This window comes from Cucurbita pepo, chromosome 14 (genome assembly GCF_057944985.1).
Source record: "Cucurbita pepo subsp. pepo isolate OVF chromosome 14, ASM5794498v1, whole genome shotgun sequence".
Classification (NCBI taxonomy): domain Eukaryota; kingdom Viridiplantae; phylum Streptophyta; class Magnoliopsida; order Cucurbitales; family Cucurbitaceae; genus Cucurbita; species Cucurbita pepo.
Genome location: NC_141811.1, coordinates 11,589,593 through 11,646,195, shown reverse-complemented (window position 1 = coordinate 11,646,195; position 56,603 = coordinate 11,589,593). Strand labels below are relative to the sequence as shown.

At 37.0% G+C, this 56,603-nt stretch overlaps 6 protein-coding genes and 3 non-coding genes across 13 annotated transcripts in view; 7 read left to right on the top strand and 2 right to left on the bottom strand.

Annotated features, from left to right (window-relative positions):
* LOC111809665 (vesicle-associated protein 2-1) overlaps positions 1–4,264 on the top strand; it is a 4,575-nt gene extending 311 nt beyond the window's left edge. Inside the window, exons 1-7 of the mRNA XM_023696041.2 lie at positions 1–351; positions 1,257–1,327; positions 1,427–1,508; positions 2,288–2,403; positions 2,492–2,608; positions 3,014–3,082; positions 3,987–4,264. The exon at positions 1–351 is cut by the window's left edge and continues 311 nt beyond it. Coding sequence (XP_023551809.1) covers positions 291–351; positions 1,257–1,327; positions 1,427–1,508; positions 2,288–2,403; positions 2,492–2,608; positions 3,014–3,082; positions 3,987–4,121 — 651 coding nt within the window. The 5' untranslated portion in view covers positions 1–290 and the 3' untranslated portion in view covers positions 4,122–4,264. The remainder of the gene's footprint in view (positions 352–1,256; positions 1,328–1,426; positions 1,509–2,287; positions 2,404–2,491; positions 2,609–3,013; positions 3,083–3,986) is intronic.
* Positions 4,265–12,807: 8,543 nt separating this feature from the next.
* LOC111809664 (GATA transcription factor 26) lies at positions 12,808–19,933 on the top strand. Its single transcript, XM_023696040.2, has 8 exons — positions 12,808–13,322; positions 15,069–15,440; positions 16,338–16,770; positions 17,058–17,130; positions 17,204–17,307; positions 17,379–17,565; positions 18,010–18,109; positions 19,374–19,933. Exons 1-8 carry the CDS (start codon positions 13,283–13,285, stop codon positions 19,682–19,684), a joined length of 1,620 nt encoding a protein of 539 aa, XP_023551808.2. The 5' UTR covers positions 12,808–13,282; the 3' UTR covers positions 19,685–19,933.
* A 4,528-nt stretch (positions 19,934–24,461) lies between these two features.
* On the top strand, positions 24,462–43,110 carry LOC111809848 (histone-lysine N-methyltransferase, H3 lysine-9 specific SUVH6). Of its 5 annotated transcripts, XM_087117376.1 has the most exons (5): positions 24,463–24,757; positions 32,487–35,671; positions 40,730–40,833; positions 42,269–42,419; positions 42,600–43,110. In XM_087117376.1, the coding sequence occupies exon 2, from the start codon at positions 32,623–32,625 to the stop codon at positions 35,617–35,619; it is 2,997 nt and encodes a 998-aa protein (XP_086973502.1). In that variant the 5' UTR covers positions 24,463–24,757; positions 32,487–32,622; the 3' UTR covers positions 35,620–35,671; positions 40,730–40,833; positions 42,269–42,419; positions 42,600–43,110. The 5 variants fall into 5 exon arrangements, with proteins under 5 accessions (XP_023552059.2, XP_086973502.1, XP_023552061.2 ...); XM_023696293.2 differs by lacking the exons at positions 42,269–42,419; positions 42,600–43,110 and adding an exon at positions 42,227–42,251; XM_087117377.1 differs by lacking the exons at positions 42,269–42,419; positions 42,600–43,110 and adding an exon at positions 28,052–28,194 and having other exon boundaries at positions 40,730–40,987.
* Positions 43,111–44,563: 1,453 nt separating this feature from the next.
* On the top strand, positions 44,564–46,770 carry LOC111809851 (light-harvesting complex-like protein 3 isotype 1, chloroplastic). The gene is made up of 3 exons (XM_023696300.2): positions 44,564–45,007; positions 45,199–45,336; positions 46,328–46,770. The coding sequence occupies exons 1-3, from the start codon at positions 44,632–44,634 to the stop codon at positions 46,573–46,575; spliced, it is 762 nt and encodes a 253-aa protein (XP_023552068.2). The 5' UTR covers positions 44,564–44,631; the 3' UTR covers positions 46,576–46,770.
* A 2,037-nt stretch (positions 46,771–48,807) lies between these two features.
* On the bottom strand, positions 48,808–49,131 carry LOC111810619 (uncharacterized). Its single transcript, XM_023697350.2, has one exon. It carries the CDS (start codon positions 49,129–49,131, stop codon positions 48,808–48,810), a length of 324 nt encoding a protein of 107 aa, XP_023553118.2.
* A 1,878-nt stretch (positions 49,132–51,009) lies between these two features.
* On the top strand, positions 51,010–51,081 carry TRNAW-CCA (transfer RNA tryptophan (anticodon CCA)). The gene has a single exon. It is a non-coding gene; the product is annotated as a tRNA-Trp (tRNA).
* Positions 51,082–52,385: 1,304 nt separating this feature from the next.
* TRNAW-CCA (transfer RNA tryptophan (anticodon CCA)) lies at positions 52,386–52,457 on the top strand. The gene has a single exon. It is a non-coding gene; the product is annotated as a tRNA-Trp (tRNA).
* A 305-nt stretch (positions 52,458–52,762) lies between these two features.
* On the top strand, positions 52,763–52,834 carry TRNAW-CCA (transfer RNA tryptophan (anticodon CCA)). Its single transcript has one exon. It is a non-coding gene; the product is annotated as a tRNA-Trp (tRNA).
* A 2,385-nt stretch (positions 52,835–55,219) lies between these two features.
* On the bottom strand, positions 55,220–56,232 carry LOC111810675 (uncharacterized). Its single transcript, XM_023697418.2, has 2 exons — positions 55,782–56,232; positions 55,220–55,409 (listed from the first exon to the last, which is right to left on the bottom strand). The coding sequence occupies exons 1-2, from the start codon at positions 56,104–56,106 to the stop codon at positions 55,393–55,395; spliced, it is 342 nt and encodes a 113-aa protein (XP_023553186.2). The 5' UTR covers positions 56,107–56,232; the 3' UTR covers positions 55,220–55,392.
* Positions 56,233–56,603: the final 371 nt, after the last annotated feature.

Below are 56,603 nucleotides of genomic sequence, written 5' to 3'. Positions count from 1 at the left end.
TCCGATTGAATTTGGACCGAGCAATCCGTACTCTTCCCTTTCCATTCGCTTCACCACTCTCTCTCTCTCTCTATCTCTATCTTGTTCATATCGTGAACTCTCTCTCTCTCCTATCCTTCTATTTCCTTCTCTCTGTTTTGGGGCACTGGCATTCCGGGATTTTTGGATTTTGGAATCCTTTTTGTTCTGTTTGTGGGTTGTTTTTTAATGCTTGGCTCGTGGAGTTGAACTCTGTAACTGGCTCGAATTTTGTTTTTGTTTTTTGTTTTTTGATCTGGATTTGTGCCGTCATGAGTGCTGGAAGTGGGAATCGCTTAATCTCCATTCAACCGGATGAGCTCAAGTTTCAGAGTATGTAATTTTGTTTCCATGTTTATCGTATCTTGTGCTTGAATTTGCTCTGGTTTTTCGTTTAATTCTTGCATTGATTTTGCTCATTCTTGTCATGGAAGTAGAAAAACGAAATTATTAGGTGAGTTTTGTGATAGTTCTTGAGGATTTTAGTATGGATTTATGTGGAGAGAGGGAGAAATGAGCTGAGAAACTCCCAATTCTGTGATGATTTCATACGAGGAAAGTTTTTTTGGAGCTTACCTAATTTCCTTGCATCGAGTGTTGAGATAATTATATGAGGGAAAGAGACTCCTAGCTGCAAGGTGTTTTCATGGAGGTGGAGGCCTTTTCTATGAGAGGCATAGGCCTATTTTGAACGAAAAATTGGTCTAAGTTCTGATGCAAACGTTTGTATGTTGACTCGAGGCGAGTATCCATAAGGATTCTAATCGATTATTGGGTAGCATTATCATATTTGTGATGAAAATTTTGGAGATTGTTGATTGAATCTAAGTTAAGATTGGATGCAATTATCGTTTGTGGGGTTGTCCACCTAAACCTGAGGCTATTATAGATGTAATAACAAAATTTCATAAGAAAATATCTTGAGAAATCTATGGAGATCGGTGTTTTACGACCTACCACAAATTTCAGGTTGGCCTAAGTACTCATATTGGAAACTACGATCAAGGATTACTCTATCAACCATCATCTACTTTAGAGATCATAAACTTTTTGGTTCTCATTTTAACCCCAAAGGCCTTTCAGTATTATCCATGGCTTCCCTCAATCCATGGAATCTATTAAGAAACAGAATGTCAATTCAATGGTTTTGTTTGTTCTTGAGTAAAGTTTTGTACATATTCTTACATGTTGACCTCTCATTTGCGTTTTGAACTTATGAATTGGGCCTATATCATCAGTTGAGTTGGAAAAGCAGAGTTTTTGTGATCTTAAAGTTGCAAACAACACAGAACATCATGTTGCTTTTAAGGTAATAGTTTTGAGTATTTTAAGAATGCATGTATATTTGACATTGAATATCTATTTTGTAAGGAATTTTGCTAACTCCAAATTTATTTCTTTATAATAGGTCAAGACGACCTCACCGAAGAAGTACTTTGTGCGTCCCAACACTGGTGTCGTACAGCCTTGGGATTCTTGCATCATAAGAGGTCGTAATCATTATCTAAGCATTTGATGTTTATGCTTTGTTCTCCCTTATTTGTTCGTGTTTCGAGCTTCAAAGAAAGATAAATGGGTTTTCTATACCACATTATTTGTTCGTGTTTCTTGCATCATAAGAAGTCGTAATCGTTATCTGAGCATTTTATGTTTATGCTTTGTTCTCCCTTATTTGTTCATGTTTCAAGCTTCAAAGAAAGATAAGCGAGTTTTTTATACCACATTATCTGTTCGTGTTTCTTGCATCATAATAGGTCGTAATCGTTATCTAAGCATTTTATGTTTATGCTTTTTTCTACCTTATTTGTTTGTGTTTCAAGCTTCAAAGAAAGATAAGCTGGTTTTTTATACCACATTATCTGTTCGTGTTTCTTGCATCATAATAGGTCGTGATCGTTATCTAAGCATTTTATGTTTATGCTTTTTTCTACCTTATTTGTTCGTGTTTCAAGCTTCAAAGAAAGATAAGCCGGTTTTTTATACCACATTATCTGTTCGTGTTTCTTGCATCATAATAGGTCGTAATCGATATCTAAGCATTTTATGTTTATGCTTTTTTCTACCTTATTTGTTCGTGTTTCAAGCTTCAAAGAAAGATAAGCGAGTTTTTTATACCACATTATTTGTTCATGTTTCCTTTGCACCAGCATATGTTAAGTGCTACTGGCAGCTAATCTAAATATTATATGCATTGAAGTTTATGTCGTTTGATTCGTCTCGGTTTATCTTTTTCTGTTAAACTAAAATCGAGTTGCTGCTGGATCCACAGTGACTCTCCAAGCTCAGCGAGAGTATCCTGCAGATATGCAATGCAGAGATAAGTTCCTCTTACAAAGTACAATAGTTCCACCAAATACTGATGTAGATGAGCTTCCTGCTGATGCTGTAAGAATTTCGACTTGTGGCTTAGTATGAATGAACATACCATTTCATTCTGAAAAGCTCCATTTGAACCTTTATTTCTTGTTTCCAGTTCAACAAGGACAGTGGAAGGGCGATCGAGGAATGCAAGCTTAAGGTTATCTATATTTCTTCAACATCATCTCTGGGGAATTCAGAAGATGAAAAGAACTCATCTCAAAGCTCCACTGTGAGTGCTGAAATTCTCCTTATTGTTCCCTGCAATTTGAAATATCAAATTTCAACTTTTATAGTGAGATCCCACCTCGGTTGGAGAGGAGAACGAAACTGTCTTTATAAGGGTGTGGAAACCTCTCCCTAGTAGATGCGTTTTAAAAACCTTGAAGGAAAGTCCAAGAGGGAAAGCTCAAATAGGACAATATCTACTAGCGGTGGGCTTGGACTCTTACATTCATTGCTCTACACATTCATTGCTCTACTGATTCTTTGTGGTTAAGTAGGGGATTCATAAATAGTTTAAGATATGCTTAAGGCCTCATTAGATGACATAGACCTTTATTGCTCGTAAATTTTAAACACGCTGATTGTCGTTCTGTTTCCCTATCTCATATACCATCGGCGCTAACACGAGCAGGCTTTACAACGTCTGAAGGAAGATAGAGACATTGCTATAAGGCAAACCCATCAATTACAACAGGAACTGGTGAGTTACATATCTCTCTCTATTATACTTCTTTGCCGCTGTAAGACTTCTGTAATAACCAAGAGTTGTTAAACTTGTTCAATGCATAGTTCATAATAACAATGAGTTGAACTTGAGCAAGATTGGGTCCATAGCATGATCACTGGGTAGTTTTTAAGACCTAACGAATAATTACAAAAAGAGGTTATCGTTTTGAGAGAAACATAGGACCTACCAATGGACCAAACAATGCTCGGATCCCTCCCCGTTTCTCTAAATACTCTATCGTCCTCTCTCCCTAACGACCACACAACAAACACACCCCTTCATACCTCAAGAACCTCCCCTTCTCCCTAAATAATAGACGGAGAAGGAACAAACACACCCGTTCCTACCTCAAGAGCCTCCCCTTCTCCCTAAATGATAGATGGAGAAGGAAACTATGAGATCCCACGTCGGTTGGAGAGGAGATTGGAGAGGAGAACGAAGGGTGTGGAAACCTCTTCTTGGTAGACACGTTTTAAAAACCTTGAGGGGAAGCCTAAAAGGGAAAGCCCAAAGAGGACAATATTTGCTAGCGGTAACCATTCGATAATCTCACTGAAATCTAGCTAACTGAAAGCCAAACACCGTAAAAAAGTAACTCCAAACAAATCGCACATGGATTCGCCCATAAGCTAGAACATGGATGACATGCCATTTCATATTGCCTTGAGAAGAACTGCCATCATTCATTTGACATTCATGTTTATGTTCAATATTTATTTGGTTCTTAGTTCCAATGGTTACCTATGCAATATGGATCTGTTAGTTTTTTGTTTCTTCTTCATATAATTACTAGATTTTCCCACAAAGCTAGAACATGGAGGGGTTTATTAAAGTCATTATGTTCTTAGCATTCATACAAATTATTACTCTCCAATAGGACATGATGAAGAGAAGAAAATATCGAAAAGGCGATCCTGGGTTCTCGTTTACTTTCGCAATCTTCGTGGGCATCGTCGGGATCATTGCAGGGTTCCTCTTGAATTTGACATTATCTTCACCATCAACAGAATGACTTGGACCATGTTTCAGATCCTGAGCAGACAGACAACTTTTCTTGTCAATTTCATTGTATAATTTCTACTTCCCAATTTTTGTACATTAAGAAACGCTGCAAATTTGTGGTCTTGATATGTTAATTTTCCAAATTGTTGATGATTTTTTGTGCCAATGAACTGTGAATGTTGCTGTCGATCTCTTCTGAGTCCTTCAAAACTGAAGCTCAGAAGCTAAGTTTTAGCTCATCTTTTATATATAACTCAATTCTGTGATGTTTTCTTTATGTAATTTCTGTATGTAAAATTATTAATATTTATTGAAGAAACACCTAATAACATATTATTTTATACACCACCTAACAACCATTAAAAAAAATTCTTTATGTTATTTGTACCCGTGACTAGTTTATGGATGAGTGTTCTTGGAGTAGTTGGTCTGGCCCTAAACTTACGTGTCTATGACTTCGTTTCTTAGGAAATTCGTGTAGTGGAAGATCCTAATTTTGAGATTTTCTATACAAAAAATGTTATCTTAAACGAAGGTATTCGTGCTTGGATAGAGGTTCTACCCCGTGGAAATGTTCTTTAATGAAACTTTAGCTTTAGTTGGTCGTGACCAACAAACAAAAATGAGGTACTATCGGGTCAGGTGAATTCAATAGTAGACGCCTGTTGGCATTCCACAGGCGTCTACTATTGAATAGGACGAACTGCCCTGTGGTTTGCTTCGGAACAAAACAATTAGAATTAGGCTCGTTGAACTGGAATGTGTATTATCCATATAGGGGATCTTTCAATGGAGATGATCCGTCGAACTAAGATGAAGAGACCACCGGTTTCGCTTGGTGGGCTGGGAATGCCCGACTTATCAATTTATCCGGTAAACTACTGGGGAAGGCACTCGGGAAGGCCTTTTAATAATTTCCAAAAATGGGTCATTTTAATTAATAAAATTTGGAGGATAAGTGGGTGAGGTGGGATGCAAAAAGGGCCAAAAAGCAAATGTTTAGAAAGAAGGGACAATCACATGGCAATGAGTTATTAGGTTTTAAATTAGTTTTTTTTTTTTTTTTTTTTTTTTTTTTTTTTTTTTTTTTTTTTTTTTTTTGTGGCCAACCAACCACTTCTATTGCTTATGCTTTGAACCTAATAATAAAGATTGTGACTCATCAGCCTTCTCATGTAAAATCTTTCCATTCTATTTTAAAAATATCATTTCTAACCACCTTTACGAGTCGTTAAATATTCTCTCGCGCAATGACATTGTTTGTATTTTTGTGGAAAAGAAAGACTATTGTCACGCCGACTATCAAATGAAACCTATATAAGGCTCGAGTAAATGAGGGTACTTGAAAATGAACTAAGACTATATCCGAACAAGACTAGTTCTGAAGATAGAACGGTTGAGAAATGCTTAAAAGAACTGAAGTTAGTATCTATGCCAACAAGGTACACCGAAAAGTTAAGGGTATTTGAATGAACTAAGATCATATCCAAACGAGACTGATTTTGAACATAGAACAGTTGAGATATGCTTAGAAGAACTGAAGTTACTATCTATGCCAACAAGGTGCAGTTTCCTTTTCAGTGACTTATTTTGCTGTGAGTAATTCTATGTTAGGTGACCTCCTAGGAATTTTTCCAGGAAACATACGAGTGACAACAAAATATGTTAAAAGAACTCGTTTTAATACCAAACCCTGTGATGTCCCACATTGGTTGGGGAGGAGAACAAATCACTCTTCTAAGGGTGTGGAAACCTTCCCCTAGCAGACGCGTTTTAAAGCCTTGAGGGAAAGCTCGAAAGGGAAAGCCCAAAGAGGACAATATCTGCTAGCGGTGGGCCAAGGTCGTTACAAATGGTATCAGAGCCAGACACCGGACAATGTGTCAGCCTTCTCGTTGTTCCTCGAAGGGGGGTAGACACGAGTGGTGTCCTAGTAAGGACGCTGGACCCCAATGGGGGGTGAATTTAGGGGCGGTCCCACATCGATTGGAGGGAGGAAAGAGTGCCAGCGAAGACGCTGGGACCAGAAGAGGGGTGGATTGTGACCTCTCACATTGGTTGGGGAGGAGAACAAATCACCCTTTATAAAGGTGTGGAAACCTTTCCCTAGCAGACGCGTTTGGAGAACAAATCACCCTTTATAAGGGTGTGGAATGTTCGTGTAGACTGTTTGTGAGGTTATAACGACGTTATCTTTGGAATCGTATGATATTCGGGTATCTTAAATTAATTAAGAATTCCTCTCCCATGATTTAAGCTAATAGCTATTTATTTATGTGTTCTCATGTAATGTAATGAAAATTTGGTAGATTAGATGTTGATTTTTGTTAGTGCTACCTTTTTCTCTCTTTTGACAATCATCTTTAGAGCCTCCTTATGGTTGAAGTGTCATTTCCACTCACCTTTTTGACTTGAGGATCCTTCGCTTATCCCTTTCTTTGTCATCTTCCTTTCCCGAACTACCGAGAAGGAAGGTGCACCTTGTTGGTATAGGTAGTAACTTTCATTTCCTTTAAACTAAAGTCGTCACTACATGCATGACGTGTAACGACCCAGATCCACCGCTAGCAAATATCGTCTTCGCTGGCACTTTTTCCTTCCTCCAATCGATGTGGGACCGCCCCCAAATTCACCCCCCTTTGGGGCCAGTGTCCTTACTGGCACACCGCCTCGTGTCTACCCCCCTTCGAGAAACAGCGAGAAGGTTGGCACATTGTCAGGTGTCTGGCTCTGATACCATTTGTAACGGCTTAGATTCACCGCTAGCAGATATTGTCCTCTTTGGGTTTTCCCTTTCCGGCTTCCCCTCAAGGCTTTAAAACGTGTCTGCTAGGAGAAGGTTTCCACACCTTTATAAATGGTGGTTTGTTCTCCTCTTCAACTAGTGTGGGACATCAGAAACCACCATTTATGACTGTCTAAACTAAAGTCGTCAGTACATGCATGACGTGTCTAATATGTGCAGAAAATCTTTGAAACATTTTGCTAATAAACGTTGTCACTGACCCTTTAAAGTCCCGTCATAGTAGCATCATAACATGGGGGTACGACCCAGTGCTAGCCAACTATGATATATATATGGGCTAACCATAAACGACTCTCAATCAAATCTTAGGACAATTGACAACCCTCTAGAGTCCCAACATAGTACCATAACACATTGTGTGTGAAAACTCTTTTCTTTTAAAGGTGTGGAAACTTCTTCCTAGTAGACGTATTTTAAAATCGTGAGGCTGAAAACGATACGTAACGGGCCAAAGTGGACAATATTTGCTAGCGGTGGGCTATAACTGTTACAAATGGTATCAGAGTCAGACATCGAACAGTGTGTCAGCGATGACACTGGACCCCCAAGGAGGGTGAATTGTGAGATCCCACATAAGTTGTAGAGGGGAATGAAACATTCCTTATAAGGGCGTGAAAAACTCTCCCTAATAGACACGTCCTAAAATCGTGAGACTGACGATGATATGTAACGGGTCAAAGCGGACAATATATGTGGGCTTGGGTTGTTACATTGACATAAGGGAATGACCTAGTGCATATACCAACTAAAATATATGTGTGGACTAGCCAAATGACCCTCAATCGCATCTAGGGTCGGTTGATGACATACTAGAATCCTAACATAGTATCATCATAATCATAGGCTTCTACTCGTGACATACAATATGGCAGGAAACAACGGATTGGTACCATAGACAATTAGCGATTATAGTTAGTCTCGTGTCGTGCAATAATATCATTTTCATAATCAATATAGTTAAAGCCTTAATGAAATCTAAGTCGCACATAAAGCTCATCGTATTATATTTTGAATCATTCACGATCCGCTAACAACAAATTATAGCTTAGGGCATAAGAAAAGTGTTAGGTTTTGAATCACTCAACACAGAATTGTTCCAAACAAAACACGTTTAATTCTGGAGTTTCTATCATCGAGCCACCAAAAAATAAAATACACTTTGTTGGTATAGATAGTAACTTTTATTTTTTTTTTAAGCGTTTCTTAGTCATAGTATACTTAAGATTGCTCTCATTCGAATGTGATCTTGGTTAATTCATGTATCTCTCCTTTAGTCAAGTATGACACGAGAACATTACAAAATTGATTATCTAGCATCAATAATTTAAAAAAAAAAAAAAAAAAAAACATGTTTTTTTTTTTTTTTTTTTTGGTATTGAAGTTGTATTTATCTCCAAACATATTTTAAAAATAAGAAATATTTTTTAATACAAATTTTTGGATCATCCTAAAATCAAAATAAAAACAATAAGAAAAAGTCAAAAAGAACAAAAAGTTAAAGACAAAACCAAAGCTATGGGATAAAATCTAATTGTAAAATAAAATTAATTAATTTTTTTTTAAATACTCTTAAGCTAAAATAATATTTAAAATTATTTTTATACTTAATTTTGGACGAAAACAATTAATAATTTGTTTAAAAAATACCATCAAATTTTTAAAAAGTTTCGAAAACACAGTATTTCAAAAATACCATTCTAATTTTCGAAACACTTTTTTAATTTTTTTGAATAATTTAAAAAGAAATATCTTTAAACTTTTTTAAAAAAATTAAAAAAGACTTTTGGTTAGAATATGGACACAACCATTAATACCACATTAATCTATGGGACGTAATAGATGATTTCCATTTATATATTGTTGATAAAAACTTTTTTTTTTTAAATATGGTTATTTTTAACTTTTTACAAAAGTGGTATTACTGGTTTAATAATATGTTTTTTTAATTAAAATATTAATGGTAAGAGTAATTTAAAAAAAAATTAAAAGTAAAAAAAAAAAAAATAGGACATTTTTATTATTTTAGCATTTTTTAAAATTAATCTTTATTAATTTTTAATTTTAATAATAATTTTGATAAAAATTAGTAAAAGACTAAATTAAATTTTTTTAAAAGTAAAAAAAAAAAAAAATTCCATGATATATTTAAGTGTAATTTTATAAATTTGTGGTTGACATTTCAACACAATCCACTTAAAAAAAATCATTTTACACGTGTCAATCAATCATTTTATTTTATTTTTTTAATGGAATAATCTTATCTTCATTTTATCGACGGTTAGAAATTCTCGCATATTATTATTTATTTTATAATCGATAAAAATAGCAAAAATCATAATGGAAAATTTGCTTAATAAACATTATTTTTATTTCAAGTAAATAATGTATTAAACAAGTGATGTGTTACATCAATTTTATTATTATATGATTGTGATTTTAGCATAATTAATTATTTTTATTTCTATTTTTAAAATATGATATTTAGAAATAAATTTATTCCAGCGTAATTATTTATTATTATTATTTTTTTTTTTTTTGTATAATTTTGTGGGGGTATGACTACTCTGAACTTTTTGTAACAATCCAAGTTCATCGTTAGCAGATATTGTCATTTTTAGACTTTTCCTTTCGAGCTTCCTCTCAAAAATTTTAAAATGCGTCTCGTAAGGAGAAATTTTCACATCATTATAAAGAATATTTCATTTCCCTCTTTGGAGCTCAACGTTCTCGTTGACATACTGCCTAGTGTCCACTCCTTCCGGAGCCTAGGGTCTTCACTGGCACACGGTGTTCACATCCCTTCAGGACCCAACATATGTTCGGTGACCTCTTAGGTTCATTATTCTTAAATTAAAATGAATATTTTGAAAGTACAAAACGCCAAAATGAACCGAAGTTAAACGTATAAAAACAAAATATTCTTTAATTTAATGTGTCTAGTTATAAAGATAATAACTTAAATTAAATATGGAAAAAAATTATTGAGGATAAAAAAAAGAATAAAATAAATACCGAAAAAGAAAATAATATTACTTTGGCATGATTGATGACTATTTGTAGGGCCCAATTTAATACTTAATTGCGAAAATTTAAAAGAAAATAATAAAATAAATAAAGGATTAATTTCAGCCGTCCGATTTGAATATGATGGGAATGTGGACAAAGGTTAGTTTTCATTATCGTGATGAGCTAACTAATCCAACGGCTTAAATGCCACCTGTCTGTTGACATTCACGACGTTTTTTTTTTTAATTTTTTAATTTTTTATGGGTGGGCAGATCTGAAAAAAAATAAATTAAGAAATTAAGAAATTAAAATTTAAAAATTATAAATAAATAAATAAATAAATAAATGTCAAACTCATGGGATTCCCACCTTGTTTCATAGACAAAATAATTGGTTGTTTTTATCACAAAATAATTTCCATAAAAAAAAATGTTTTTTTTTTTTATAATTTAAATGAGGGTTTTAATGGAATTTTAGAATAATTGTTATTTTTGTATTTTAATTATCTAAATTATTGTTTTCTATCCCTTTAGAATTGGTCAATTCTTTCATTTTTTTACCCTACAAAGTCTAATTCTAACCCCTTTATTTCTTTAATTCTTAATTTAAATTCTAATTATTTTATTTATTTAGAAATTTTAACCTTTTCTTTTAATAAAACAATATAATTGAAAATTGTAGTACGAAGGGTCGATTGACCCTTTGTTTTGGGTTCGGGTGACTTTGGATTCAAGTCTCACATATACAGTAGTTTTCGCCTTGGTTCATCCCTACGCCTGGAAAAAAGTTAATTCTGATACCATTTGTAACACGATTCGAATAAGAATTAGAATTCAATATTCAAATATCGATCTGAATTTTGGGTATGAGACATTACATCCCTCCTAAAGTTGTAAACATAATTTTGTTGACAATAACAAAATACACGGGAATTGTAACACAAAAATCAATGAGTTATGAAAGGCAGTCGATTGCCACCTGCTATCACTCATGATAATTTCCAATACGATTAGGGGAGAAAACGAAAAATATTAGTTATCATTTATTATATTTAATTTTTATTATTTGAGTATTTGTAAAATTTTAAAGATTAAAATCTAATTAATATAGGAGTTAAAAAAAAATTAGACTATAACAACTAAAATCGAGGTAGAAATATATAATTTAAATATTTATTTTGACATTCGAAATATTAATTATTTTTTTATTTTTAATTCAAACCAACATTTTTCATGAAATTAGCACATATATATTAGATAATTCCATAATTTTTTATCACATCTTTTCCTTTTAATAATGTGAATACTTAAAAAAAATAATAATAAATTATTTCAAAATAATTTATGATTTAAAAATCTTCCTCAATCAACGGTGATAAATGAGGCTGTAACTTGGATCTGGTAAACGGCTGGTGACATTAATTTGATTCCGCTTTTTATTTAATTCATCAAAAAATAATTAATGTTTTTCATATAAATAAAAAAAGTATGACAAAAGCAATGAAAGTGAAAATTAAGAGTGGAAATAAATAAATAAATAAATTTATAATTCTTTTTATAATTTTGAATAATATATATTTTTTTATTCTTACATATTTTGCAATTTTCATATTGCTTTATAAAAAAAATTAATTTTCCTTTTTGTGTTCAAATTAATATGAGGTCCGCTACATATTTATAGTTAGAAAGAGTGGACGGGGACGGGTAAAGGCTCGAATAACTTTAATTTCAAATTTAGACTTAAAATTGTCTTGTTAACTGGTCAGCTTGAAATTAGTCAACCCAACACGCTTTTAAGTGTAGTTGCTACATTCTTTCATGTATTCCAATTTGTATAATCAACGTGTCATCGGTTAAAAACTGCATTTGATTATAGCTCAATGATCCTATATAGGTGGGCTTGAATAAAAATTAGAGATTTGAATTCGCTAAACCTTATTTATTGAACCAGAATTAGGGCTGTTTATATGATTTGAAAATTCGACCAACCTGGTCTAACCAACTGTGTTGGGTTATTGTAACGACCCTAGTCCATCGCTACTCCAACCGATGTGGGATCTTACAATCCATTCCCTTTGGGGCTAGCGTCCTCGCTAACACTCGTTTCTCTCTCAAATCGAGATGAGATCTCACCGCTACATTGTTTCGTTTGAATTGGTTGAATGTTTGGAAAACTAAAAAATTCAGGCCAGTTTCTCATGTTTACATTCTCTTTTTATCGAATCAACTCAACTAATAAGCCTACCATAATTTATTACAAAAATTAAGAATTTTAATCTAACCAATATCAATAAGTGAAGGTTTGATTTTTGAGTTTTATAAGATTTTAGTTATTAATATAATATGTATCGGGAATAAGTATGGTTTTTTTAAATAATTAAAAGATAACCCGACAACTCAACTCAACCTAACCTTTCTGGTTGGGTTAGATTGGTAACTCTATTCATGGCTCGGGATGAACCAACCTTTTTAATTGGGTTAGAAATTTTTGCTTAGAAAAAAAAAAAAAAAACGAAATATATAAATAGTCAACAAAACATATAGAAAATAATAATAATAATAATAATAATATTCCTCCCCACCTCACTTGCCATTATAAGCTTTAAAAAATTTGATTTTTCTTGGATAATATTTTGTTTTTTAAAATAAATTTAGGTGGAAGATTATTATTTTTTTATTAATTAAAATAAATTTAGGTGGAAGATTATTATTTTTTTATTAATTAAAATAAATTTAGGTGGAAGATTATTATTTTTTTTATTAATTAAAATTAAATATTATTATTTTTTAAAATAAATTTAAGTGTAAAAGAAAAAAAAAATAATAATAATAAAATGAGATGTTTTCAATAACCCACCAAAATTAAATAAAGAGGAAAGTTGAACTTTTACTTCACAAACAATACAACAAAGAAGAGGTCTTACACAGACACCCACATCTCTCCCACCATTTCACCTTCCCTTTGCCTTTCTTTTTCTTTTTCCACACCCATTTCTCAGATTCTTGCACTTCTCTTCCCCTTCAGATTGTACAGATTCCCCATTAATAATCCTTCTTAATCTCTTTATTTCTCAATTTCTGATGATTTTTGGGTCTTTTTCTCTCTGAATTCCCTTCTTTTTCTTCAGTTTTCATTTTTTTTTTTTTTTGGGGTTTTTGAGACTTTTTTAGGCAAAACTCTTCTGGGTCTTCAAGAAATTGCTTGTTTCTGCAGTTTTCCTTTCTGGGTTCTTCCTTTTCTTTGCAGAAAAGGGTTTTGTGCTGAAAAACCAATCATATTTTTGTGAATAATTTTGTTTTTTACCTTTGTAATTTGCTTTATCTACTTTGAGGGGAAATTTTTTAAAGGAAGAGAAGGTCATGGGCAAACAAGGGCCTTGCTATCACTGTGGAGTTACAAGTGAGTTCTTGTTTCTCCAGTTTGGGTTTTATTGAAACTGGGTTCTGATAATATTGTTTGTTTTATATGTAATTTGGTTGTGTAAGGAACACAACCATGAATGAATTCAAAAGAAGCTCCTATATCTGAAACTTTTCAATATAATTCTCTCATTTTGATATCTAAAATAGTTCAAAGTTTAGGTATCCAGTGATATTTGATGAATTTTCCTCTCTCTAATCAGCTTATATGATGCCCTGTTCGTGTTCTAGCCTCTGTCATAGCTGCAAGTTCTTCCAAATTTAATGGACAATATATTGAGTATCAATTTCAGTTCCATAATCATCCCATTTTGGTGGAGGTGTTAATGAACCTGAATTCGAAGTTTGACACTATGTTGTGTTTGTGTTAATTCCCCAATGGCATCAAAGGAAACTATGTTCTAGTGAAGCCTACATTGTATCGTCCCCTTGTAAAGCTGACATGTTTTGGTTCTGAATTAGTGTCAAGATTTGTGGTTGAATTGTTGTCAGCTGTCTCTGCTCGGTGTCTCCCATGGCTATCCCTTTCGTTGTTTGATTAATCGGTGTTTCGATTTGAAAGTACAGATAAAAGCTTATCTTATCTTAGCTTAGCCCTTTTAAGTATTCACTTTGAAACACGAAGTTCGATGCCTTTGTATCATTGATAGGCTGTCGAGCTCTAAATATGCACCCCTACCCTCATGGATTTATAATTCATTTGCACAATCCCAAAGTGTAGAGATCATTGTTATATTGCTGATAGCAGCTAGTGAGGATTCTTCCCATAAGTTTCAGATGCGTGAAAGCATCGAGGTTGCTCGTATAGAGAGTTGAAATTCGGCCTATGAGAGTTGGCGATGGCTGTTCTTGCAGAAGTTTGAGCACATTGATGGATATCTTGTTTAGTTGAAGTATATTTGCTGCTAGAGCTTGTTCTGGTTTTATAGTTGCTAGTTCTTATCAGGTTTGCTGAACTTTTCGAGGTTAAAGAGTGAAATGGCAATGAAGACGACAAAGAGGACGGATTGACTGAGTTTTTTCTTTCATCAAGTTGTTCTTGACAATCAAAATACGAACACGAGGACGTTTTCATTGGCTTGGAAACAAACGAGTTTTGTAGAAGGACATGAATAACAAGCTAATTCGGGACTCACTCCTAACAATCCTCAACAATCCTCCCCTCGAACAAAGTACACCATAGAGCCTCCCCTGAAGCCTATGTAGCTCTCGAACAACCTCCCTTTAATCGAGACTCAACTCCTTTTTTCTAGAGCCCTCGAACAAAGTACACCCTTTGTTCGATACTTGAGTCACTTTTGAATACACCTTTGAGGTTAACTACTTCTTTATTCGACACTCGAGGATTCTATTGACATGGCTAAGTTAAGGGCATGACTCTGATACAATATTAGGAACCACAAATCTCCACAATGGTATGATATTGTCCACTTTGTGCATATGCTCTCGTGGCTTTGCTTTTGGTTTCCTCAAAAGGCCTCGTACCAATGGAGATGTATTCATTACTTATAAACCCATGATTCCTCAACACACACATCAAAGTTTAGTTTCATCGACTCAATTGAGCTGTGATTTATTTGAGAGGTTTGAATTATGTCGTTGTAATGGCCGAACCCGATAGTGTCTCCTCGAGTAGCTTGTACAATTTGTTTAATAATTTCCCTGTTGGCTTTGTTGCATTAGTTATTTCTTTGATAGTAGATCCTAAAGGCAAGAATTGAAACAGGCACACCACTCTGGCGTAATGGACCTCCTGATAAACCTGTATTGTGCAATGCCTGCGGATCTCGATGGAGGACGAAGGGAACTCTTACAAACTATACCCCTCTTCACGCTCGGGCGGATCCTGATGAGTGTGAGGATAAAAGGGTCTCTAAGTGGAAGAACTTGTCAATGTGTAAGAACAAAGAAGTGAAACTGCTTAAAAGAAAACAGTATCAAGATAATGGAGTTGTGGTTGGGGTTATCCCTGATCATGCTCAGAGCTTCCACAAGGCAGTCGATGAAGATACGAGTTATAGATCAAGTTCGGGATCGGCCATATCAAACTCGGAGAGCTGTCAACAATTTGGTAGTGCAGATGCAAGTGATCTGACAGGTTGGTAGAATCAAATGGTTCATGTACTGTTTTTGTTCTTGTTTGAAACTAAACTTGATGGAAGCTTCTGATTGGAAGATGAGATGAGACATGTTTAATTATTGTTCGTGCACAGCGAGTTTGTGTGTTCGCCGAAGTCAGGATAGAACAGCTAGCAAGATCAAATGGTTGACCCGTGTATTCGACGGTCGTTAATAAGTCCAATTATCTAAGGCATTGAATTCTTTCCTCGGAGTTGGAACTTATACTTTCCTCTTTTTTATGAATAATGCTAGCGTTGTCGTATTAATTTGGTACATGTGAGATCCCATATCAGTTGGAGAGGGGAACGAAACATTCCTTATAAGGGTGTGAAAACCTCTCCCTAGTAGACGCGTATTAAAACCGTGAGGCTGACGGCGATACATAACAGGTCAAAGCGGACAATATTTGCTAGCGGTGGGTTTGGGCTGTTACAAATGGTATCAGAGCCAGACACCAGTTGGTGTGCCAGCGAGGACGCTGGCCCCAAGGGGGGTGGATTGTGAGATCTCATATCGGTTGGAGAGAGGAACAAAGCATTCCTTATAAGGGTGTGGAAACCTCTCCCTAGTAGACACGTTTTAAAATTGTGAGGCTGACGACGATATGTAACGGGCCAAAGTGGACAATATCAAATGGTATCAGAGCCAGACACCAGTTGGTGTGCCAGCGAGGACGCTGGCCCCAAGGGGGGTGGATTGTGAGATCTCATATCGGTTGGAGAGAGGAACAAAGCATTCCTTATAAGGGTGTGGAAACCTCTCCCTAGTAGACACGTTTTAAAATTGTGAGGCTGACGACGATATGTAACGGGCCAAAGTGGACAATATCTGCCTGTACAACATTTAAATCAGTTTATTTCTATCTTTTCTCCAGGCCCCTCACAGTCAACAGCGTGGGAGACGATAGTGCCCTCGAGAAAGAGGACCTGTGTTGGTCGTTCGAAGTCTACTGCAGTTGAGAAACTCACTCAAGATCTATACACGATTTTACGTGAACAGCAGTCTTACTTCTCTGGATCTTCCGAGGAGGATTTGCTTTTTGATAACGAAACTCCGATGGTCTCTGTAGAGATAGGACATGGAAGCGTTCTCATGAGGCATCCAAGTTCGATTACCCGAGAAGAGGAGTCGGAAGCAAGCTCGATTTCAGTTGATAATAAACAATTCACCGTAAACGAGGTTTATTCAGAGCCCTCCATCCTTCCTGTACATTATGAAGCTGACAACAAGACTGTAAATTTTTCCACTCTTGGAATTGGGAGAAAGCACTCTAATGGACAATGGTTCTTGCAGGAACAAATTAAAAGGTAAACTTCGAACCAAACTGAATTCAAATCTTTTCGTTCAGCATCGACTGGTTTATCACGTGAAAAATAGTTCGTATTGACTGCATACACTCGAGTTGATCCCGAATGTAGTTCATAAGAGCTTCTGATATGTGTTTGTGCTAGCACGCGTGTTATCTTAGCCACGGTCTGCCTGGTTGTGACAGCCATTTCAATCACTGTTAAACCTTGTTTACTCGTTATATGATACGAATTAATCATGACGATATTGACTTTAGAGGAGAAATTTTTCCTGCTTGTAATCACAGGGACAGACCTCAATCAGAAAAAACGCAAGCACTTGGAAACCGTAACTCGCCGCTCTGTAATATAGATCTAACGGTAAGTTGTGTTCTTATGGACTTGTTGAAATATGAACCATCCATGTCATAATTCCGGCCCATGTTTCGTGTAGGACATTCTCAACTTCAGGGAGTTTACGAAGCAATTGACGAGCGAAGATCAGCAAGAGTTAATGAAGTATCTTCCGTCTGTTGATACCGAAGAGCTTCCCGACAGGTTAATCTTCTTCCATGTTGATTCAGCAGACTGATTTATCGAAAACTTACCGTTTTTGTTCGTTAATGCAGCTTGAATAGCATGTTTGAAAGCCCTGAATTCAAGGAGAATTTGAATTCTTTTAAGCAGCTGCTCACTGAAGGAGTGTTCGATTTCTCCTTTCCGGGTGCGAAAAGAGAAGACTGCAGGAGTTTGAGTAGGCTCGTGTTGTGGGATTTGTCAAAATCGAAATGGGTGGAACGGTATCATTTACTCAAGGTAAGATCTTATGGGGGAGACCCACGTTGACTAATTTAGGGAATGATTATGAGTTTATAAGTAAGGAATACAGGTCTGAGGCCTTAAGTCATGAGAGTTTATGCTCAAAGTCAACAATATCATACCATTGTGAAGAGTTGTGATTCCTAACATGGTATAGAGCCATGCCCTTAACTTAGTCATGTAATGTCGAATAAAGAAGTTGTGAGCTTCGAAGGTGTAGTCAGAAGTGACTCAAGTGTCGAACAAAGGGTGTACTTTGTTCGAGGACTCCAGAGAAGGAGTCGAGCCTCGATTAAGGGGAGGCTCTATAGTGTAAACCATGAGAGTTTATGCTAAAAGTGGACAATATCATACCATTGTGGAGATCCGTGATTCCTAACCCGATGAATTTGTTGTGAAGAGTGATTATATACAGTGACTAAACTTTTCTATGGGCTGCAGAAATGTAGCAGTGGAGTGGCTGTTCAAGGTTTTGCTGCTGCATCAAGTGGCTTTATGAATGGAAAGAGAGTGCTTGATGGCCAAAACAAAAAGCTTTCAGGTTGGTCAATATTTTGCTTGTGGTCTCCTCATGAGTATCAAACTCATGCGTTAGATATCATAATAGAGTATTGTGTCTATCTAAATCTCTAGAGTTGCTGCCGCTTGCAAACTGCATGCATTTCTTAATCTCATTTCAATTATCGTTATGGTTGGTCGATCAGCTCATTTTTGAGCAAATATCTTCGGCAGATCAAGAGAAGTAGACTGTGAGATCCTACATCGGTTAGGGAGGAGAACGAAACATCTTTTATAAGGGTGTAGAAACCTCTCCATAGCATACACGTTTTAAAAACCTTGAGGGGAAGCTCGAAAGGGAAAGCTCAAAGAGGATAATATCTGTTAGCGGTGGACTTGGGCCATTACAAATGGTATCAGAGCTAGACACTGAGCAATGTGCCAGTGAGGAGGCTGAGCCCTGAAGGGGGTGGACACGAGGCGGTGTGCCAACAAGGATGCTGGACCCCGAAAGGAGTGGATTGAGGGATCCCACATCGATTGGAAAGAGGAACGAGTGTTAGCGAGGACGCTGGGCCCTGAAGGGGGTGGATTGTGAGATCCCACATCGGTTGGGGAGGAGAACTATGCATCCTTTATAAGGGTGTGGAAACCTCTCCCTAGCAGACGCGTTTTGAAAACCTTGAGGAGAAACCCAAAAGGGAAAGCTCAAAGAGGACAATATATACTAGCGGTGGACTTGAGCCATTACAAATTGTATCAGAGCTAGACACTGAGTGATGTGCCAGCGAGGAGGCTGAACCCCGAAAGCGGTGTGCCACCAAGGATGTTGGGCCTCGAAAGGGGTGGATTGTGGGGATCCCACATCGATTAGAGAGAGGAATGAGTGCCAGCAAGGACGCTGGGCTCTAAAGGAGGTAGATTGTGAGATCCCACATCGGTTGGGGAGGAGAACAAAACATCCTTTATAAAGGTGTGGAAACCTCTCCCTTGCATACGCGTTTTAAAAACTTTGAGGAGAAACTCGAAAGGGAAAGCCCAAAGAGGACAATATCTGCTAGCGGTGGACTTAGGCTGTTATAAGACAACTTTTTAAATCGTGTTCTCCCTATAATCTTTTGAATATTTGCAAAATCTTTAGAGTTCAGGATAGAGCTGTGGTATCGGAGAAACATGAACACATTATTTAGCGACTCTTCATCTTATTGATCTCAAAGTAAACAACTTTAATCAATTGATCTTTTGAATGTCTGCAAAACCTATATTACTTGTTTTTGGAGCTAATTTAGAAACATGTTCATCTCTAGAAACCAGGACTGCAATGAAGAGTCCCAAAAGGGGGACGACAAAGACGAGCGTGGAAAGCAAGGAACTCGTCGACAGCGACGGTTCTTGCTTCAGTCCAAGAAGTTTATTTGCTTTGCCTTCTGATGGAGGTTCCTTCACATTGGAATCTCTCCATTTCGACGAGGATAGTTCGGACCAGGATCTCCTATTGGATGTGAGGTCGAACAACTCCTTTCCTCAAGCCGAGCTCCTTCATCCGTCCCTGAGTTTCGGTACTCCACAGGCAAGCAATAGTAGTAGCTCGGTAAATCTTCGACTTATGCATCATTGACAATTTCGAAGAAGCACCATAGTTTCGTAACTTAAAAAAGTATAACTTTTCTCGTGCTTGTTGAAATTGGAAATGAAAATCGTCTCGATGTGGGTCATGGTTGATTTCTCTTCTTTACCCTTTCAACCGCCCTTATAAACTCGAAACTATAAGGGGAAGGGGGGGATTTGGGTAGGCTTTTTTGTAAATGCTACCACTGGTAATATATAGCTCCCATCTCAGAAGTTATAAAGTTTAGATTTTTGTACATGGGTAATATGTTTTTTACTTGCACAATAATGTTCTATAACTCTTTTTACCATGGTAAATCAAATATTTTCTTGGTTGAAATATGGAAACATTTTTGGGATGATAATTGATGCCTAATTTATACAGCAAAGGAATGTGCAGATAATAGGAAATAACATTCAAAAGGAAAATTACAGATGAAGATTAAGTGAAAATTCATGGTGGGGAGATAATGATTGCTAGCTCAGATGCTCTATCAGACAGTAAGTAACCCAACCAAGAGGAGGTTAAGAAGATACCAAGCCCAAGACTGTAGTAAGTGCTTGCAATTTAGCCCAGGTAAGTTTTCAAAGTTACTTAACTCGAGTATTAGACAATTTGCTTATAAAACAAATATTTTCAAACGTTACTGTAACATCCCAAGTCCACCGCTAACAAATATTATTTTCTTTGGGCTTTCCTTTTCGGACTCTTTCCCTCAAGGTTTTAAAACGTGTTGGGGAGAGGTTTCCATGCCTAACAAAGGGTGTTTCATTCCCCTCTCCAATTGATGTGTCTTCCTCTCAAAGTTTTAAAATGTATTGGGAAGAGGTTTCCACGCCCTTATAAAGAGTGTTTCGTTCACCTCTCTATCCGATGTGAGATCTCACAATCTACCACCCTTTAGGGCCCAGCATCCTCGCTGGCACTCGTTCCCCTCTCCAATCGATATGGGGATCTCACAATCCACCCTCCTTTGGGGCTCAACATCCTCATTGACACACCGCCTGGTGTCCACGCCCCTTCAGGGCTTAACACCTCCCTGGTGTCACAATCAAACTTTTGATGGCAGCAGACTTGCGATTGTGCGGCACTCACTTTCCAACGACAAGTGAGCTAAGCCAATTCGTTCTTGTGTCGCTTACGGCCAAGCGACGTATGCTCGAGCCTCTAGCCTCGGTTTTAAGAGAAGGTTTTAGAAAACGAGGGCAGAGAGAGATTTTCGAAAGAGACGTTATATAAGCAAGCAAGAGAGAAATAACAACGACTCATAGTATATAACCTTGGGTAGGGAGAAGTTGACAACTAGTCGTATCCTCCTACAGTACATTCTGAGGCATTTCATGTCTGGCCTAAACATGATATTTCGTCATATTTCCTAGGAATACAAAAGTAAAACACTAGAATATGAAAAGACATAAAGGGTTGGACTTGTCACGGGCATGCAGCCATGGGCAACACGCCTTGGACGAGCATGACTGTGACACCTGGCACGCAACTCGGTGACTAGTTCTAATACCATTTGTAACAGCCCAAGCCCACCACTAGCAAATATTGTCTTATTTAGGCTTTCCTTTCCAGGCTCTCCTCAAGAAGTTTTAAAACGCATCTACTAAGGAGAGGTTTCCACACCCTTACAGAGATGTTTCGTTTCCCTCTCTAATCGATGTGAAATCTCACCGTTATGGTTCAAATTTCTATTTCCTTACCAAAAAAAAAAAAAAAAACTAAATAATTCTAAGTCTTGACAGGGCATGCGACCCACCGTGGTCACACAAGTATTAGTTAATCATAATTTAAAGTGGTATTAGTTAATCATAATTTAAAGTGACATGGGACACGAGAACTGCATAAAAGGTTCAAGCAATAATATGTCCAACATGAGTAATGTAGGGGTTGGCTTAGTGGTTAAAAAGGGCTAGGTAAGTAATAAAGGGACTAGAAGGAATGGAGGTAGAATGAGTGCTCCAACAAGTTAAGGAGTTCATTGGTTTTGAAGCCATTGCACAAAAACCTTTGTAGTTGTTCAAAACTTGGCATCACAATATGACAAGCCTGCAAACTAGTATAATAAACTAGACAAACAGCACAAACCACACAAGGCATGTTCATCATCACTTCACAAGCCACTAATGGCAAATCCATACATTTACAAAAGTCAAAGAGGCAAAAGGATTTTCCTTGTTCTTTTTCCAAAACAAAGCAATGGAGAATGATCATTTCAAAAAATCAATACACCATATGTATATTCCAAAAGATTTTCCCAATTCACATAAACAGTAATCTCTTGATTCATGATGGGTTTGATAGATTAATTACCAATGGCTTGCTGGAAGAAGTCATCTCCCAGCTGCTGATCATTTCCAGTGTTGTTTATTCTACATACTCTCCTCTTTCCTCTCACAGCAACTGTTCAGTATTCCGGCGGCCACCACTCCGGCCGGGGAAGTGTCATTCCACGGCGCTGGACGATGTCCAAAATGCTGAGATTTGACAAAGTCTCATCATTGAATTCATTTTCCCTGTCTTGTTCTCCTGCGAGAATCTTCAAGATTTCCAAAAGAGTGACCTCCATAGGATGATCTTCAGAGGTGTTCGACCTCTCCCCAGATGCATCTTTTTTCACTCCACTGAGTGAAGGTGGCAGCACCCGAGAAGAGGATTGGTGAGCGTTTGCAATTTCTTCTTGGAGATTGCTCTGCTTATCAGATTGAGAGTTCTTCACACTTTCCTTCACTTCCTTCTCTGTAGATTCCTCTTTCAAAATGCAGTGATTTTCGCCATTTTCGCCATTCTCGCCATTGGAAACTTCTCTGTCATTCATTCCATTTAACTTACATTTTCCACCGGAGTCCTCGTTGTTATCTACAGAACTAACTTTTGATCCTCCACCGGAATTCGTGGAATCAACCGGAAATTTATCTACAAAAATTCTTGCACAAGAGCTCAAACCTAAAGCTTCCTCGGATAACCTCAACTTTTTCGATGAGGATTCACCCAACGAGACCTCCGATTCATCAAATGGAATTCTACGTTTCTTCGCTTCGGAACTATGGCTTCTACAATCGTCAATAACTTCGATCGATTTATCCTTCTCAACTGTTTCCGCAGTCGATTGAACTTCCGAGTACAACCCTACATCCGTATCCCTCCCCAAATCAATAGCCTTCCCATCGTCAACATATTCAACGCTCACCTCTGCACCAATGGCGTCCGCCGCAACAGACCTCCGTCCATCGGAGCCGGTCGGCACCAACTCTTCCGGTGCAGTCTCGTACGAATGAGGGAGACTATCAGCATTCTCTTCCAAGCTATCAGGCAGAGATACCATGAAAATGCCGGTGGACTCCACATGGAACGCTTCGGAATCCGATGAATCAGAGTCAGAGTCGTCGTCACCGGATTTCGGTTTGCCGGTGAAGGGGCAGCGACGGAAGACATTCCCTGGCGAGCCAAAAACAACGGGATCGTCGTCATCATAAACGTTCATTGTGAGCGAAAAGACGAAGATCAACAGAAACAGAAATCTCCCTCCGAAAATTAATGGTAGAAATTAGGGTTTCGATTGAAATTCATGGTTGATTTTCAACTACGATTTCATTTATTAAATATATAAATTAATAAAGAACATTTCCGGCAAGGTCGCGCGTTCGAACCCCATGGCGAGCGATTTATTTTTTGTTTTTGTTGTTTTTTCTTTATAAAGATTTGGGGGAAAATTAGGTTTATTTTTATTTCTTAATTTTAAATATTATTATTTTTTAAACTTTGATCGATAAAAAAATCCGACTGAAACAACGGAGGCTGGTCTTTCTCAACGTGGTGTATAGCACGAAAACCCTTTCGATACAAGATATGGCCGAGCGATAAGGCGGGGGACTGCAAATCCCCTTTTCCCCAGTTCAAATCCGCTTCATGCTTCAAATTAAGCCAATGACAACCTGTCCAAATTGAACCGTTAAGTAATCAGTTTATGGTGGTTTAGTTACGTTCTCTAGTTTCTTTTATTATTCTCAGGGGTTCGACTTCAATTCCACAACCGAACCACGTTAAACTTAACTTATTAGGCTCCTAATTAATAGGATAATTTAAAAAAAAAAAAAACCTTAAAAACCTTAAATATATGTTTTCGTTTCTAATATTCACCCTTTCCCTTACCGTGATTGAACGAGGTAATGCAAAAGGAAAGACTCAACAAGTAATGATCCTCCGCTCCGGCTCCTTCACTCCTTTATCTTTACAGTTCTAGAATCAAAGGAAAGACTCAACAAGAATTCGAGTTCACTACTGATCGAACCTTCTTTCACTTAGTCTGTTCTGCTTGCTCATTAATCTTTCTTGGGTCTTTACCGGAGAAACAATCAACAGGTTCCGGTCAGGTGAATGAGTTTACAAGAGAGGAAATTCAATTAGAATAGGTTCAGAAGGTTCAAGAGGTAAGATCAGCTAGAATAGGTTCGTAGGTTCAGGAGGTAAGATCAGTCTCGTTTTTTATTTTTAAAGAATTGTTAATTTCTTCGTTTTTTAATTGACAAAATAATTTTGTTATATAATATTGAGTAAATAAATATTGAAATATTAAAAAATTTGCCTTTTTTTTTTTTTTTTAGGGAACTAGAATTTTTTATTTTTATTTTTGCTTAAAAATAAATATATTGTAATTTTCATTTTTCTTGCATTTTTTATTTTATTTAAAAAATGATAAAAATGAAAATATTGTTTTTAAAATTAAATATTGTAAAAATAATTAACATTTCTGCCCGCATCCGGGAAACTACGACCCGACCCGACTTGTTTTCAAGTTCGCGACTCTCTGAGGGAGGTAGAAGGAGGAGACGGTGGAATCCCAGCACCTTTCTTCTTGATTGGATTGGGATCTCGGCTGGGAGGGCGCGAGAGAGAGAGAGAGAAATTGGCTGCTGCACAACAGAGAGAGAGAGAGAAATTGGCTGCTGCACAACAGAGAGAGAGAGAGAGACGTGGAATGAAATCTGGTAAAACCCACGAGTATAAGTGTTGGGCATTGCGGCAGTGCTCATTTGCTTGCTGGGTTTCTTCGTTCGTGGCTCCTGGTGTGTAAATTAGGTAATTATCTCTGTTTCTTCTTTTGTTCTTCATGTTTTCTTGAAGTTCTTCTGTTCTGATTGAAGGTTGGATTTCTGCATGAAAGTAGTGTTTGAATTTATAAATGAATTCTCCTTGTAGCAACGATTGAATTTCTGCTTTTAGAACATAAGAAACAAGGTGTCCATAGGGGCATTTTCCAACTTTTAAAAGGGTGTCCAAATTGAGTAAATGAAAGGAGAACCTTGAGTCCTATGGGAGAGCCACTCTCCAATTGAAAAGATGAGAAAATGTCCTTCAATATAATCGATGAAAAAATAAGAAATGGAGAAAATTTAATGAAGGACGCACCAATGGGGTGATAAGATCATGGAAGCCAATGGTTGTACTAGAAAGATGTAGATGCTCCATTGTTTGTTAACTTTGGAAGTCATTTGCTCAAGAGCTAAGTTCTAATACTTCTTGATGTTCTTCCACGGTCCATGGGCTGTGTTTAGGTTCAAAGTTTCAATTTGCCATTTTCATGATTAAGGGCAATTTTTGTGTCAAGTTGGGTGTAGGCTAGTTTATGGGGGCTTTGGATGATGGAAACAACGAAATCTTTAGAGGAGAGTACTTATGTCAATATTTGACTTATACGATATTATCTCTTCTTCCTCCATTTTAATAGATATAATATCCCAGCTATAATAGTAATAGGATATAGGCGAGACTAGGAAATGATTGGTCTTAGCAATTCCCTTCCCATAAAAGCCTGGGAGGAGTATCTGAAACACGTAGAGACTATTCTAGAAGCTCTGCGTGAGCACCAACTTCAAGCCCATACAGAGTTGTGGAATTTCAACCTGATTTGGAGGATGGAGGATGTTGATTTGAATAGGGAGCCTGAACTTAGGTTCTTTGTTTATCTTTCGGCCTCTATTTCTAGTCCCTTTTGTAATTATTCACTTGGTCTTATTTGTCACGACCGGTCCATTCTAGTAGTTTGGCTCCTTTTGTGGGTTTTTCTTTTTTGTATGTCTGTATTTTTTTCATCTTTTCTCAATGTAAGTTAAAGTTATTTTCATAAAAAAGAGAAAAAAAGGGAGAGGTTCCGTACATTGCATCGATGATCTCCTCCTCTATCGTGTGACTTCTCTCTTTGGTAACGCCAGATCCAATTTGCTTGAAAGCCTGATTTTCGTTCTTTAAATTGATGAGGCCAATACCACCTCTATCAATAGGAGTTAATTTTTCTTGTTTAACAAGATGATTTCAGCATCAATAGGAGTTAATTTTTCTTGTTTAACAAGATGATTTCAGCAATGTAGGGAACAATATAGAAAAGCAAACTAATTCTCTAGAGAACAGGCTTTCAGGAACCTAAAGAAAAGCAAACTAGTTCTCTAGAGAACAGGAAACAATATAGAAAAGGAAACACAAAAAATAGGCTAATTCCCTTATTATATGGGATTACACCAATGTTCCTCATATGAAGGTTATTCTTTCGATTCTCCTCCTCAAGCTATGGAATAGATATCATTCATTTCTAACTTGGATACTATCTCATGAAACAATAAGCTATGAAGTTCTTTTGTTTGCACATTTGCCAATTAAGCCGTGAGGGCACATAACTCATGCATACTAACCCCTTCTCTAACTATTCCTTAATAAAATGTAATTCGATTTCAATATGCTTTGTCCTATCATGCTGGACAGGATTATGAACAATATTGATGGCTGATTTATTGTCACATTACAACTTTATCAGGTTTTTCCCCCAGTCTGTATGTTATCAAAGATTATCTTTAACCATAAAAGCTCACATAGTCCTTTTACAATGGCTCGGAAATAAAAATTCGACCATACATGTTTCCCGTATTTTTCTTCAATAGCGACTCTAGCCAACTTGCCTCTACTCTAGGATCAAGATTCTTCCTATACAACATCACATCTCATTTCACCATCTAGTTTCTAAAAAAATTTGGCCCACATGCTTCCACATCGACCAAGAACCTCATCGAGATGTGTTTGAACCCTTCGTTGGGTCAAAACGGCCTTAAAATGCTCAATAGGAGCTTATCAGATGATTTCAGCACTTACTAAAATCTATCGAGGCATTATAATGTTTACTAAGGCATAACTATGTAAACTGAAGCTTATTGAACCATTATAATGCTTGTCAAGACATATCGGCTCAAGAGAGTGCTATCTAGGAACTTTCGAGTCCCACCAATGCTTCATGATGCTATTTCGAGCCTTAGAATGTCATTGGCCTTCGTAGTTCGCTCAAGCATGCTTATCAAGAACCGACCCATGAGTTAACTTTATATTTGGAACCTCTTGGACATCCATCTATTCGAGCACTATTGAGGCATGAACCCTTTTGTGCCCAGGCCAAGTCATTTCTACATACCATGCCAGAGCCTGATCCTATATTTCAATCTCTAACTCATTGAGGTAATGACTTGGGGTGTAACGCCCGCTTACTGGGGAGCCTGATTCACGGTTGCTACTACTGACGCAAACTATAAACATAACACTACAAACATCCTAAACAAGTTTTCAAAACATAACAAAAGTAAATATAACCAAAACAGACTTGAGTCTAGGTAGGATTCCTGAAGTCTCCAGCTCGTCCACACACCTGTCTCGATGCACTATATCTTGTCTATTTGGAAAGAAGAATAAAGATAATTTTTGTGAGTAATTAATTTACACAGTAAGTAGGTAATGACTTGGGGTGTAACGCCCGCTTACCGGGGAGCCTGATTCACGGTTGCTACTACTGACGCAAACTATAAACATAACACTACAAACATCCTAAACAAGTTTTCAAAACATAACAAAAGTAAATATAACCAAAACAGACTTGAGTCTAGATAGGATTCCTGAAGTCTCCAGCTCGTCCACACACCTGTCTCGATGCACTATATCTTGTCTATTTGGAAAGAAGAATAAAGATAATTTTTGTGAGTAATTAATTTACACAGTAAGTAGGTAATGACTTGGGGTGTAACGCCCGCTTACCGGGGAGCCTGATTCACGGTTGCTACTACTGACGCAAACTATAAACATAACACTACAAACATCCTAAACAAGTTTTCAAAACATAACAAAAGTAAATATAACCAAAACAGACTTGAGTCTAGATAGGATTCCTGAAGTCTCCAGCTCGTCCACACACCTGTCTCGATGCACTATATCTTGTCTATTTGGAAAGAAGAATAAAGATAATTTTTGTGAGTAATTAATTTACACAGTAAGTAGCTAACTTGTTATTAACAAGCTTTATTAAGTATCTTTCCAGTATACTTCAAGTTTTATTCATAACAGGTTATTTATAAGTTTTTGGTCTGGATCGAGTCCTCAGTCCAACCTTCCTTGGCTCCTAGCCTTATCTACTAGGGCCTCTCTACCTCAGTCCAACCTTCCTTGGCTCCTAGCCTTATCTACTAGGGCCTCTCTACCGTATGAAGGTATTCTAGCTACCTTAAACTTCACTCGTTTGCTTTGTTTATGCATACTACAAATTTCGAACTTGTATATAAGACTTGCTCTTTGTCAATTGTAGCTTGTTTAGCACACAACCCAACAGTCAGGAATATTAATTGTTCCTAATTTAGCACACAATGCGTCGGTCAGGGGTTTCACATGGATTGGTAGACTGAAATTAGTCATACACATCTCATATCATATCAAGCTCATAAGCATAAACTAGAGTCATACATCATACATTTAATCATGTACTCTTAACATGCTCATATCGTATACATGCATTCACGATTATTGATATTTAATTCATGTCATTTACACACACTTACCACTTTAGCTCCTAATAACATGGTCAACACACTTTACTTGAATATAATACGTTTAAACTTGTTTAGGAGTTTCAATATGCTACTTACTTGGATTGTTAATCTCTTCTCTTTCATAATATGCTCATAATATGATATTTTCGTCATAGTTTCTCCTAATTGGACCTTATTTAATCATTTTCAAGGTTAGTATAGGCCAATATTAATATAGCATGTCAAAGGAGTTGAACGGACAAACTGAAACTCGAAACAAGCCTCCACGCGCTGACCTACGCGTCTCACTCCTCGACACTCTCGATTTCATGTGTGCGTGAGGCCTATGCACCTCACACGTATTCTTCCTTGGGCCTCTGTGGAAATTTCCAAATCTTTTTCTTTAATATCCGATGTGTCCTTAGTGCTCGATCTCCTCTTAGGCTCGTGATCTCGTGTCAAGTTCTTCTACAAAGATGTAGATCACACATTCACCAATCTATTGAGCCTAATCTCAAAGATTATCATGCATTGTATATCAAGAGTTCAAGATTTGCAACCCACAAGTGTTCTACATAACATACCTTTGATTTCCACACTCCAACTCCTGTCTTGGTCCCTTCTTATCTGATTTAACTCCAAATACATACTACTTCCGTTCCTCTGAATCTTTAACACCCCACAACTCGAGTGAAGCTCGCCCAACTCCCATTAATTCTCAGATTTTACTCAACTTCGGTATGGGTTTTAAGTTGGGTGTTCTTTTCCTCCTCCATTTTTTGTCACTTGCCTTAATTTTCCCTATTTTCTTAAATCTTCATTTATCACTCTTCTTCTAACTCCACCACCGTTGGAAGGAAATGCCCCCCCACATGGGTCCTTTGCTTCCTTCTCTTGGCCAGCAGCGCCTACTGCTGCCATTTTCTTTGTTGTTGTTGTTGTTGTTTTTTGAATTAATTAATTAATTATTCACTATTACTATTATTATTTTCCTATAAACACAATATTACACGAGGCCTTATCAAGCCTTTGTTAAGCTTGTCTTTGACACCCTTGATAATACTGTTGTTTTTAATCTTGCTTACACCTTAGCTTGATAATTTTGTCCATTCTTCATAGTGTGTTGGATGATGCATTGTTCTCCTTGGTTGCATCATGACACCCGTCTTTCTCAGTTTTCACATTGCTCAATGGGCTCCACTTGCGTGTCCCTTTCTATTTGTTTGCACGTAGGAGTCCAACCTACTCTTTTCATAGTATGGTTGTGACATTCTTATCGCTTAAACTAGACATTGTCTTGATAACGATCAAAACTTTGGGTTGACTGCTAGCTGGCCCGTTGTAAATAATCATGCATCAATATGAATACGGAACTGCGCACTACTTACGACTTATACCACTAATAAACCTTTCCTTGGCCTTCAGACTCACAACATAAGCATGACCACAGAGCTATCCTAAAGACATGGTCACTGAGACCCTAATGTAGACACAACAAAGTTTCTAACGCCTCTTGTTTAGCTAGGGGACACTTGTCCCTACATAACTTTGACACTTCTCTGGGCCAATTCTCAACTTAGTTGTCTCTTGTGGCAAACGCAACAAATGATGCTTCATTCTAGTTTTGTTGCAACTTGTCTCTTCTTGGTTCTTATATTCAGCCTGGTACTCCTTTATGAACAAATGCTGGACTTGATAACTTCTTGTGAACCCACCCACTTATGCATGTGTAAATGACTCAAGGGATACACGTGCTCAATTCTCTTGGATCACTTCTATGGGCAAACGATCAATTCTAATGAGTTACTTCCATCTCTTGAAGAACTTCTGCAAGTATTGCTTGCATTTCTCATGCTCACTTTTCTTGGAGCACTTCTGCAAGCGTTGCTTGCATCTCTCATGCTAGGTTCTCTTGAGTGATTTTCCTTTCTTTATGGCTCTCTCTTAGCCATGATTGTCCACTCTCAAGACTACTTATTTTCCTTTTCTTCTACTGGCTTTTAACTCGGCCACATTGTCCACCCACATGAACTTCATCAATGCCCACTTGGTCCTTCTCTTGCTTTATAGCTATCTCTTAGCCACGAATGTCCACTATATAGACTACTATTTTCTTTTTTCAACTGGCTTTTAACTTAACCACATTGTTCACTCACATGGATTTTATCAATGCTCACTTTACACTTGACGGATGCCTGTCATTGACCCTCAACTTCTCTGCTTGCAGCCATTAGCATTATCCTTTTGGTGGCAGTGGTTCTTTGGAAGATACCCAACCTTGTATACCTTTTGAACATCTCTTACCTGCATACGAATCCCTAAACCCTTGGCATATGAGCTTGATTCTTGATTTCTAATGGGTAAGACTCCCTTCAACGATGTCTCAACACACGATACTCTTGAATCTCAAAGAGTGTGATTTCTACCCACAACACTACATGGAACACACGACACTCCTGAATCTCAAGGAGTCTAGCTTCACCCATAATACTCCATGGGGCACCATAAATTGTCTTTATTACTCTTCCATTGATTGTCTTTATTCTAATGGGTAAGACTCCCTTCAACGATGTCTCAACACACGATACTCTTGAATCTCAAAGAGTGTGATTTCTACCCACAACACTACATGGAACACACGACACTCCTGAATCTCAAGGAGTCTAGCTTCACCCATAATACTCCATGGGGCACCATAAATTGTCTTTATTACTCTTCCATTGATTGTCTCTTTCGTTGTTTCTTTCTTTATCTACAACGAATGCTTATGCATTTACACCGGGTGGTTTGTCAAGCATAATACTTTTTCTGCTCTCTTCTGTTTGAATAAGGGAGATTGTATCTTCTTGAGATGATGTTTCCTATTTTTCGATGATGTGCCCTCAATCTTGGTCAAACTCGTTGCGTCTGGCCAAAACGTCATAGACACGATTTGTTTCAATAAATTTCTTTATAATTAAGGCATCTGCAATGTACTTCATCTCGAATACCCAATAACAATCGAGTTCTTGCCACAATGTTTATAAAGAAAACATAAATCATTCTCGGAAACCTATACTTAATCGGAAGAACTCCAATGCTTGCAATGTTGACAACTTGAAGGAAATTTTTTGAGCTCCTCATAGCCAGAAGAAAAAACCTAAGGTGTATCTTATTCTTTTTGTCACATGCTGCATTCCCGACTAATTCCAAAACCTCAGCAACAAGGTATTTGAGGACGGTGGCCAAGTAGATTAGAGCACCTACAACAGTGCGCTTTACGTAGCGACCTTTCTTTAGGTATCATCCGATTCTTCCAACCAAGAATCGGAATCCAGCCTTGACAGACTTAGAGATCTTAGTTTTGTCACCTCATTTTCTCCCTCCAATGCCCTTGGTTCCATCCATTTTGAATACTTCAAAATTGAATCTCAATATTTGAAGCTTTGTGACAACGATTGGAAGAAAAACTTGAGATTTTTCTGTCATGATGGTGGAACAAAGAGAAGGCAGGACTTGGTCACCGTGAATGATCGGCACCTATGAAAGCTCCACCGACTTTAGATTCAATTGACTATGAAGGCTCTGATATCATGTTGAAAGAGTAATTTGTACTACTCTCCTTATGTTAAAAGAGTAACTTGTATTACTCTCCTTTCTTATTATTCCTCAAAGAAGTACATATGCCTATTTATAATAAAGAAAAGCTAACTAATTCTCTAAGGGATAGGAAATAATACATAAAAGGAAAGGGAGGTTACCTTACCTTAGCCTTCTAGAGGCGATTTAAAAGTTGATGAAGCATTAAAGGTGGTTTAATAGTTTTTCTTACTAAGCATGAGTTATTAATCTTCCTCATTATGTCATTTTAATGTTTCATCCGTACTGGCTCCTTTTATTATACCATCGTTATGTTTTGAGTCATGTCTTTTCTTTTATTCTTTTTCTTTTTCTATCTTTAGTATTCTTTATTGATTATTTTTTCTATTATGATCAAGGCTCATGCCATGTTTAGCTTGAGGCTTGCGGATTTCCTCTTCAAGACATAGTCCTCGAGGTTTCAGCTTTTACGGACTTCCATTACCCTGCACATTAGTTCCAAATCCAGCTAAATTCAAATCTCCATGAGCAACTATGTCGCTCAAATGTAACGATTCCATGGAGAGGATTCAAAGGTTGAGTATTGAAAATGGCGATTCTTTTCCACATTCAGAGCTACTTAAATATAAAAGACGTAAAGTCTCTGTTGTCCGGGATTTCCCTCCTGGCTGTGGCCGGAGTGTTTTGCAAAATAATTCAATCCCCATAAAAGGTGTGATAGGTGATATAATAGAGAGTTCTCTGTCAGTGCATCATGAAGTGTTGGGAAGTGTGAAGATGTCAAATGCACATACTGCTTTAGACTTTGCCACAAAAGGAACCAATATTTTGCGTCTAGAAGATGGTCACAGTACAGTGAAGGCTGCATCATCATTGTTGGCTGAGGATTTGGAAAGCAGAGATGGATTGTCTAAAAATATAAAATATTCTGCAGAAGATGAACCTTTATCGAAAGCCTTGCATGGAGTGGTTGTTTCTGCTAGAAAAGAAGAGGTACTTGAGCCCAGTAAGTTGAGGCCATGCTCACCACCCAATTACCCCACCTTTGTTTCTAATGGCAAAAACGTGAAGAAGGTTGTGGTTAGAAAATACCCTCCTAGAAGAGTAGTTTCAGCTGTTAGAGACTTCCCTCCCTTCTGTGGACAAAACGCCCCTCCTTTATCCAATGTGGAGTGTCCCCCAGTGATCGACTCTCAAAACAATTTCGAGCATCATTATAAGTCGTTAAATTTGGATAAGGATGTAGAATGTGTGGCAGATAATGCTCACAAAGAGAAACACAATATTGAATTGACAGAGGATGTGGCCAAGCTAACCATGGATAAAATTTGTGCTGATTTGATTGAGGAAACTATTAAAGCAACAGAGATGCAAAGTAAATGTGGATTGAGAAACGAATGTACATTAGAAAAATGCACAAAAATTTCCTGTAGTGATCAATCCAAGCTTGATAACAAGTGTCAGAGTACTCTAAATGAAGTGAAAGAAGGTTTGGAGGAAAATTTCAGTCAGGAAATTGTGGTTTTCAGAGGAGAGGCACCTCCAAAAGAAAATATTTTGGATACGCCCTCCAATCAGAAGCAATTGAAACTTGTACCCTTGGAGGAAACCCTTTCATCTGAAAGACTTATTGTGTTAGGTCTTATGGCTTCATCAAATTGTCCTTGGAGGCAAGGTAAATCGAACAACAAGCCCTCTCCAGGAGGTGGCTCAAGTGGAAGAAAATTGAAGAAACGTGGGCAGCTAGAGAAAACGGAACCAATTTTAAGGAAGGAGGATGCAAGAGAGAATCACAAAAATTCTTCAAAGAAGACATCTTCCGTTAAAAGCGATGCTGTTAATGGGGATATGCATCAGCTAGTTATTGCAGATAGCAGTATAAGTGTCAGTGACGATGAAAATAACGATTCTCATTTGAATCTTAGATCCTATAATACTGATGTGAGCCTTATTCCATTCTCTCAAATTAATGAAATTGGAAATGAGCATGGTAGTGATTCTAAAGGTACTAGGACTAGAGTAAGGGAGACATTGCGGCTTTTCCAAGCTGTATGTAGGAAGCTCTTGCAGGAAGAAGAAGCAGGGAAGAAGGTCCCAGGAAATGCCTCTAGGAGGATTGATTTTATAGCAGCAAAAATCCTCAGGGATAAGGGGAAATATGTTAATGTGTGTAAACAAATTTTAGGACCAGTCCCTGGAGTTGAAGTTGGGGATGAGTTCCGATATAGGATAGAACTTAATATTATTGGACTTCATCGCCAAGTTCAGGGTGGGATAGATTATGTAAAGTGTGGTAAAAAGATCCTTGCTACTAGTATTGTTGCATCAGGGGGCTACACTAATAACCTTGATAACTCAGATGTCTTGATTTATACAGGGCAAGGAGGAAATATGATGAATTCAGACAAAAAACCTGAAGACCAAAAACTTGAACGAGGAAACCTTGCGTTAAAGAATAGTTATGATGAAAAGAGTCCCGTTAGAGTGATTCGTGGCTATGAGTCGTCTGATGGAAAAACGTATGTTTTCGATGGGCTATATTTGGTGGAGAAATGGTGGCAAGATATGGGTCCTCATGGTAAACTTATTTACAAGTTTCAGTTGTGTCGAATTCCGGGTCAACCTGAACTTGCTTGGAAAGAATTAAAGAGGTCTAAAAAATTCAAAGTAAGAGAAGGTCTTTGTGCGGAGGATATTTCTCAAGGGAAAGAATCAATTCCTGTTTGTGCAGTGAACATCATAGATGATGAGAAGCCACCACCATTTAGTTACATCAATAAAGTGATATATCCTGATTGGTGTCGCCCAATTCCTCTCAGGGGTTGTGATTGTACTGCAGGGTGCTCAGATTCTGAGAGATGTCATTGTGCAGTCTTGAATGGAGGAGAGATCCCATTTAATCATAATGGGGCTATTGTTGAGGCAAAGTCTCTTGTCTATGAGTGTGGTCCTTCATGCAAGTGTCCTCCTTCTTGTCATAATCGAGTCGGTCAGCGTGGTATCAAATTTCAATTGGAAGTTTTTAAAACCAAATCAAGGGGATGGGGTGTGAGATCCCTAAATTCAATCCCCTCGGGAAGTTTTATTTGTGAGTATGTAGGGGAGCTTCTCGAGGATAAGGAAGCCGAACAAAGAACTGGTAACGATGAGTACTTGTTTGATATTGGGAATAACTTCAGTGACAATTCTCTCTGGGATGGACTTTCAACCCTCCTGCCCGACACACAGGCGAATGCTTGTGATATTGTGGAGGATGGTAGTTTTACCATTGATGCGGCAAATTATGGTAATATTGGGAGATTTATCAACCATAGTTGCTCACCCAATCTTTACGCCCAAAATGTTCTTTATGATCACGAGGATAAGCGAATTCCACATATTATGTTCTTTGCCGCCGAGAATATTCCTCCCTTACAGGAGCTATCTTACCATTACAATTATATGATCGATCAAGTTCGTGATTCTGATGGAAATGTTAAAAAGAAGAGATGTCACTGTGGTTCCGCGGAGTGTACTGGTTGGATGTATTGAGTTTTGGCCAAGAAGTACCAATCAATCAACAGAATTGTATGTTTCTTCTTAGGTAAGTTCCGACAAATCCTTCTTCTTTATAATCGTATCTTTTCCTCATTTCGCTGTTATTTTTGTGGTCTTGGTATAGATGCATGCATGCCTCATTAGCTCAATTGAATCTAGTCTCATGCTATCGACATGATACCATTGCTATTAAATTTGGATCATGTATTCGTTCTATCATCTGTGGCAATTTTTCCTGAGGTCCCTCATCATTTCCCTTGGTGAGTTGCCCTAATTGATCTCCTCTATTCCAAATCAAACTGTTTCTCACAAGATTACATTTTTTTTTTCTTAGAATACCTAAATTTCCTAGTTATTAATGCAAAGGGGAAAGAATTTGGATATGTCCCGGTTCATTCTCCATAAAGAAGGCAATAGATTGTTCATGTTTGCTTTTTAAATACTTCAGATTTTGGAATGACTAGAAAATCTGAGAATGTATCATAAGGATGTTGACAAATTTTCCTTTGCATCTGGATTAATCCCAAGAACAATCATTTGATTGTATAACATTGAACATTGAAGATTTTAAAAGGTATTTAACATTGTTCAGTTTCCAAGAAAGAACATTTTTTAAGATATGAACTAGAATATTTTCAAAGTACACTCCCACAAATTTATTAATTGATCGATTCTGGTTGCTGGGGGAATTTTCCTTGTTGGATGATCCCCAAGTAGAATGGATGGTGGAATGTTTGATTGGCAGTCTCTTTAAGAATAGAGTTAGGATTTTGTGACAGTGTGTGGTCAAAGCTTTGCTTTGGCGTCTCTGGAATGAAAGGAACCGTAGGGTTTTGTTTTTTTTTTTTTTTTTTTTGTTTTTGTCAAAACAAAGGTTAAGAAGACGGTATTTTTTGAAACGTTGTACAGTTCAATCTCCTAGTGGAGTCCGAACCACAAAGTTATTTTGTAATTGTAGCCTTCTTTTGATTTTGCTTGATTGGCAGTTGTTTTTGCAGATTCTTGTTGGGAGGGGGTTTCCTCTACCTGACCCATAGGCTGTCATTTTGTGATTGATAGAAGTCTCTTTTCGAATTAAAGGCCAAGTCTTGTGCAGGCTAGCTTCTTCGCTATCATTTGGGGTATTTGATTTGTGCACAATAATAGGGTTTTCAAATAGGTTGAGAGGTTGTGTGGCGAGGTTTGGGAGTTGGGTAGATTTAATGTCTCAATTTGGGCGTTGTCCCCAGGCCTTTTTGTAACTATGACCTTGGATGATTGATTTTGTAACGGCCCAAGCCTACCGCTAGCATTGTCTTCTTTGGGCTTCCTCTCAAAGTTTTTAAAACGCGTATGCTAGGGAGAGGTTTTCACACCCTTATAAAGGGTGTTTCGTTCTCCTCTCCAACTGATGAAGGATCTCACAATCCACCCCCCTTTAAGACCCAGCGTCCTCGCTGGCCCTTGTTTCTTTCTCTAATGGATGTGGGACCACCACCAAATCCGCTTCCCTTCGGGGCCCAACGTCCTTATTGGCACACTGCCTCGTGTCTACCCCCTTCGGGGAACAGCCTCCTCGCTGGAACGTCGCCCGGTGTCTGGCTCTGATACCAATTGTAACAGCCGAAGTCCACCGCTAGCAGATATTGTCCTCTTTAGGCTTTCCCTTTCGGGCTTCCGCTCAAGGTTTTTAAAACGCGTCTGCTAGGGAGAGGTTTTCACACTCTTATAAAGGGTGTTTCGTTCTCCTCTCCAACCGATGTAGGATCTCACAATCCACCCCCCTTTAGGGCCCAGCGTCCTCGCTGGCACTCATTCCTTTCTCCAATGGATGTGGGACCACCACCAAATCCACTACCCTTCGGGGCCTAACGTCCTTACTGGCACACTGCCTCGTGTCTAGCCCCCTTCGGGGAACAGCCTTCTCGCTGGCACATCGACTGGTGTCTGTCTCTGATACCATTTGTAACGGCCCAAGCCCACCGGTAGCAGATATTGTCTTATTTGGGCTTTCCCTTTCAGGCTTCCCTTCAAGGTTTTTAAAACGCGTCTACGAGGGAGAGGTTTCCACACCCTTATAAAGGGTGTTTCGTTCTCCTCCCCGACCAATGTGGGATCTCACAAATTTTACTGGACGGAATTCTTTTCAATAATGTTTCCTCTTTTTGTAGGGCTTGTAGAACAAAAGAAATAGCTGGTAGAACAAAAAACATCAGTTTCTTTATTAATCGAAAAATCTTTGACTTTTTCCATATCTCTTTCTGTTCGTTTGAAGTGAGTCCCGACATGTATATGCCCAACTTTTATGTTTTAAAACCACATGTTTTACTTTCTTTTCTTTCGATGTGCCCATGTATTCAAAATAATAATAATAATAATAATAATAATTCACACATTTAACCCAACCAAATAAGTGCTAGATACTCATCCTGTCATTGAAGCTAGGGAGACCAATTTTCATTTTGAAATTGGCCTGCTTACTGGAGACTTTCTCTCTCTGCTGATGTCTATTGGTTGAAAATCGAGAGGTCTAGATGCGAAATTGTCATCATTGGAGGATTTAGACTCAAATCCAATTGGGTATGCTTGATCGTTAGTCTTTTTTGGCATTCGTCTGCCGACATCTAAAACATTTTCTGGGCACTCACTCCTTCATTGTTCATCTTTCCAGTCGTTGGTTTGTTCGTTCTTCCTTTCCCTTGTCGATAGGTATTGAATGTGGATGGGCCTTATTACCCTCCACCTTTCTTCCCAAAGCCACGGCCTCGTTACTTCTTGATATTTACTAGACCATCAACGAAGATGTTTTTCAGACTTGGCCAGAAGTGTCAGTAACTAATCAGTTTCCTTGGGCGTAATGTTGATATTGATTGTATAGTAGTAGCTCGTAGTTCACCGGAAGAAACTGGCTCCTCATCGACTTCAACATCTTTGGTCAAAACCTAATAGGTCTCTTATCCTATCTCCTTATATTGTCTTTGTAATTGATCCCCCATGTGGAGGCCTCTTCTTTCAACTTGTAGATCACCAATTTCACCTTCTTGTCTTCTAGAGTATTGGTGTAAATTGTAATCGAAAAGGGATTCCACTTCTTTGACCCAATCTTGAAATGTTTCAACATCAAACTTCCCATTGAATGTTGGGAGGTCTACTTTTATTTTGTAATCACAATCGTGTTAGGGTTGATAATGTTGGTCTCTTCCCCTTTGTCCAGGATATTCATAGTTTACCCTCAAATATGGACCTTCGTCCTCACTCGAGCTATTGTGAACTTGAAATCTTGGATCGGCAAATCGTGGTTCAGGAGTTGAGAGCGATGATAGATTGTTTTTATTGGGAGCTCTTGAGGTCATAGATAAAATTGAAGCTCCTCTTTCCAATAATATTGTAGAATTTTGTTGTCGAAGGATTAACCTAAAGTTAGGAGATATTTGTGTAATTCATGAGATAGTATCGAAGTTGAGAATGAATGATATCTATTACTCAGAGAAGGATATACTTTTTTCAGTTAAAGCCTTCGACTTTTGGTGCGGTTCTAACAGATTACTTCTCTACTCTTCCCTTGATTCTTCCATGCTAAGGACACGTTGAGAGATTGACCTTAGGGCGAGGATTTTAACCTCTTTGCTGGTTTGAGCTGTGTCATTACCGAAGGTGGTGGGATTTTTTTGCCCCGCCATGTCAGATCCCTTCGTCACGAGCTCTAATACCAAAACTAGTGTAGCCCAAGTCTTGGAGGTTTCTTGAAATGAATCTTTAATCAATGTTCTATCAATTACAACCTAGGGACCTCTATTTAAAAGCTTCAAACTAACCTTTGAACATCTAAACAACCCCAGGTTCCTATTTGATCACCGTTGTGGAAGCCAAAGTCAATAGACCATTTCTAGGTTAAATTATACCCAAAAAAAATTCCTTTTAAAAAACAATTGAGCTAACGGAAAGACGTGGTACATAATCTATGTCTTCGTTCTGGTAGTCCATTAGCAAGTACGGAAACTGTCTTTAAATATCGGGTTTTCATCGATTCACATTAAAAAAAAAAAAGCTCTTTGTATCATTAGAAACGACCTAATTGGTTTTCGAGACGTCGTGCTTCATGGAGTTTGATTTAAAGGAACCCTTAATCTTGAAAGTTATGTATTTGGAGGGCTAAGGCTTGAACAGGAGACTATATATGCTCTCCTTTACCCTTTTGTTAAACTCTAAGCTACAACTCAGTTGCCATTAGACAACTTTATCTGAGAAAGCTAATGGAAAAGTTTTTCTAGATAACTTTAAAGGTTAAAAAGGGTAAAACGAAACTTTCCAACTTGAACCTAGCTGAACTAGTTGAAGTATATGTCTCGACCATGTTCACCTATAGGATGTTGTTGTGGATGTCTGAGTAGCATGTATCTGCATGTGATGACTGAGATGTAATATTGTCTCTCAACAGGTAGAAGGCTCGGAAACTTACTATCTTTTCCAAGTAGCCATCGTTCGAGCCACTTTTTATGCCCGTTCTCAACCCATGACCAATATGAGCTCGAAGTTTCTTTCGTAACTCCCGGAACTTCTTCGTAGTGGCTCCGTTCAGAAAAGAGATGCCTTGGAGGCAGGAGTTACTGACTTATGCTATTTTGAGTTGAAGTTTCAGCAGAAAATGAACAAAACGACGTACTTGGTTCCGTCGGATTATTGTTTTAAAGGCAATGTATAATGAAAAGAATGCTCTTCTTAACACAACAGGCATAGCTTTGATGATAGGGCGGTGCTCCGGTTTCATTGAGATGTGTATCTATCTACCTCATCTGGTGTTGGCGGAGACTTTAGTGTCGAATTGTATTGCCATGTAACAATTTTCATGTTGCAAATTATGAGTTGATTTTTCCTGTTGTAATGGAAATACTGGGAAGGATTTTGACCCTTAACCATGTAGATACTTTGAAGTAATGCAATAACATAATTAACTTGAAAAAATGCAACCATTTGTTGTTTCTGTAAATGATATTCTATTGAATTTTGCTAAATTGTAGTGTTCATCCTGTAGAAATGGCTGATATTTATTCAGATAACATAAAAGGCAGGAGTTTCTGGTTGAAGATGAACATCAATAATGTTCATCAGTTTTCCTTTTTTGCAGCATTGTTCTAGAGTTGAATTCAGCAAGTTCCTCAGAGATTGGAAGTTGATAAGCTCACAATACTGTGAGGATTCCAGATTTCAGTTCTCAGAGGCTTTTTTCAGGTCAGATATAACTCCCTGATCTTCAGTTCTTTCATTTTATAGTACCTGATGGAAGTAAATGATATGCAATTTAGTGCACAGTTTCAATAACATATGATAAATTGGTAGCACTTTGTAATTCTGGTACCTTATCTATGATATCATATTCAACTGCTTTGCTGGGACTCGAATATTTTGGCCGCCGGCATAAAGCTTAACCTTCAATATCGATTTTAAAAAAGAAAGAACTGTTGGTTCATTTATTGATACTTGTTTAGAGGGAACAATGTAAATTTTCAACTTTACAGTCCTGAACCATGCTGCTGTCCATTGGTGGAATGTGAGTGTTTATGTGTCGGCTCAAGCCCACTGCTAGCAAATATTGTCTTTTTAGACTTTTCTTTTTGGGCTTTCCCTCAAGATTTTTAGACAGTGTTGCTACGTTTCCACACCTTTATAAAGAATGATTCGTTCTTCTCCCCAACCGATGTGGGATCTCACAATCCACCTCCCTTCGGGGCCCAGCATTTTTGCGGACACTCATTCCCCTCTCCACTTAGTGTGGGATCCCCCAATCCATCCTCTTCGTGGCTTAGTGTCCTTGCTGGTACACCACCACGTGTCCACTCCCTTCGGGGTTCAACCTTCTCGCTGGCACATCACCCGGTGTCTAGCTCTAATACCATTTGTAACGGTCCAAGCCCACCGCTAGGAGATATTGTCTTCTTTTGGCTTTCTCTTTCGGGCTTCCCTCAAGGTTTTTAAAACGCGTCTGCTAGGTTTGCACACCTTTATAAAGAATGTTTCGTTCTCCTCCCCAACCGATGTGGGATCTCACAATCCACCTCCCTTTGAGGCCCAACGTCCTTGCTAGCACTCATTCCCTCCTCCAATCAATGTGGGACCCTTCAAGCCTAGCGTCCTTGCTGGTACACTGTCTCGTGTCCACCCCTCTTTGGGGGCTCAGCCTCCTCGCTGGCACATCACCCAGTGTCTAGCTTTGATACCATTTGTAATGGTCCAAGCCCACCGCTAGTAGATATTGTCCTCTTTGGACTTCTTCTTTCAAGCTTTCCCTCAAGATTTCTAAAACGCGTCTGCTAGAGAGAGGTTATCACAATCTTAAGAAGAATGCTTCGTTCTCCTCCCCCAACCGATATGGGATCTCATAGTTTGGTTTAGTTTATGCACCTCGACTATTTTAATTGGACAACCACCGAATCATACTATATTTGGTTGTCAAACTAGCTTATTATAAGATATTTTTAAATCTATAATACGGGAATGAAGAAAAGGAAATCCAGTAAACAAATTTCAACCATGATCTTACCAGTTCTGCCTTCATATTTCGTATTCATTTTCTAGTGAAATCAACGTCTGTTGCTCGACTCTGAAACCTTGCAATTAGTTGCAGATTGAATTTTTAACTGCATACTAACACCTTTCTGAAGTTAAGAAATGAGTAGAAGAACAAGGAGGAAAACAAAGACATCCATTGCTGATAGAATACCTGCTATTATCATTATTGATGACGAGGGCTATGCAGAACGGCTTCCCTGAGCACCAGCTGCCTTCTCCTCAACCTGCGAGGATTCTAAAGAACAAAGGTAACCGTTCAAATCCACAACTAGCAAATATTGTTCTCTTTGGGCTTTTCTTTTTCGACTTTTCCTCAAGGTTTTAAAACGTGTCTGTTAGAGAGAGGTTTCTACACCCTAATAAATAATGTTTTGTTCTCCTCTCCAACCGACGTGGGATCTCACAATCCACTTTTCTTCTGGGTCCAGCATCCTCGTTGACACTCGTTCCCCTCTCAAGTATCAACTCCGTGACAGAACGGGCAAGAGTCATGTTGAGTAAACGATTCTTGTATGAATAAGATGCCAAATCTGGAGAAAGTTGCTCCAGATGACCTCTCTCGTTTCTTGGGGAGGTAAATGATCTATTGTACAGACTTTAACGTACTACCCTTTCAAGAATGCAACAGCCCTACCCTATGTAAAAATCTCGTACCACCCCTGGAGAAAGTTGCTTCGGATGACATCTCTCATTCCCTGGGAGGTAAATGATCTATTGGACCGTCTTTCACGTACCACCTCTTAAGAATGCAAGTATCACCCCGGGAGGAGAAAGTTGCTTCGGATGACATCCCTCATTTCCTGGGAGGTAAAGCAAGTATCACCCCGGGAGGAGAAAGTTGCTTCGGATGACATCCCTCATTTCCTGTGAGGTAAATGATCTATTGACAGTGTCTTTCTGGTACCACCTCTTAAAAATGCAAAATGCAAAAGATGCAAAAGTCCTACTACTCTATTATCACTTTCACCCTATTAAAAATTTCACCCTGACTCTCCTTAAACTGAATATTCTTTGCACAAATAATAAGCAGCAAAGAAATATTCTTTGCACAAATAATAATGCACAAATAATAAGCAGCAAAGAAATCGAATATTCTTTGAGCAAAGAAATCGAATATTCTTTGAGCAAAGAAATCGAATATTCTTTGCACAAATAATAAGCAGCAAAATTTCACAAAGAAATCGAATATTCTTTGCACAAATAATAAGTAGCAAAATTTCACATTCTTGACACAAATAATAGCAGCAAAATTTAGCAATTTTTTTAAATTTTTTCGAGGACTCATAAACCAAAATTTAATGAACGAACAAACCCTTATCCACCCTAATTCAAAGTTGTTGAATTTGTTAAAAACAAACTCTTATACACTCCGACTCCTTCGAATCGAAGAGTCTCGACTCTTTTTTGGAATTTTTGTTCGATATTTTGGCGATATTCTCCTTCTTTCGATTGAATCGAAGAGTCTCGACTCTTTTTTGGAATTTTTGTTCGACATTTTGGCGATATTCTCCTGGAAAGCGCTAACCTGCCTATTTTTTAAGCCGGAGCGAAGGTGGGAGATTTGAAGAAGCCAAAGGAAACCAAGTCGAGATTCGTAGATTTTGAAGGTCAGCTTAGGCCCTGCCAGGTAAATAATTTACAATATCAAAAATTTGATATTATTAAAAAAATTTTGAAAGGTCGGAAATATTTTTAAATAAAATAAAAAGTTTATAAGGGTATTTTATTAATTTTACACCTTATAAATTAAAAAAAATATATATTTATGCTCTTAATGATGAACAAATGATGGGTATTTTATTAATTTTACACCTTATAAATTAAAAAAAATATATATTTATGCTCTTAATGATGAACAAATGATGGCCATATATCTCAACTTCGAATTTGAGAATTAGAGAGTAATTATTTAAATTAAAAAAAACATATTAAAGTGTTTAACCTTTTAATATAAAAGGGAAAGAATTTAATAATGTATTCCTTTCCATTAATGTTTTAAAAAATATATAACTTAATTATTAAATTAATGGTTAACTAAAAAATATATTTCTCTCTTATTAATTTTAAAAAATATTTATATTATATTTTTTAAAATAAAAATTATTATTAGATATTATTATTAGATTAAAATATTATTTTAATTTTTATACATATCTAATATATCTAATTTTAGTTAAATAAATCTAAATTTAGTTTCATTTTATTTTTTAGTAAAAAAAATTCTTTATTTAACATTTTTTAAATATATTCACCTAAATATTTTAAAACTATTATTACAAAATTAAAATTTTGAAATACTAGATTTATTTTAATTAAATTTAATAATATTATTATTGAATCAACTTTTTATATATATATATATAAACACATTTATTATGGGCGAGAGTTTCCCTATCCATCACAATTACAAGGCTGAAGATAGAAGAGGAGCTCTCTTCTTCTTCCTTCTACACCAAAACAATGTCTTCCATGGCTTTGTTTTGTTCTCCGTCCCGTCTTTCCTCTCTCTCTCCTTGTTCACATCACCGAACCCACTTCCCCTCCAGACCCTTTTCCTCTCTCAGGTCCAGAAACCCTTCTTCTTGGGTCGCTGCTGACAATGGCGCCGGAATTTCAGGTGGTTCCGTCGCTGTAGAACCCGCCGTCGTACAGAAGGATCCGGAGCCGGTGGTGGAAAAGCAAGAGAGCCTTGCTGAAACCAATGGGTCGGTGGCGGCTGTGGAAGAAGTGGTGGTGGTTAGTAAATTTGAAGACCCTAAATGGGTTAATGGGACTTGGGATTTGAATCAGTTCCGGAAAGATGGAAGTACTGATTGGGATGCTGTTATTGACGCCGGTAATCTTCGTAAACCCTACATTTTCTGTTGATTTTGCTTCTAATTGCGTTACGAAATCTGGATGTGAATAGATACATGCAATGTCTGAGAAGCTTTTTGGGGGAAATCTTGATTCTGCAAGTTTTGATGATGTTTTGATTGTAATGAATTTCTTGGTGATGTTTGAGCAATTACTTTATGTTTGAATCAGAGGCTAGGAGGAGGAAATGGCTGGAAAACAATCCAGAATCATCAAGTAATGAGGACCCTGTGCTGTTTGACACATCCATAGTTCCTTGGTGGGCTTGGATTAAGCGCTACCATCTGCCAGAGGCTGAGATTCTCAATGGTATAAACATGTTTCTATGATTGTTTATCCTGTTTTCTTGAAGCTTGTCTGTGTGAAATAATGGCTAAATGTGAGTGTATGAAAATCGTGTTTAGAAGTGTAAAATTGAATGTTAAGTTGATTTTGAATGTTGAAACGCATGTTCTTGAGTGATTTTAGACGTGAATGACTGATTTTGAAAGTCACTCGAACATGTTTTTGTTCTTTTGTTCATGTCTGTGAATCATGATTTCTACTTGTTCATAGCATTGGCTTCTCTGTATGAAAATCATGTTTAAAAGTGTAAAATCATACATGGAATTTGATTTTGAATGTTTAAACACATGTTCTTGAGTGATTTTGAACGTGAATGACTGATTTTAACCATTTGAAAATCACTCAAGCATATTTTTGTTCTTTCGTTCATGTCTGTGAATCATGATTTCTACTTGTTCATAGCATTGGCTTCTCCGTATGAAAATCACGTTTAAAAGCGTAAAATCATACATTAAGATGATTTCGAATGTTTAAACACATGTTCTGACGTGAATGACTGATTTTAAAATTTTGAAAATCACTCAAACGTATTTTTTTGATGATTTGAATGTTCAAACGCATGTTCTTGAGTGATTTGAACGTGAATGACTGATTTTAACCATTTTAAAATCACTCAAACGTATTTTTTGATGATTTTGAATGTTCAAACGCATGTTCTCGAGTGATTTTGAACGTGAACGACTGATTTTAACCATTTGAAAATCACTCAAACGTATTTTTTGATGATTTTGAATGTTCCAACACATGTTCTCGAGTGATTTTGAACGTAAATGACTGATTTTAACCATTTGAAAATCCCTCGAACATATTTGTTCTTTCTTTCATGTCTGTGAATCATGATTTCTACTTATAACATTGGCATCTCTGTAACTTACAAGTAATACGGTGTCAAGTAAAGTATTGAATCTACTATCACTTTGAAGTAAATTTGAGCGGTGTAATGGTTTCGATGCAGGCCGTGCAGCCATGGTGGGGTTTTTCATGGCTTACTTCGTCGATAGCTTGACGGGGGTAGGACTAGTAGGTCAAATGGGCAACTTCTTCTGCAAAACTTTGTTATTTGTTGCAGTGGTGGGAGTTCTTTTGATCAGAAAGAATGAAGATATAGAGACTCTAAAGAAGTTGATTGATGAGACGACATTTTATGATAAACAATGGCAAGCAACTTGGCAGGATGAGACCAAAGGCTCAGGCAAAGTGTAATGTGGCAAAGTTGCCTGTGTTCTTGTTTTGCTTTAATTATGTTTGTATCTCTTAAGATTTGGGGTTTTAGTAGAGAAGGATATAATGTGAGCTCTCAAAGATATTGAACGTTTAGGCCTCAGTTTGTTAATGTTTCTTGAAGTTGTTGAGGGTTTCTATGAAAATCTCTCCCTAAAAGGTTGGGTTTTCTGAAAATGTTTTCGTGTCTGATCAACTCGATTATCAGTTTCAGCTCGACTCGAAAGTATGGAGATCAAAAGGAACAAAAGACGTCTTGAAAGTATGGTTTTGGACTCTTTGACTTGTGCTTATTTAACTTGATGAGTGTCTAATACGTGTTTCGACTCAGTGTCATCTAGCATACTCGATGCATCTAGAAAGTTATTGAAGTACTTCAAACATATTACATCATAAGCATGGTGTGAGATCCCACATCGATTGGAGAGGAGAACGAGTGTCAGTAAGTATGTTGGGCTCCGAATAGGGGTGAATTGTGAGGTCTTACGTCAGTTGGAGAAGGGAACTTGAGGGGGGAGTGGATGGTGAGATATCACGTCATTTGGAGTGAACTCAAAGGGGGTGGATTGTGAGAGGAGAACAAAGTATTCTTTCTAAGGGTGTGGAAACCTCTCGAGGGGTGGATTGTGAGAGGAGAATAAAGTATTCTTTCCGAGGTGTGGAAACCTCTCACTAACAGGGCATTCTATAAACTAGGGAAAGTCCAAAGAAGACTATCTGCTAGCGGTGCATTCTATAAACACGAAAAGTACAAGAAAGATAATATTTGCTAGCGGTGCATTCTATAAACACGAAAAGTACAAGAAAGATAATATTTGCTAGCGGTGGGCTTGGGTTGTTACGATGGGTTTGGACTGTTACAAATGGTATCGGAGTTAGAGGGCTTGACTGTTACAAAAGGTATCAGACACCGGGCGATGTGCTAGTGAGGACACTGAGCCTCGAAAGAGGGTTACAAATGGTATCGGAGTCAGAGAGCTCAAGCTATTACAAATGGTATCGGAGTTAGAGGGCTTGGACTGTTACAAAAGGTATCAGACACCGGGCGGTGTGCTAGCGAGGACACTGAGCCTCGAAAGAGGTGGACACTGTGCAATGTGTCAGTGAGGATGCTGGCCCCAAGAGGGGTGGATTATGAGATCCCACATCAATTGGAGAGAAACAAGTGCCAACGAGGATGAGGGACCCCAAAAGGTGGATTTTGAGATCCCAGTTGGAGAGAGGATGACATTGATTAGAGAATCGGTTGGAGAGAGGAACGATGACATTGATTAGAGAATCGATTGGAGAGAGGAAGACATTGATTGGAGAATCGATTGGAGAGATGAACAACATTGATTGGAGAGATGAACGACACTGATTGGAGAATCGATTGGAGAGAGGAACGACATTGATTGGAGAATCGATTGGAGTGGACACGAGGCGGTGTGCCAACAAGGGGACACTAGGTCTCGGGCGATATGCCAGCGAGGAGGATGAGCCCCGAAGGGAGTGGACACGAGGCAGTGTGCTAACAAGGACACTAGGTCCCGAAGGGAGGTGGATTGTAAGATCCCATATCAATTGAGGAAAATAACGAAACATTCTCTTTTAATGGTGTGGAAACCTCTCACGCTGTTACATCATTTTTATTAATTTAACCTAAAATTAATAAATAAACACAAATATATATTCTCATATATTTTCACCATAGAAAAAAGCTTGAACACATTCAGATTTACTATATATATATATATATATATATATATATATATAACTTTTTAATTATCTAACTTAATATTAAACAAGAGGAAAAAAAAAAAAAAAAAAAAAACACTTAGTTCACTGTCTATATCATCTTCTTCTTTAATCTTCAGGCTTGCTTGGATATTCCCAATGATAGCTTTCATGGCGTAGTATAGCCTGCATTACAAACATTATGTATATATATATATATATATATATATAACCATCTTATTAAAAATTAAATAAAATTGGCCAAAAATAATAATACTTTTATTTGAAGTATATAAATAATATATTAATAAATTTGTAATTGTAATATACTGAAATTATTTCATGGGCAATTTACAAAAATGATATTTAGGCTATTTTTAAAATATTTAACAACTATTTTATTATTATTATTATTATTATTATTATTATTTGTTTAATAATTTGTAATTTTATTTTTTAAAAATTAATCTGTCGAATTTAGAGAGAGAGAGAGAGAGGTTAATTACTTCCACATTTGAAATGGCGAGGGACTTTACGGCCGCAGCTTTCAATGAGGCGAATGGCGCGATTAGGGTCCACGTATGTCATCAGCTTAGGCGTAACCGCCGGGCAAATACACTCCGTATGGCTCACTCTCGCCCTCTGGCAGCACGCCGGCGACGGGTTCCTCCCGAACACCACCGCCAGGCACTCTTTCACCGCCATGTTTCTCTCCGCCTTACACTGCGCCGCCGTCAGCGCCGCCACCTCCCCTACTGCCACCGCCATCAGCACCACCACCACTGCCAGCACCAAGCCCCAACGCCTCATGCCAATGCCCATGCCCACCATCTGTTTGATAAAAGTCCTGACTCAAACAAACGCCCTTTGCCCTTAGCCCTCCGCGTGGTTAATTATATAGGCGCTGCGTGCGTGGGGTCTTGCATTCCTTTATTAGTGCGGCATTGACTTGGTAGTGCTGCCTCTTCCTCAAGCCCAGTCAAGGGATTTAAAAAGAAAGGTATATTTACATTTTAGTCTCGATTCAACCATACTCCTTAACATAAGAATAAACACGAACCTTAACTATTGTACTATGTTCGTATTGGCTGATGACGCGAGATTTGGATGTTGAAATATCATCATTACCCAATAGAGTCAATAACTAGCCCAATAGAGTCAAGCCAATAATAGTACGAGCCCATTGTATATTTATTTTAGTAGAGATTTTAGAAAATACGATATTTGTTAGGTCTAGATTTAGATTTGTTAGGTCTAGATTGCGTAGGCTCTAATACCCCTTCACTCTGCCTAAGTTATTCATCCAAGAAATCCGAAAACAATAAAAAAGCAGTAGTATTCTATAGTGTCTTGTATTCTCTTCTCGATTGGTCTTAATAAAGAGTGCGAGTGTTTCCCACAGAGAGTTGTGTTCAACATTTGGTATCAGAGTCATGCCCTAAACTTAGTCGTGCCAATAGATTGGTAAATCCTCAAATATCGAACAAAGAACTCCAAAAGAAAAGGAGCCAAGCCTCCTCGAAGGCAGTCAAAAATGACTAAGACTCTAAAAGAGTCAAGCCTCGATTAAGGGGAGGTGTTGGATGATGGAAGTCCTATCTCCGCTAATTTAGGAAATGATCATGGGTTTATAAGTGAGGAATACTAACTCCATTAGTACGAGGTCTTTTGGGGAAGCCCAAAGCAAAGCCATGAGAGCTTATGCTCAAAGTGGACAATATCATACCATTGTAGAAAGTTGTGTTCAACATTCGACAGATTAGAATAAGAATTAAGCCCGAACGAACATTAACTATTGTACTATGTTCATGTTGACTAATGACGTAAAGATTTGACATTCTTAACTTAAGAATTAAGCACGAACATTAGCTATTGTTCTATGTTCATGTTGGTTGATGACGTGAGGATTCGCCTTCTTAGCTTAAGAATTTAGCATGAACATCAACTATTGTATTATGTTCATGTTAGCTAACGACGTAAGAATTCGACAAATTATAAAAAAAAAATGTCTTATTTGGTGGGCAATACTGAAATTATGGACTGTATGGCAGATTTTCTTTATCCATTGATTGGTTTTGAAAATAGAAATTTAATGGGTTAGGAGTATATCAATTTGGAATTGAATTCCACATTTTCACGACAATTAGTGGTGTTGGGTCCTCGAGTACTTTATTTTCTCTATCGTCGTCTAATGTTATTGATCATCAAATTTTTTTAACTGATTTAACTATCGTCGTCTAAGGTATATAATTTATGTTTTCTATTGATGTGTTGTGAGATCTCACATTGGTTGGAGAGGGGAACGAAACATTTCCCGTAAAGGTGTGAACGTAACAGGTCGTAAGGCTGACAAAGATACGTAACAAGTCAAAACAGACAATATTTGTTAGTGGTAGACTTCGATTGTTTCAAATGGTATAGCGCTCGACAGTGAAGTAGTGTGCGAGCGAGTATACTGACCTAAAATATTGTATTATTAAAATGTAATTTATTAAATGGGTTAAAAAGTAGTTTATATTTTAATTCAATAAATAGAGTTAATACATTCTAATATGCAATTATAAAATTTAAAACTCTTACTAAAATAATTAAAGAACATTGATTTATTATTGCTAAATTCATAAAAATTAATACTTTATAATTTATATATCGTTATTTTAAATTAGAATAAATTATTAAAAGATTAAATTCAACATTAAAGGATCCGTGGCGCAATGGTAGCGCGTCTGACTCCAGATTAGAAGGTTGCGTGTTCGATTCACGTCGGGTTCAATTTCCCGAATTTTTTGGATGTTTTTATTTTCTTATTTTTATAATAATCTGGTGTCTTATGAAATTACTTTTATGCCTTTTGTTAATTTTAATATTCACCAGAAGTTCACGGCGTCTCTTTCCTCCGTCAACTTCAACGCTAAACCTTCTTTCCGTCTGGATTTTGTTTGTTGTTTGGATTTAAAATTACAATTTCGTCCTCGAGATTTTAAATCTTTTTCTTAATTTTGTTTCTTAATTTTAAAATATAATTAATAAAATTATTAAACTTTTCATCCTATGTCAACTCTACACCACCCTAGGCCTTGCGACCTAAGTGAGCTACTCTGTGGCACGTACATGTGTCATAGTGTGTGTGAGTATTGCAAGACAAGTGTCTTCGATGTTTTCTTTCGAAAATGGATTTTTTAGAATAGTGTGGGACGATACGGGTGTGCCAACATACGCCTCAGCCTATATGTTGGAGATTGATATATGTACTTGCTATCCAGTACGGTATCTGTAAATGACTTGACACGGACAATGTAGGGTTCATTCCTTGATAGAACTCAGATTGATGATTGTTTGGGATGTCTCGATCGTATGATTAACTCATAGGTCAGTTCTTGATAGACACGTTCGAGCAACCCATGATAGCCAAAGCCCTCCACGACTTAGAATGACATGATGATGCATGGGTATGAAGATGAGAACCTAGATGACAAAGATGATGACTGAGATGCGATGTTGTAATCGAAAGATCTTGGCCGAGAGAAGAGGCAAGGTCGAACAGAAGGACTTGACCTAGAGATGATAAAAGCCGACTAAAGTTGCAGACGATTGAACATGCACGCACGAGCAACAAATGTAGCGAAACAAGCTTAGATTCTGCATGAGTTGTGTTCGGTTGGCGAAGGAGAATATCGTCTAAAGTTTTTTAAAACTTGTCATGAGCGTATCAAGATCATGACGCCACACGGTTGAAAATGTACAACCGTGACACCAATCAAGATAGACAATGAGTTGTACGACCGTGACACCAATCTATATAGTACTTAACTAAAAAGTTGTTCACCAAAGTCTCGTTTATATAACAAAATGATATGTTATCAAAATACAATTTATTGATCGGGTTAAAAATAGTTTATATTTTAATTCCATAAAATAAACATATACATATATAAAAATAAAAATAAAAACTAAATTTAACTAAAACATTAAAAATATAAGTTTTTCATTTTTCATATAATAATAATATTTTAAAAAAATAATTGAAAATAAAGGATTGTATGTCGAAACTAAAAAGATGACAAACTCGCACAAAGGGATCCGTGGCGCAATGGTAGCGCGTCTGACTCCAGATCAGAAGGTTGCGTGTTCGATTCACGTTGGATTCACTTTTTCGATTTTTTGGATTATTTTTTATTTTCTTATTTTTATATTAATCTGATGTCTTGTGAATTTACTTTTATGCCTTTTATTAATTTTAATATTCACCAAAAGTTCACCGGTCGTCTTCCTCGCGACGGATCTGCTTCCAACCCTTTCTCCAGCGACGGCGCGTGCATCCTTCCGCCGCCATTTCTGCTAAGACGCTGCCGGAGGACAAAATCGAACATACATTCAACAATATTTAGAAGATTGAAGGATTTTATAAAACAAAATGAGAAATAGAAATAAATATGTTTTGAACGACACGAAAGGATCCGTGGCGCAATGGTAGCGCGTCTGACTCCAGATCAGAAGGTTGCGTGTTCGATTCACGTCGGGTTCACTTTTTTCTATTTTTGGATTATTTTCTTATTTTCTTATTTTTATATTAATCTGATGTCTTACGAAATTACTATAATGCCTTTTGTGATTTTTAATATTCACAAAAAGCCCACGCCGTCTCTTTCCTCCGTGAACTTCCACGATATACGTGCTTCCGTTTGGATTTTGTTTGTTGTTTGGGTTAAATTACAAATTTAACCCTGAAAATTTTCAATTTTTTTATTTTGTTTTTTAATTTTAAAATATAATTAATAAGTAGCTAAGAAATCATAATTGAAGTTGCCTCATTTTTGTTGAATTAAAAGCCTTTGTATGATTTTTTTTTTTTTTTTTTTTTTTTTTTTTTTATATATATATGAAAAGTTGACTTGTAGTCTTAAAAAGAAATAAAGGAAGAGACTCACCGAAACCGAGTTCATTAAGGATCTTACCCGAGTTCATTAGGGATCTTAGAGGGGCACCAAGCAAGGAGGATAATAGGTGGGAACTCATATTTTACCAAAGATGCGTAATTATAAATTTGATTGGGTTTAAAGCATTCGTGGGTAGCGTTTTAAGTCCGTTGTCAAATTCAAAGGCTCAACCCCTACACGAGCGATGAAACTACCGAGTCAGAGTGTGCAAAGTTCTTGTTAGGCTTGTTTTTAGCCTTCTTCTAGCTAAACTCATTCTCAATGTGTGGTAGACGGTGTACACAGGTCTCAAATACATATCCACCGTAACATGTTAATTTGCAATTAGTAGCAATTTCATCTTTAAGATTAGTCTCACGAAACCCTTATATTCTCTAACGAGGTTTTATCCTATAGAAACGCTCTTTAATAGAACTTTAGTTTTACCAATCATGACCATGAAATTACGTACCGATTTTGCTTAATGGGTTCGTATTGTTCACTTTAAATCTAATTCATTAACATAATTTCCTCCAAAATTTCAAATTCTACTATTATTATTATTATTATTTTGTCACCATATAGAAATTTAATTCATAAAAGACCATTACTTAGTCAAAGATTGTATCTCATTATAATAATATATAATTTTTATATTTCCATGTCATTATTCTTCTAATATTATAAAAATAAAATCTTGACAAATTTTCAAAAAAATGAAATTAAAAAATGAATTATGAGACAAAATTATATATTTAACCTAGAAAGTCATCTTAAGAATCATAGCATAGAATAAAATATAAATTTTATCAGATAAGGTTGCTTAAATGGCTATTCTTGTTGATTTAAAATTAAATTATTAATAAAAATTAATTATTAACAATTATTAAAAAATTTCATTTCAAAAAATAAAGTGTCGCTTTCGAAACGTTTTAAAAGTCAAACTCAAAATCCGTAAATATATTTTTAGAATAGACTGCATTTTCAAATTTGACTCATAATTTTTTTTATATATCTTAATGTCATGTAAAATTCTCTATGACAGTTACTGTCTCTAACACGATTATTTAATGAAATGAAATAAACATGAGGAAAAGTATGGAACGGATTACCTTGATGATCAAGATCAAGAGTAAAGAAAACTCATTTCGAAACTCGTGATTCGAATAACTCTATAAGAGATTTGATCAATACCACTTGAATGATTCTAGCATATAAGTTCTAAACACAAGAATTTGCAAAGAAAATCTTAGCTCTCAACAAAGCTAAAAAAAAATAGAAATTCTATTATTTTTAATTTCAAAATGTGACGTCTCTTATCAAAGAAAAGAAGGTTTTATATAGCCTTTACAACCTTAAACTATGTGCCACGTAACTCTCAAATTAAATGGACTAGTAGAAATACTCCTAACCTCCCTATTAATATGACTAGTTAATGGTGGAATATGGTAACGTAGGTTACAATATAACCTTAATTTCTATATTAAAAACTAGTTTATGACAACAAATATTTAAATTATAATTAAATAGTGCAATAAATGAAATGTGCTTATTAATCATAGACTAGTTCACCATAATTTTCTTTGATGAGCTCACCATAACTTGAATATAAGTGTACAAGGTTTGTTGTACCTTCTTGGCTCTCGTCCTTATAATTGGACCTTGAGGTTTGGAGCTTCCTTGATCATGGTTCATATCATAGATAGTCAATACTATTGGGTATTCATGTGATCAGTTCAATAGGTCTTTTCGTTTTTCAGTTCATATTATGGATTGAGTTCATCTTTATAGTAATCAGATGAATAACAAGAACCGAACAATAACAAGAGCTCTAAAGAAGAAAGAGGTGGGAGCACTCAACCCTTCTTAAATGCTCGTTTTTTTATTCTTATTTTATTTATTATTATTTATGGTTCTAAGAACAAAAATATGTTTAAAAATACGATTTGCTTGATAATTATTTTGTTTCAATTTTTAGAATTACATCAACTTCATATAATTAAAACGATAATAAATAAATAAAGAAAAAATTAGTAACATTTTTTTAATAATAATAATTATTATTATTATTTTAAACTAAGGACATAATTAAAAATAGTACATAATTAACTTAATATTAAAAAAGAAAAAACAATCATCCCCTTCTTTAATCTTCATGTTTCCTTTTTCATGGAGTCGTAAGACCTGCATTAAAAACATTAATTTAATTAATTAATTAATATATATATATATATTCACCGAGTTATAAATTTGTATTTGTAATATAATAAAATTATTTCACGGGCGATTATTCAATTCTATTATGAAATATTAATTTTAATCCGAAATTCTAAAAATCTCTATACTAAAAAAATAATATTATAAAATTTAAAATAAGGAGATATTTATTTTTTATAATTTAATTTTTTTGGAATATTTATGAAAGATTGAAAAAAGAAAATCCCTTTGGAACCAAAATGAATAATGAAAAAAAATAAATCTATTAATTTTTGGAAAATTAAGTGATTATATATATATATATATATTTGTATATATAGAGAGAGAGAGGTTAATTACTTCCACATTTGAAATGGCGGGGGACTTTACGGCCGCAGCTTTCGATGAGGCGAATGGCGCGATTAGGGTCCACGTATGTCATCAGCTTAGGCGTAACCGCCGGGCAAATACACTCCGTATGGCTCACTCTCGCCCTCTGGCAGCACGCCGGCGACGGGTTCCTCCCGAACACCACCGCCAGGCACTCTTTCACCGCCATGTTTCTCTCCGCCTTACACTGCGCCGCCGTCAGCGCCGCCACCTCCCCTACTGCCACCGCCATCAGCACCACCACCACTGCCAGCACCAAGCCCCAACGCCTCATGCCAATGCCCATGCCCACCATCTGTTTGATAAAAGTCCTGACTCAAACAAACGCCCTTTGCCCTTAGCCCTCCGCGTGGTTAATTATATAGGCGCTGCGTGCGTGGGGTCTTGCATTCCTTTATTAGTGCGGCATTGACTTGGTAGTGCTGCCTCTTCCTCAAGCCCAGTCAAGGGATTTAAATAAATAAGGTATGTTTACATTTTAATCCCTCGTTTTATTGTTTAAGCTTTGAAGATTATTTTCGAGCTTGATTCGAATTTTCGATGAGTTATTTTTATTAGGGCATTGACCACTGAATCATGTTCACGTTTCCGGGTATCATAGCAATTCAACACAACATTTGATGTTGGAGCTTATATCATTAAACTTGAGATCCCATATCGGTTGGAGAGAGGAATGAAACATTTCTTATAGAGGCATGGAAACCTCTTCCGAGTAGACGCGTTTTAAAACGGCGATATGTTAGATTAAAGCGAACAATATTTGCTAGTAGTGGACTTAGGGCGGTTACAAAT

Bases quoted from the DNA above. Each gene is read 5' to 3' on its own strand.
- LOC111809664 (XM_023696040.2), top strand. From the start codon at position 13,283: ATGGGCAAACAAGGGCCTTGCTATCACTGTGGAGTTACAA. The intron at 15,441-16,337 runs GTTGGTAGAATC...TCTTTTCTCCAG, and splicing joins AGATGCAAGTGATCTGACAG to GCCCCTCACAGTCAACAGCG. The intron at 17,131-17,203 runs GTAAGTTGTGTT...TGTTTCGTGTAG, and splicing joins TCTGTAATATAGATCTAACG to GACATTCTCAACTTCAGGGA.
- LOC111809848 (XM_087117376.1), top strand. From the start codon at position 32,623: ATGTCGCTCAAATGTAACGATTCCATGGAGAGGATTCAAAGGTTGAGT.
- LOC111809851 (XM_023696300.2), top strand. From the start codon at position 44,632: ATGTCTTCCATGGCTTTGTTTTGTTCTCCGTCCCGTCTTTCCTCTCTC. The intron at 45,008-45,198 runs GTAATCTTCGTA...TGTTTGAATCAG, and splicing joins GGATGCTGTTATTGACGCCG to AGGCTAGGAGGAGGAAATGG. The intron at 45,337-46,327 runs GTATAAACATGT...GTTTCGATGCAG, and splicing joins AGAGGCTGAGATTCTCAATG to GCCGTGCAGCCATGGTGGGG.
- LOC111810619 (XM_023697350.2), bottom strand. From the start codon at position 49,131: ATGGGCATTGGCATGAGGCGTTGGGGCTTGGTGCTGGCAGTGGTGGTG.
- LOC111810675 (XM_023697418.2), bottom strand. From the start codon at position 56,106: ATGGTGGGCATGGGCATTGGCATGAGGCGTTGGGGCTTGGTGCTGGCA.